Here is a 72,089-nt window from a genome sequence, read left to right on the forward strand (position 1 = left end):
TTTTGGGATCATCTTTTGGAAGAACATCTTGGGAAAATGAATCTCAAGAGTGAAAGCAAACATACCTTAGAGATTATAAAGCCATGAAATTGGGTTGTAAAGTTGAATACTTCACATTATTCTTGGATCTCTAATCGTCTTCAATAGAGGTTTGGAGGAAGAGAGAATTTGAGAGAGATGAGAGTGATTTTTTATTTTAATTTTGGGGATTTAATTTGGGTGTTAAAAGTGAATTAAAACTGACCCTAAAACATCATATAGTCATTACTTAAATTACCCAAAAGACCCCTCACTTAATTGGGTCTTTTTGTGAAGTCAAAATGACTTAAAAACGAGCGGACAAATCTGGGAAGTGGCTGCGCATCGCGAGGGCAATTCCACATTTTTATTTCTGAAATCTAGGCCGAGGCAGAGAACCTCGTGGAGGACCTATGTCACAAGGAAATTTTTGCCAACTGATTGTGGCCTGCGCGACATGTGGCATCCTCTGCATCTTGCCTGCACGCAAGCTGCTTTGGCAGCCTACACTCCAAAGTTTTGGTCCTTCTCAAGGACCCTTCAACTGGTCCTTGGGGGGTCGTGACTTGACGTTTCGAACCTATACCATATTTTACCTATTTAATGTATATTTAAAAGTTTTAGACCTCATATGAAACTCCCAAACCTTCACAAAATATATGGACATCTACTAGTTCAATTTCGCTAGTTTTCGGACGTCACGACCTTTCTTTGACGTTTTGCCTCTAATAAATCTCAAAAGAATTATTTTCACTTATTCAGGTATAATAATCATTATTCTACTTATGAGTCTCTATTAAAGGCCATGGATGTAACAACCCAGAAAAATGGATATACTAAGTAATGCTTAATGTGTCTAGCATGCCTACGAGTAGACTGGGTTCACACGAATTGATGCGTGCAGAACTAGACCTCTAAACCTCTGCCACAGCAAAATCAACTAACTTGGTGAGTTAGTTGAGCTAGGAAAGGTTGGTTCCATCCATGTAAGGCACACGAATATGAAGATTTACCCAGATGAGTCTTTACCAAACTTGAAAAGGGGAATCTTAAGTTTGGATGGTCTAGGAGTAAAATGGTATTTTCTAGGCTACGGATAGTATCGTAATTACCCTAAATTTTTAATTAATTATTTAATTAATATGGTGGATGGGAATTTTGGGGAGAAAGGGCACAAATTGGACATTGAGTAAAATCTTGCTCCACCCTGGTTCGAACATAGGTTGGAGCTATGATTTAATTTGGTTATATAATTTGGTAAATTAATTTAATAAATTAATAATTAATGGATGATTTAATAAAAAGGAAAATCAGATTTTTACTATTAATTATTATTTATAAATTATTTAACCTTGTTTGACTAAGTCATGCCTATAGTCTTAGCCCTAAGGAAACACTCTCTCTAACATCTATCCACTCTCACATTTATCTCCCTCTCTTCAACACTCTCTTTCACGTTCTCTGCTAAACAAAATAGAAACAAAAAAAATTAGTATAATAACAAAAACTAAAGTTCTTAGTACTTGAAGAGCTTACACACAAATAACAAATGACAAGGCAATCCGAAAACCTAAAAGCAAAACATTATATTCTTGTCGGGTAAGGTGTGAGATTCGTTGATAGACATTTGTTTTGGGGTGGATTTGACAGAAATTTGAAGTGTTGAACAACGTGAAATCAGGTATGGGTTTTCTTCCCTCTTGGCCCTTTCCCAAGAGACCCTTAAGGCTCAGATGAATCTACTCGAAAACTAGGGTTGTTCCCCATTGCATCTCCCTGGCACTAGCTCCCTATGATCTTAGGTTGGTATGACTTCTGGTAGATGATTCTAGGTTTTGTTGCAATTACGTGTTTGAATATGTATTCAGAATTATATTGGAATGATGAAAATATCTCCGAAAAAGGGTGATATGTTAACTTGTGAGTGCACGTGTGTACTGTGACTTGGTCTCGGCTAAGAGCATGAAATTCTGCATGATTTAATTATTGTACTTTACGTGTATGAATATGTTTAAAACATGATATATATATAAGTTCAAGGTTGCTGATTTAAATGAAAATTCTTGATTTAAAGTAATCTTAAAAATGCACCTAAAGATCTCCCTAAAAAGTAGTTTAAATGTCATAATGTTTAACGTGAAAGAAGGTGAGAAAATGGGCTGCAAAAAGGTGATTAAATTCTCGAAAGTAACCATTAAAACTTACCTAAAGATGCACTATATTTTACACAAAAATTTATCCTAAATCTAACATTTAAAAGTTGAAAAAAATGGACTGCAAAAAAGGTGAACAAATTTCAAGCATTCTGCAAATTTGTTTTTTGGCAGCATACTGTAAAAAAAAAACAAGTTCAAATTTTTTTTTTCAATGCTTGAGGTTAGTGGGGATTGAACCCAAGATCACACCCTATACATGTTATAAAAAATAAAAAAAATAAAATTTGATAAGGGGGATTTAAAATGGGTAAAGTTGAAGTGAAAAATTATGGGGGAAAAATGAAAGAAAATAAAGTGAGTCGTGTAGGTTTCGAACCCACAACCTTTTGGATGGACGAAAGAGAGAGGAGAAAAATGATATAAAGAAATAATAAAAAAAATGAGGTAGTTGGGATTCGAACCCACAACCTCTTGGCAGAAAGAGGAGGTACAGAGAAAATGCAATTAAAATAAGGTGATGCTGTGGGGGTTCGATCCCAAATCCTCTTAATCTAAATGAATGAAGCAAGTAAATAAAGGAAAAATAAATTATTGTGGGCATGGTTCGATTGGGTCCCCCAAGCCGAATTGTATAAGGCAAAAAAAAAAAAAAAGAAAGTGTAGGTATGGGGAATTGATCTCAGACACCCTAACCAAAGGGTTTACGACAACAAAAAGCATAAAGACAACTAGCTAAGTGTTATACAAGGGATTTGAAATAGGGTTCCCTTGACCGATTCCGTATTGACACATAAGTTTTATGTGATGAAATACTTAATGAATGCTGCCCATCGGAATCAAATTGAGACCTTGGCATACTATGAAGATGCATAAGTCTTGTACCATATAATCTTGGGCAATATGAATCGTTTCAATGAACTATGAATGAAGCCTCATGGCTTGAGCGTGTGGACTCCTAAGTCCATCATACGTTATAAAGAAAGTGAATCTAAGATGTTTTGTGATGAATGATAAGACCCCAGAAGGGTTAAGTAAGAGTGTGAAACACACTAAAAGGCCACGTGCATTGACATATGATGAAAAGAACATTCACGTAAAGCGGTGAGTAATAATGAAAAGTTATTGTGCTAAAGCTAAAGAATGTGGTGATAACATGATAATAGGCTAAAGCGAAAGGTACGAGGAATCTCAAATGAGCCTAAGTAAATGTTACCAAGAGATGCTCACCTATAAGAGTGTAAAGTTAATGAATAGATCAGCCTCTATGAACACTCTAATGAAAGTACTGACGTTAATGCATACTTAATACTAATGATGAGATGAGAAAGCATCTAATGAGCTATTATGTCCTCATGCTAGAAGCCCGCTTCCATGATGTATGAGTTGAATCTAATGGAACTTTATACTAACCATCGGTATGCTAGCTATGAGTAGTGATGCCTTCCATCGGGAAGGGAAGAGGTTCACGTAAAGCTCATAAGATGAGACAGTCCGGCATGTTGGGTATAGGTCTCCTGATATATCATAGTCTTTGAACCTATACTGCCAATAGAGGGATCTAGCACAGTTCGACTCCCTATATACGGTAGCTTGTTCGGGTCACTCTGGCTGGTGATTCCACTTCTTTTGGATGTGGAGCAGAAACAAGATTTCATGATGCTCACGTGATCTATGTAGGTTAAGGTTAAGTTCCCAAAGAAAGAATGAGGCCATCCTCAAAGAGTACACATAATGAAATGAACGATACAAAGGTGTTAGGGTAGGATGATCTAGAGGTGAGGTATACTTATGTAATGACACTAGGTTATTCTTGGTCATTGCACAACGAACCCGTTGAGAGTCTTAAACTACATCCTAGGTATTGTTTGTGGTTGCACTAGTATATGAAAGAATGAAAATGAAGTACGTATGGATGAATGAATCAGATTCTGTGTTTGCTAAAGAAGGCTCCCTAGTTGATGTCCTATATGTTGAGCGCTTATTTTGGGAAGTCCTAATGTCAAGTCCATGATTCCAAGGTCTCATGGCATATGGAAGAATGATATGAACTATGTGATATGATATGTGCAATATTTTATGTGTTGTTTGCAAAATGATAAGTATGATGATGCATGTTACTCTCATGGCATGACTTTCGTAATCCTAATTTGGCAAGTCCACTTACTTGACTTTCCATAATTCATATCGTTAGGAGAGAGCTCTTCTCAATTATGCATGTCCTTGGTGTGTGCTTGCATGTACCCATACTTAGTATAAGTGTGTACTAATAACATACAACTCTGTACTTTTAGGTCCTGGTACAGCTTACGAGACAACGCTAAAGTTATCCGGACATAGAGCATTCATCCGGACTTGGTAGACCCTCATGCTTTCAAGGATGTCTATTGTTATAATCTATCTTAGATGTAGCTTTTATCTAGTGGAGTATGTTTCACTAGCATTTCTTTCCCATGTTATTTCACACATTATATTGGTGTCGTTTTGGCAATTTAACATTTAATGCATTATTGAACTATTTCTTTCATTTGATGATCTTAATATTAGATGGTTTGATTGTGAACTCCTTTCATGTTAAGTAGAATATGTTTCATATTCAATAAGTACACAAAAAGATCAAATTTTCCGCTAAAATAAAGCTAGATGAAGTAACGATGACGTAAGTAGACTTGTCTGCGACCTCTGAGTGGTCAACGATGCCGGTCTCATATGGGATATAGACTCTGGTCATGAAAAAGTTGGTATCGGAGCCAGGTTAAATTCCAAGGATAATAAGTTTACATCAACCATATTGAGTAGTTTCTAAGTCATGGTAATGAAGTGCACCACTATCCCGATTTAGAGACCACATGATGCGTAGGAAATTCCCTTCTTCTAATCTTATCGCTCTAATGTTTGATTTTTTGGTGTTAATAACGTGTATAACATCAACTCTTGAGATTTAGAAAGATAAATATGAGGAGACATGCAGGCGGAGAGATTGGAGGAGCAGCTCCTGGTGTAAATCAAGTTCCTCCCCTAGCTCTAGCTGTTGGAATGGAGATGCCTGTTAACCCAATTGCGTTGACAGCTGTAAAAGTGAGTACATCCTTAGTAGAGATGGCCCAAGCCATCACTTTACAAGATCAGACTATGACAGGTTAAGGGATTTCACGAGGATGAATCCTCCCGTTTACATTGAATCTAAGAATGTTGAGGATCTCGACGACGAGTGTAGGGAAGCTATGATGCATGATAGCATGGACCTTTCCAGGATTATGGTACATGTCCAACAAGTGGGGAAAAATAAGAAGGAAGAGGAAGCACACTAGGACACGGAACAGGTCAAGGCAAGCTGAGGAGAATTTTTCAAGGAAGAGTAGAACTGAAATCAGAGATAAGCACAGGTTTATAAAAGGACTCTCCCATTAAAGGGAGTCAAGTTCATTCAAGGGTCGTTATGATAGGGATTCCGAGCCCAGAGTTAAGAGAAGCAGTGTTGTTTGTGAAAAAGAAAGATGGAACCCTTAGAATGTGTATCGATTATCGGCAACTCAACACAGTCACTATCAAGAATAAGTATCCACTTCGCAGAATAGATGACTTGTTTTACCAACTCCAAGGTTCTAGTTTCTTCTCGAAGATTGATATTCATTTAGGGTACCATCAACTTAGGGTTAGGGATGAAGATATTCCAAATACAACCTTTCCTACCTGTTACGGTCCTTACGAGTTTGTTGTTATGTCATTTGGTCTCACTAATGCACCTGTTGCATTTATGGATCTCATGAGCAGAGTCTTCCGTGAATACCTTTACTCTTTACTCATAATATTCATTGATGACATTTTCATCTACTCTAAGACCAAGGAAGAGCATGAACAATATTTTAGACTAACCTTGCAGGCACTAAGACAACATTAGTTGTATGCCAAATTCAGCAAGTGTGAATTCTGGCTTAGATCAGTGACCTTCCTAGGTCATGTTGTGTCCGACAAAGGTGTGGAGGTAGACCCCAGGAAGACTGAGGCTGTTAAGAACTGGCGAAAACCTTTTTCTCCCACAGATATTCGTAGCTTCTTGGATCGGCTGGTTCTTATCGCAGGTTCGTGGATGCATCTAGGGTTGGATTGTGTTTTGTTCTTATGCAGGGTGGTAAGGTGATAGATTATCCATCCAGACAACTCAAGATTCATGAAAATAATTATCCCACTCATGACCTGGAGTTGGACGCTTTGGTGTTTGCACTTAAAATTTGGAGGCACTACTTGTATGAAGTGCATGTTGATATGTTCACTTACCAAAAAAGTCTCCAGTACGTGTTCACACAGAGGGAGTTGAATCCACGTCAGTGAAGGTGGTTGGAGCTGTTGGAGGACTATGACATGAATGTCCACTACCATCCAGGTAAGGCTAATGTTGTAGCTGATGCTTTGAGTAGGATGAGCATGGGAAGTACAACCCATTTTGAGGATGAGAAGAAGTAGTTGGTAAAATATATACACACACTATCCAAATTGGTTGTGCAATTAGTTGACTCTACTAGTGGGGGTGTTTCAGTTCATCCTAGTTCTGAATCATCCTTAGTAATTGAAGTCAAGAAGGATCAACATCTTGATCCAGTGTTGATGGAGCTGAATGACTCAGTGTTGGTTAAGATGAATGAGTCTTTTGCTTTGGGAGGTGACGACATACATAGGTACCACGACAGGCTTTGTGTAGCATATGTGGACAATTTGCGGACAAATATTTTTGTAGAGGCCCATGGTTTCAGATATTTCAATACATCCAGGTTCCACCAAGATGTATCAAAATCTTAAACAGATCTATTGGTGGGATATCATGAAGAAGGACATTGCTAATTATGTGGCCAAGTGTCCTAAGTGTCACCAGGAGAAGGCAGAACATCTTAAGACTTGTGGTCTTACTTAGATTATCGAGGTTTTGACGTTGAAGTGGCAGGCCATTAATATGGACGTCGTGGTTGGTCTTCAAAAGACTAGGAGACGCCATGACTCTATAATGGGTTATTGTGGACAAGATGACTAAGTCTGCCCACTTTATCCCTGTGAAATCTACTTATAGAGCCGAGGATTATGCCAGACTCTACATTGATGAGATTGTGAGATGGCATGGGATTCCTTTGTATATTATTTCATATAGAGGATCTCAATTCACTTCACATTTCTGGAGATCATTCCAGAAGAGCTTAGGCACGGAGTTAAAGCTTAGTACTACCTTTTATCCTCAGACTGATGAGCAGGCAGAGCGCACCATTCATACATTAGAGGAAATGTTGAGAGCGTGTGTGATTAAATTCAGAGGTAGTTTGGATGACCATCATCCTTTGATAGAGTTCTCGTATAATAATAACTATCACTCCAGCATTGGGATGGCACCGTTTGAGGCACTATATGGTAGGAGGTGTAGGTCTCTAGTTGGGTGGTTCGAGGTTTGAGAGTCATCCATTTTGGGTCAAGAGTTCATTCATGAGGCCTTAGAGAAGGTCAGGGTGATTATGGACAGGTTGGCTACTGCTTACAGTCGGCAGAAGGTTATCCAGCATGAATTCTACATGTTGAAGGTTGGGGGGTTGATGAAGACATGTCCTATGAAGAGGTTCCTGTTGAGATTTTAGGCCGGAGGTAAAGCGGCTGATAAACAAGGAGGTTGCCACAGTGAAGGTATTATGGAGGAACCATCTATTTGAGGGTGCTACATGGGAGGGCGTGGCCGATATGAGATCCCGCTACCCTCATCTCTTCATCTCTTGAGGTTAGACTTCCTACTCTTAAGTCTAAGTTTCCTTATCTCCTCTATTCTTGGTTGTTATTGCCTGACTCTATATAATACCTATGTTATGATATGACTGGCGTTGTGTTTGATTATAAGAAGTGTCATTCGGGGATGAATGTTCATAAGGAGGGGATAATATAACAACTCAAAAAAATGGATATGCTAAGTAATGCTTAATGTGTCTAGAATGCCTATGATTAGATCGGGTTCACACAGATTGATGCGCGTAGTTACAAACCTCTGAACCTCTGCAAAAGCAAGGCCAACTAACTTGGTGAGTTAGTTGAGCTAGGAAAGGTTGGGTGCAGCCATGTAGGGCACCCGAATATGAAGATTTACCCGTATGAGTCTTTACCTGACTTAAAAAAGAGGAAATCTTATGTTTAGGGTCTAGGGGTAAAATGGTCTTTTTCCAACCTAAGGGTAGTAGCATAATTACCCTAAATATTTATTTAATTATTTAATTAGTATGGTGGAGGGGCATTTTGGGGAGAAAGGTCAGAAATTGGCCTTTGAGCAAAATTTTTCTCCACCTGGTTTCGAACCTAGGTGGGAGCAATGATTTGCTATGATTATTTAATTTGGTAAATTAATTTAATAAATTAATAATTAATGGCTGATTTAAGAAAAAGGAAAATCAGATTTTTACTATTAAGTATTATTTATTAATTATTTAACCTTATTTGACTAAGTCTTGCCTATAGTCTTAGCCCTAAGGAAACACTCTCTCTAACATCTATCCACTCTCAAGTTTATCTCCTTCTCTTCAACACTCTCTTTCATGTTCTCTCTGCTAAACAAAATAAAAAATAAAAAATCAGAATAATAATAAAAACAAAAGTTCTTAATAATTTAAGAGCTTACACACAAATTACAAATGACAAAGTAATCCGAAAACCTAAAGCAAAACATTATATTCTCGTCGGGTAAGGTGTGAGATTCGTTGATGGACGTTTGGTTTGGGGACATTTGGCAGCAAGTTGAAGTGTTGAACAACGTGAAATTAGGTATGGGTTTTCTTCCCTCTTAGTCCCTTTCCCACGAGACCCTTAAGGCTCAGATGAATCTACTCAAAAACTAGGGTCGTTCCCCGTCGCATATCCCTAGCACTAGCTCACTATTATCTGGGGTTGCTATGAGTTCTGGTAAAAGATTTTAGGTTGGTTGCAATCACGTGTCTGAATGTGTATTTGGAATTATATTGGAATGAAGAAAATGTCTCCGAAAATGTGTGATATGTTGACTTGTGAGTGTACGTGTGTACTGTGACTTGGTCCCAGCTAATAGCATGAAATTTTGAATGATTTAATTGTTGTATTTTACTTATATGAATATGTTAAAAACGCGATGTTCATATAGGTTCAAGGTTTCTGAATTAAATGAAAATTCTTGATTGAAAGTAATCTTAAAAATGAACCTAAAGATCTCCCTAAAAACTACTCGAAATGTCTTAATGTTTAACGTGAAAGAGGGTGAGAAAATAGACTGCAAAAAGGTGATTAAATTCTCGAAAGTAACCATGAAAACATACCTAAAGATACAATATATTTTACACGAAAATTTATCCTAAATCTAACATTTAAAAGTTGAAAAAAATTGGACTTCAAAGAGGGTTAACAAATTTCCAGCATTCTTGAAAATTGTTTTTTTGGCAGCATACTATAAAAAATCACGTTTAAAAGAATATTTTTAATGTTTGAGTGTAGTGGGGATTGAACCCAAGACCTCACCCTATACATGTTATAAAAATATAAAAATAAAATAAAATATGATTAGGGGTATTTGATATGGGGTAAATTTTAAATGAAAAATTAAGGGGAAAAATGAAAGAAAATGAAGTGCGGCGTGTGGGGTTCGAACCCACAAGCTATTAGATGGATGAATGAGAGAGAAGAAAAATGATATAAAGAAATAATAAAAAAAATGAGGTAGATTTGATTTGAACCCACAACCTCTTGCAGAATGAGGAGGTAAAGAGAAAATGCAATTAAAATAAGGTGAGGCTGTAGGGGTTCGATCTCAAACCCTCTTAATCAAAACGTATGAAGAAAGTAAATAAAGGAAAAAGAAAAGAATGTGGTCTTGGGGGTTCAATCTTGGGTCCCCCAGGCCAAATTTTTTAAGGCAAACATTAAAAAAAAGAGAGAAAGATGTGATGAATGATGAGACCCCAGAAGGGTTAAGTAAGAGTGTGAAACACACTAAAATGCCAAGTGCATTGCCATATGATGAAAAGAACATTCACATAAGGCGGTGAGTAATTATGAAGAGTAAATGTGCTAAAGTTAAAGAATGTGGTGACAGCATGATAAGAGGATAAAGCGAAAGGTAAGAGGAATCTCAAATGAGACTAAGTAAATATTACCAAGATGTACTCACCTATAAGAGTATGAAGTTAATGAAGAGACCAGTATCTATGAACACTCAAATGAAAGTATTGAAGTTAATGCATACTTAATACTAATGATAAGATGAGAAATCATCAAATGAACTATGATGTCCTCATGCTAGAAGCCAATTTCCATAATGTATGAGTTGAATGTAATGGAACTTTATACTAAGCACTTATAGGCTAGCTATGAGTGGTGATGCCTCCCTTTGGTAAGGGAGGAGGTTCACGTAAATCTTATGAGATGAGATTGTCCGGCATGCCGTGTATGAGTCTCCTTATATCTCCTAGTCTTGAACCTATACTACCAATAAAGAGATCTATAAGGGTTCGACTCCCTATATACGCTTGCATGTTCGGGTCACTCTGGCTGGTGATTCCACCTCTTTTCGATGTAGGGCAGGCACTAGATTTCATGATGCTCACATGATCTATGTCGGTTAAGGTTAAAGTTCCCAATGAAAGAATGAGGTCAGCCTCAAAGAATACACATAAAGAAATGAATGATACTTAAGGTGTTAGGATAGGTTTATCAAGAGGTGAGCTAGACTTAAGTAATGACATTAGGTTATTCTTGATCATTGCACAGCGAACCCGATAAGAGTCTTAAACTATATCCTAAGTATGTCTGGGAGTTGCATTAGTATATGAAAAAATGAAAATGATGTACGTATGAATGAATAAAGCAGACTTTGTATTTTCTAAAGAAGGCTCCCTAGTTGAGGTCCCATATGTTCAGCACTCATTTAAGGAAGTCCTAATGTCAAGTCTATGATTCAGGGTCTCATGGCATATGTAAGAATGATATGAAGTATATGATATGATATGTGCAATATGTTATGTGTTGTTGCAAAATGATAAGTATGATGATGCATGTTACTCTCATGGCATGACTTTCCTAATCCGAATTTGGTAGGTCCACTGACTTGACTTTCCATAATTCATATTGTTAGGAGAGAGCTCTTCTTAATCATGCATGTCCTTGGTGTGTGATTGCAGATACCCATACTTAGTACAAGTGTGTACTAATCCCATACAACGCTATACTTTTAGGTGCAGGCACAGACGGATGCTAGAGCTTACGATACGACGCTGCAGCTATCCGGACGTCGAGCATTCATCCGGACTTGGTAAGACCTCATGCTTTCGAGGATGTCTGCTGTTATAATCTAGCTTAGATGTAGGGTTTAGCTAGTGGAGTATGTTCTACTAGCATTTCTTTCCCATATTATTTTAGACATTGTATGGTGCTGTTTTGGCAAGTTTACGTTTAATGCATTATTGAACTATTTCTTTCATTTAATAATCTTAATATTAGACGGTTTGATTGTGAATGCCTATGATTTTAAGTACAATATGTTTCATATGAAATAAGTAAACAAAAAAGATCAAATTTTCCGCTAAAATTAACCTAGATGAAGTAACAATGACATACGTAGGGTTGTCTACGACCTTTGAGAGGTCAACGATGCCGGTCTCGTCTAGTGCCTAGACTCCGATCGTGACAATTGAATTTCCGGGGTGTGTCAATACTCCCCCCCCCTAGGAACATTCGTCCCCGAAGGATACCTTAGACCTTTATAGGAAGAATATACTCAAGACTAGAAGCATAACCAATAAACAATATATACAAAATGAGTCACGAATCATTGGAGGAATTTTCCACTCCCTTCAACATATATCATAGCATTAAGACATATGAACTTAATCCATAACCTATCACATGCAAAAGCTCAAATTTCCATATCATATAAGGAGGAACTACCTTCTCCATTTCAATATGAGCTCAATATGAACATCAAGAGTTTTCGTACTGATTTCTTTTAAGACATCACCACTTATGCTCAATACAACTTCCATGAATACTTGTAGCACACCACATACTTAAGTGAAAACCAACAATTCGAAACAGATTTCATGGAAAAGAAAAGAACTCAACTTAAGCATGAATTTCTACCTCAATATGCACTCACTAGAAAAACATGATTAGTTCAACATTATTCATAATGATCATATAAGAAACTACTAACCTCATCCTTGGCTAGGAGATAGAGGTAAAAGGTGAGGATAGCGGGACTTTATGTCGGCATCAGCCTCCTATGTTGCCTCTCTCAACTAGGTGGTTCATCCATAGAACTTTTACCAAGGCAACCTCCTTATTCCTCAATTTCATAACATGTCGATCCAAGATATCAACCAGGACCTCTTCATACAAAAGATCCCTTTTTACCCCTAAACCTTCTAGAGGAAGAATGGAACCGGGTCCCCTATATACATTTTGAGCATGGAAACGTGGAATAAAGATTGAGGCGAGGCCAACTCAATGGGAAATTTCAACTTATAGGCCACACTCCTGAATCGCTTCAAAATTTCATACGACCTCACATACGGAGGACTAAGTTTCCCCTTTTTACCAAACCTCATCACCCTTTTCATGGGGGAAATTTTGAAATAGACCCAACCTCCAACTTAAAATTCAAGGTCCCTCATTCTATTGTCGTCATAAATTTTTTGCCTACTTTGATCAATTCTTATCCTGTCCCTTATAACCTGAACCTTTTTGAGGGATTCGTAAACCTAATTGGGTCCAAGTAGAGCAAACTGACCTACCTAATGCCACCCAATCGGGGATATACACCTTCTCCCGTAGAGTGCCTCAAATGGTGCCATACAGATACTTGAATGGTAGCTATTGTTGTAGGTTAATTTTATCAAAGGTAGATGGTCATCCCAATTACCTTTGAAATCAAGGACGCAAGCCCTCAACATATCTTCTATGTTTTTAATAGTGTGTTCTGCTTGACCATCCATCTTGTGATGAAAGACGGTATTAAGCTTCACTTTCGTACCAATCCCACTTTGGAAATCCTTACTAAAATGGGAGGTAAATTGAGTGCCTCTATCCAAAATGATGGATAAATGGATCCATGCAACTTCACTATTTTTTTGAGGTACAATTTGGCATAGTCTTCCACCGAATAAGTAACTTTAATGGGAAAAAAATGTGTCCACTTGGTCAATCTATCCACAATGACCATATCTAGTCGAGTTGCCTTCGGGTGCGAGGCAACCCAACTATGAAGTCCATGTTAATGTCCTCCCATATCCATGTGGGAATATCTATATTTTGAGTTAAGACACCCGACCTTTGATGCTCCCATTTTGACTTGTTGCCAATTTGAGCATTTAGCAACAAAATTCACTGTCCCTTTTCATACCATTCCACCAATAACTTTCCGGTAATTCACGCTACATCTTTTTGTCACCTGGGTGAATTGATTATCGGGATCCATGATCCTCTTCCATGATCAATTCCCTCAAGCCATCCACATCCGGTACACACAATCTTCCTTGGTGCTTAAGCACCCCATCTTCTCCTTGAGAGAAAGACTCATTAGATTTACTAATGATCATTTCCTTCAAATCCATCAATTGAGGATAAAGGTGTTGCTCGGATTTCATCCCAACAACTGAAGACAACTCAGAGTTGTGGCAAACCATGAAACCACCATTTGAAGAGTCTTCTAGTCGAATACCCAATCAAGCCATCCTATGAACCTCTTTCACTAGCTCTTTCTTTTCATTCACTACATAGGTTACATTACCCATTGATACTCTACTTAAGGCATCCTCGACCACATTACCTCTCCCGGTATGATAAAGGACACTCATGTCATAGTCTTTTAAAATTTCTAACCATCTTCCTTGGCGTAGATTCAAGTATTTTTGAGTAAATACATATTGTAGACTCTTGTGTTCGGTGAATACGTCAACATGTACCCCATTAATCTACTGCCTCTAAATTTTCAAGGCAAATACCAAATCCGCAAGCTCAAGGTCATGTGTTGGGTAATTCTTCTCACGTGGCTTGAGTTCCCTAGAGGAATACACTATCATATTGCCATTTTCCATAATCACACATCCTAGGTCCACTCGTGAGGCATCACAATAAACTACAAACCCTTCGGTACACTATGGTACCCTCCAGTAAGGTCAATACTGGAGTGTACGTGAGTTTATGTTTCAATAATTCGAATCTCTTTTCTCAAGATTTCAACCATTCAATCTTGGACTTCTTTTGGGTGAAGGCCATTAGTGGAGATGCCATAAACAAAAATCCCTCAACAAACCTCCTACAATAACCGGCTAACCCTAGAAAACTTCATATTCAGTAGGATTCAAAGGTCTAGTCCAACTGTTGGTCAATTCTTTCATGACCTGAGAGCACACCCTAGAATATATGACAACTCTTGGAGCATAAAAAGGCGTACTTGACCTCTCAGAGGTCTTGTACTGTAACACTCTAGAAGTTCCATGAATTAGACTAGAGCTTATACTATTCAATAATGATTTAAATGATGTTTCCAGCCCTATATTAATTTAATGAACTCAATTTAAAAAGCTTAGAGACAAAACGACAAAGAAAGACCTTTACGTCCGGAAACTAGCTAATTTGAACTAGTTGACGTCCCTATGTTTTGTGAAGTTTTGGGAGTGTTAAATGATGTCCAGAACTGGTAAACACTTTAAATAGGTAGTATGTAGTAAAATGTGTCCAAACGTACGGTAACGACTACCCAAGAACTGCCCGAAAGGTCCTTGAGGAGGACCCAAACATGGGCAAGGAGGCTGCAAAAGCAGCCTATGCACAAGAACCCAAACATGGGCAAGCAGGCTGCAAAAGCAGCCTGTGCAAAGCCAGAAAATGAGGGCTGTAGCGCGACGTGCAACCATCACGTGGAGGCCTCAAAGTTGCCTCACGACATGGATCCTCCACGAGGCGCACTGTCTCAACCGGATTTCAAAAATAAAATATGAAATTGACACTATGACGCGCATCCACTTCCCATATTTGCTAGTGTCATTTTTAAGACAATTTAACTTCACAAAAAGACCCATTTAAGTGAGGTGTCTTTTGGGAATTTTAGGGAATTAATATATAATGGATTTAGGTAAGTTTTAGACCACTTTTATTCACTTCAAATTGGAATTAGCAAAACCCTCTGATCTCTCTCAAGAACTCTCTCTTTTAAAACTCCATCGAAGAATAAGAAATCTTAAGGAAGAAGACGAAGACTTCATGGTTTTCATTCGAAATATGCAGAATATTCGTCAATAAGATGGGTTATGACACTTGGGATTCCTTTCCCCTAGACTATCACAACCTGGATTCTTGAATGCAAATTGCAACCGGCGTCGTTGACCTCTCAGAGGTCGCAGACAAGTCTCTTCTTGCATTCATCACATTCATCTTGTTAAATTTGCGGAAAATTTAAAAGTTTTTGAACTAATGAAGTATACATAGGATTCATATACTTCTTACGTAGATACATCATATACTAAGCTCAAGGTAAAGGACAACCATCTAACAACCGCGGAATCAATTCAAATCAAAGAATAACATATCATAGCAGTTTGCCAAAATGGACTTATTACAGAGTTTCTAAAAAAGTATGAAAGAAACTCTATGGACAACATCCACTAGCTGTGTCTAAATACTAATGCCAGACTAAAACTGTAGCATCCACGAAATAAAGAGGGCCTACCAAATGCTCTGTAGAACGCTGAGTCCAAACCACTGCGATGAGTCTTCAATCTGCTCTCTGACCTGCACCTATAAAATAGTAATTTGTATAGGGTTAGTACACCATTTTTACTAAGTATGGGTGTATTTACACATACACATAAGGCTATGCATGATCAAGGAAAGATCTTCCTAAACAACATGCCATGTATGGAAATTGTAGTCACTAGACTTTCCTAATCCGTTATTTGTGAATTTTTGTATAAATATGATGTATTTTAATGCATTCAAATAAAAAAAAACTCATTTTTTATGTGATTAGAAGACGTTGGAATCATCTAAAAAAATTTAGAACAACTCGGGCGAAGATTTAAAAATTTGCTATGCCCAACCCTAGAGCTCTTTCTTTGGGACTCATTTTTTTCTGTCTTTTTCTTCTTCTTGGTGTGTAGTAAATAATTCCTTTGGTCCTATGGTTTACATACAAGTGCAATGATTCATTGTAATCCCATACCCACAATGAACCAAGTAAGTAATCCAAGGACCAAGGAATGATTTCACTATCCTTACAATGAGTAATTTATTACATTATTTATTTATTAACAGTTCATAAGCCAGTCTCTATTGGCTATGACACTTATTTAATGATCTTCATGTTAGGGAAGTTATGAATCTTTGATTTGCTATTATGTTTCAACTCCACTTTATCGGCATCATATAAGAAGTCATTATAAGCCAATTTTATTTTGCTTTGCCCATTATTTGCTGAAACTTCATTGGTATTCATATTGGCAATTGACATTCTTAATCTCTTACTTTCAGAGCTCACTTTGAACATACGTTCCATTATCTTTCTTGCTTGCTTTAGTAGAGACATCTTTAGAAGTAAGATCATGCGAGCTAACATGAAATACAGTGTCTTCCCGACAAAGAAAAGAGGTCATTTACCTATTAAAATGAATCTAAATCATGTGAGCTACTCATGAAATACAGTGTCTACCCCACACCGAAAAGGGGTGATTCCCGGCTAAGGAGAATCTGTATCAAGTGTTTACTCCACACTGAAAAAGAGTGGTTCACGACTATAGTAAACCAAGAACATCTTTTTGAGCATTAACCGACATAGATCATGTGAGCTAAACATGAAACCAGTGCCTATCCCACACTGAAAAGAGATGATCTCACTGGCCAAGGTGAGATCAAAACATACCTACCTCTCTTAGGTGGAAACCACATGCTAGTTCCTATTTCGGCTAGACATAGTTCGAAGACTACGGACGTAAGGAGACTACTTATGCACTTCGGTGGTAGCCTCGTCTCATGAGACTTACACGTGCAAGCACATTCTCATAACTAGTCTATAGGTGCTTTGCTCACTTTCATTATCTTCTTATCTTTTAGAATTGACTCAAACATTATGGAATCTTACTTCTAGATTGATATTTACTTACCCTATTGATGACTTGTCATCCTTTTCTTTATATTGATGAAATGTGACTTGTCCTTACATAACATCTTTGGTGTTAATGAGAATTCTCTCACACGTTCTAACACCTTCATTCGTGAGTATTTTTAGCATAGTAGCTTAGGTGTAAGTGAGTCTTGTCTCACTTGTTTTAACACCTCATTCTGGTCACTTTATTAACTTAGACATGTTGATTTATGTTATAACTCACATTACTTTCTTAATTTCGTTTAGTGGCTTCATATCACCGTTTATGGACGATGAACATTTTATTCAATGAATTACATAAGATTACTTCATTCGTTTAGAGAATGTTGGGACTTGTCCCTGTGAATGCATGCCCTTGGATATGGATTCATTGAATTACTTTAGGAGTGTTTGAGTTGTCATTTCATTCTTTTGGCTATACGTGATTGGCATAAGATTAGTATTGGCATGACCAATTGAGTATAGATTACATAACCATCTTTATTGGCATAAGCCAAAGTTACATTCATTCATACTTAAGTTATTATACCTTATTCATTAGCCTATGTTTTAATTATTTAAAGATTACATTATAGCCAATTTCTTTTATCATTCTTAGACAATGTATTGTTAGCAATTGTATTGGCATAAAGCAAACATGCACTCCAACGTGATTTCATGGAGATCTTTTAAACTAATCGTAGATTATGATTTTAGGCATAACATTATTAGACATTTTGGACAACATCATATTACCACTGTAATGATCGTAACATCTTCATAAATCACGTTAATATTGACTATGCATTGAGACGTCACACGTCACACTTAATGTTTTCGAACATCATTTATCATGATATCATTCTTTAATTCACTTAAGAACACTTAACGTCATACAAATACAATTCATAGGTTCATTTAAAATTATTCAAGCAAGAACTCTACACATTAAGATCATCCATCACCACATACCAACAACATGATAAAGACTAATCTATTCAACACTGAATCGTAATAGGGATACTAGGGAAAGGGAAGGTTCGACGAGAACCTTGGGAACAATCATAGTTTTTGAAATTCCATGTATTTGTTATGATGGAAAGTAATCTTGGAGAAATAATACCAGGATATAAACCCATAAGTTAAGTTTAATTTAATCTTTGAAGACCACCTTGAACGAAAACATGAAGAAACCTTGAAATCGTCTAGAACGTCTATGAACTTTCTGCCTCTTTCATTCATTTGTTTTAGCGTTCTATTATCTAAGTGTTGATCGAGATTTTTAGGTTTAGGAACTCATATTGATTCATTCAACTAAGTATTAATAGGTAATTAATTAAATAAAATAATTAATTACTAAAAATTCCCTCCTAGATTTACTAGAAATAGGAAAAAAACCACACTTAGTCAAATCTGAAATTTTTCCTAAGAATTTCGTTTTTCTCCTTTAAATTAAATAATTAAATGTCTCATTTAATTAATTTATGTACCTAGGGTAATTAGTAAAGTACCCCTAAATCATTGAAACCATAATTAACCCTTTTGGACCATTGTAGGTTAAGTACTAGGATGTTTTCTTGAGTTATACTATGTTGGTGTAAGAATTTAGGTTTGACCCCTTTAATTTAATTAATTAAGTTGATAATTTAATTAATTAGGTTACCTAAGGTAATTAATAAAGTACACTCAAGTCGTTAGGACCATAACTAACCCTTTGAACCATCCCAGGCTAGGTACTAGGTTGTCTTTTTCTTAACTCTACCAAAATTTGGAAATTGCTTTGTGATTTCGGTTTTATCCTTTTAAATTAATTAATTAAGCTGCTAAATTAATTAATTAAGTAACCTATGCTAATAACTAAAGTATCCCTAAGTTTCTAGGACCATAAACAACCCTTTCGACAATCCTAGGTTAGGTACCAGGTTGTCTTTTGCTTGCCTTAACTGAAATTTGGAAATTGCTTTGTTAATTCGGTTTTGTCCATTTAAATTAATTAATTAATTTGATAAATTAATTAATTAATTAACCTATGCTAATTACTAAAGTATACCTAAGTTGTTAGGATCATAATCAACCTTTTGGACCATCCTAGGTTAGCTACTAGGTTGTCTCCTTAACCAGTTATTAGGTTAGTGTCACCTGGTTAAGTCTTAGGTTGTCGGGTGCACTAAATAGATTATTTCGGTTGGTCATAGGTTAGTTATTTAGTTAGGGTATTTATTTAGAGTCTAGAGTTTGTTAGGAAGTTAGGCCTCACATAGAGGGACCCGTCTGCATATGTTTGTCCCTAACTGCCCGACATCGAATTCAGTTAGGGTGGTTGCGTGTTCCCCCTTGGCTGATTCCTACATGCTTTGACCATGTGCTTACACATGGGTTTTTTGTATTTCCCTAACTAACTATTCTTTATGTCCTATTTGTAAATTTTACTTATTGTCCCAAGGGCCCTCACTATGTCTTTAAGCACTGCTCAATTTACATGATCATTTTAAATGGTCATGTGGTATGGTACTAGGCTTGACTATTGGATTCCTAGTACATAATATATTTTGTTGAGGACTTGTTTTTATCTTAAGGTCTACATTGCAGGTACATTTCTTGGACAAAAATCTTGGATTATATTATGCCTACTTGGACATTTATAGAAATTAGATAACTCCCTTAGCCAATTTTCTATACTATGTCCAATATTATTCAATATTGGGCATTGGGACGTCTATATACCACCAATATGCATTCTTAAAGACCTACCAGTCTCTTCATTAGACATGAAATTTTTCTTGAATGTTACAAAGTGGTCCTTTCAAAGATGATTTCCAAGAACTCAACTTCTAGGGTTTTCACTCTACTAAATAGGTTTTCTTCCTAACTCAAGATTTATGACTAATGATGAAAAATAATACTTTTCTATAGTTAATTAAGTATGTATGGTTGGGTAATTGGCTTGTAATGTTTGATTTTCGTGTGAATCATGTTCCTTCTCCTAATAATGGTTTGATTGGATTGTATCTATCACTTGCTAACATGTAAACATTCAGATTGGAACTATAGCTTCAATGAACTATGTAATGACCCTTTCCCATATCCTTAACTACAAATTGGTCTTGTATATGACTTGAAGGGTTGTATTGGTTATGTTATTGAGTATTTCACTATGGTGTTGTATGATTGTTGTAAATTGAACGTAAGTTCTTGATGCAAGTTCTTGGAAGCAATAGGTAAGTCTTCTAACGTCGTGAGTACTATGTTATGTTTATGTTAGCCTTTATTTATTTATTTTTTTTGCAATTGAAGTATGAGGTTAAATAACCTAGGGTTAATGTCTCACTAAAACCACATCTATATTGTTTTTTGTTCATGATTGTAAAAGTGCCCCACAATTATGGATGAGAGGTTATGTGATAATTGGGAAAATTCTCTTTTCTTGGTAAGCTATGTTGTGCCTCAAGATTTTTGACATTATGTGTCTTTTAGCACCTAATCCTTTTCTTGTGGTTATAGGCGATGAACACAAGAAAGACAACCGCGAGAAGTGTAAAAGAAGTGCTTGCGAATGAGGGAGCTACTCCCTAAGGCAATCAAGTTCCTCCTCAAGTGCAAGCTGCTTCAACTGATCAAGTTTCGGTCAATCCTCCAGCCACGACGGATGGTGAGGTGCGGGCAGACCTATTCCAAATGTCCCAATCCATCACCACTAACGATCAAGCCATCATGACACAAGCTAACTGTGAGGTTGTTCTTCGAGGAAACCAATATGTTAGTACTATGGCTAGCAATCTGACGGATTTTACGAGGAGAAATCCTCCAATTTTTCTAGGATCAAAAGTTGATGAATACCCCCTAAATTTTCTTAATTAGGTCTATAAGATCTTCTTTTCTATGGGGGTGAGTACTACTGAAAAGGCTGAGCTTGTTTCCTATCAACTCAAGTATGTGACTGAGATATGGTATAATCAGTGAAAAGATAGTAGGGATTTAGGAGGTGGCCCCGTGACTTGGGAGATTTTCAAAAAGGCTTTTCTTGACAGATTCTTCCCAAGGGAGCAAAGGGAAGATAAGGTAGAGGATTTCATCAACCTTCTTCAAAGAGGTATTAGTGTTAAGGAATATCCATTAAAGTTTATACATGTATCCAAATATGCTTCCTATTTGGTTTCCAATGCTGGGATGAAATGAGTCGTTATGTAACATGAGTGTCCGAAGAGATTGAAGAAGAATTTTGTGTTGCAATGCTTCATGATAATATGTATCCTTCTAGGTTGATGGTTCATGCTCAACAAGTAGAGGAGAGTCGTCTAAGGAAGAGGAATAGAGAAGCTAAGAAAGTAAGATCTTTTGGAAGTGGATCTTCCAAGAGTAGGATTGACATTCAAGACAAGCCTATGTTCAAGAAGAGGTTTTCAAACAAGGTTCCTTCAAATGTCTCCAAGAGTCGAAATGATAGGGTGACTAATCCTAAGCCTCAAAAGGGGAGAAATGTTAATCCACCAAGACAAAAACAAACTTATGGTACGTGTGGTAAGAAACATGTGGGTGAATGCCTTGTTGAACGAATAGTTGCTATGGTTGTGGAAAAAGTTTCCATATGGTGAAAGATTGTACTAATGTAAAGATTCAAGGAAAGGGGAATATCGAAGATCAATCAAGAGGTCCTAGCTCCGAATCTCCAAAAAGGAACAATTTTTATGCACTCAACGCTAGGGGTGAACAAGAGAGCTATCCCAATGTTGTGACTAGTATGTTCAAGTCTTCTCTATTGATGTTTATGCTTTTCTTCAACCGGTTCCCTTCTCTTTTGTTACACCTTGGTATCTAGGAAGTCTGATGTACTTCCCGATGTTTTGATGGTACCCTTTTTGGTTTGTACTCCAATGGGTGACTTTGTGGTTGCAAAGAGACACTATAGGAAATGTCCTGTAATGCTTCCCAATAGAGTTACTCTTGTTGATTTGTAGAACTTGACATGTTTGAATTTATATCATCTTGGGGATGAATTGGCTTCATGCTTGTTTTGCATCCATAGATTGTAGAGTAAGGGTAGTTAAGTTTCAATTTTATATCGTCTATGCAAAAGGGTCAAATCATTTCTTGTTTGAAGGCTTGTAATATGATAGCTAAGGGTCATCTTTACCATGTAGTAAGAGTTAAAGATCTAGAATGTGAGACTCCTTCTATTGAGTCAGTCTCTGTAGTGAGGGAATTCCTAGAAGTTTTTCGTAATGACCATCCATGAGTTTCTCCAAAATGGGAAATTGACATTGGCATTGACTTGTAACCAGATACGAATCCCATTTCAATATCTCCATACCGGATGGCTCCGGCTGAATTTAAAGAGTTGAAGCTCTAACTCAAAGATTTACATGACAAGGGTTTCATTCAACCTAGAATTTCTCCATGGGGTGCTCCGGTCTTGTTTATGAAGAAGAAGCATAGGTCCCTTAGGATGTGGATTGATTATCACCAACTCAATAAGGTCACCATAAAGAAAAAGTGTCCTCACCATCGGATTGATGATATCTTTGATAAACTCCACGATAGTAGCTACGGTTCCAAGATTGACTTAAGGTCGGAATATCACCAACATAGGGTGAGAGATGAAGATGTTCACAAAATAGTTTGCCGAACTAGAAATAGTAACTATGAATTTCTAGTTATGTCTTTTGGGTAAACAAATGCCCCGGCGGCGTTTATGGACCTAATGAATATAGTTTTCCGAGATTACCTTGACTCCTTTGTGATTGTGTTCATTGATGATATTTTGATATACATCAAGAATGAAAATGAGCATGAGAGTCATTTGAGGTTGGCCTTGGAAGTCCTCAAAGAACACGAACTTTATAAAAAAAAATCAACTGTGAATATTTGTTGAGGTCAATTGCTTTTCTTGGCCATATTATCTCGGTGAAGGTGTAGAGGTTGATTAGAAGAAGCTAGATGCGGTCAGAAATTGACCTAGACCTTTGACTCCCAACGACATAAGAATCTTCTTTGGTCTAGCCGGGTACTATATAAGATTTGTTGATGGATTTTCGTCCATTTCTTCTCCTTTGACAGCTTTCACCCAAAAGAAGGTGAAGTTTGAGTGGTTAGAAGCTTGTGAAAAAGATTTTCAAGAGTTTAAGGAAAGCTTACCTCATCTATGGTATTGAACTTATCGGAGGGTAATGAAGGTTTTGTAGTGTACTGTGATGCTTCCCGAGTGGGTTTGGGATTTTTCCTCATGCTATTTATCAAGGTGATAGCTTAGGCTTCTAGGCAACTCTATGTTCATGAGAAGAATTATCCGACTCATGACCTTGAGTTAGACGTTGTAGTTTTTGCCTTGAAAATATGGAGACATTACTTGTATAGTGTGCAAGTTGATGTCTTTACTGACTAGAAAAGTCTTCAATATGTGTTCACACAAAAGGAGTTGAATCTCTGATAGAAAAGATGGTTAAACATTTGAAGGATTACAACATAAGTGTCCTTACCACCTTGGCAAGCCAACGTGGTTGCGGATGCTTTGAGTCGTATGACTATGGGTAGTGTGTCTCATGTGGAACAAGGTAAGAAAGAACTTGTGAAAGATGTTCATAGGTTTAGTCTAGGTGTGTGGTTGGAAGATTCTTCAAATGGTGGTTTCATGGTCTATCATAACTCCGACTCATCATTAGTCGTTGAGGTGTAATCTAAGCAACATCTTGATCCTCTATTAATGGAGTTGAAGGATTTTGTGCTTGGTAATCTCAATGAGTCATTCTCCCAAGGGGGGGATGGTGCTCTTAGGTACCAAGGGAGATAATGTATACCGGATGTTGATAATTTGTGAAACAAAATTCTAGAAGAAGTCCATGGTTCTCATTATTCTATACATCTAGGTGCCACCAAAATGTATCATGACCTTAGGGAGGTCTATTAGTCGGGTGATTTCAAAAGGGACATAGCGGAGTTTGTTGCTAAGTGTCCAACTTGCCATCAAGTTAAAGCCGAGCATCTAAAATCGGGCTGTTTATCTGACCAAATCTGCCCACTTTATTCCCATTATGTCTACTTATACTGCCGAAGATTATGCAAGAATCTATATTAACGAGATTGTGATTCTTCATGAGATTCCCTTTTCCATCATTTCGGATAGAGGTGCCCAATTCACTTCTCATTTTTGGAAAGCTTTTCAAAAAGGTTTAGGTACTCAAGTGACACTTAGCATCCACTTTCATCCTCAGATAGATGGTCAATCGGAATGTACCATTCACATCCTTGAATATATGTTAAGAGCTTGTGTTATTGATTTTAAGGTAAGTTGGGATGATCACCTACCGTTCATTGAGTTCTCGTACAACAATAGTTAACATTAGAGCATCTCCATGGAACCTTTTGAAGATCTTTATGGTAGAAGATGTAGGTCTATGGTTTGATGGTTTGAGGTTGGTAAGTCCTTACTCCTTGGTCCTGAGATTATCTATGAGGCGATAGACAAAGTTTGAGCTTTAAAAGATAGATTGAAGTGAACCTATAGTCGGCAAAAGTCTTATGCCGATAATAGGAGATGAGATCTTGAGTTTGAAATAGGTGATCATATCTATTTGAAGATTTTACCTATGAAAGGGGTGATGAGGTTTGGTAAGAAGGGTAAGTTAAGTCCCTGATATGTTGGTCCTTATGACGTTCTACAATGGGTTAGAAAGGTTTCCTATTGAAACTACCTAATTAAATAGCTTCGATTCATCCAGTGTTCCATGTTTCTATGCTCAAGAAATGCATAGGTGACAAAGTGTCTATTCTTCCTATTGAAGGCTTAGGGGTGGATGAAACCTCTCTATCAAGAGTTCCGGTTGAGAGCCTAGATCGCCAAGTCAAAGAGTTGAGGAACAAAGAGGTTGCCTCCGTAAAAATGTTATGGAGGATCATCTTGTTGAGGGTGCAACATGAGATGCCGAAGCCGACAAGCAGTGTCCAGCAACGAGGGCAAACGACGGCCAACGGTCAGACCAATGGCCCAACTACTTTCCCCGCAATATGGAACTGCAAGGTAAGCTAGCTAGGCCCAATAAAACACCTCCCTCTTAAAATACTCTCTCAAACCTCCATAGAAGCTAGAGCTCAAGAAGGATGTAGGATGGCTGTTTGTGAACGTTTGTTCATCAAAAATCATTGGGGTTTCTTCTATGTGAGGTATGCTAGTCATCCTTGAACTCTCTTCCATTCAAAAAGACCTTTGAAATGAATTTTCCAAAAGGGTTTTAAACCTTAGCTTTTCCTAGCTTTAACTCTAAATATGGATCTTGCATGAAAACGTTTTAAATGATTCAAATATGATGTTTATAATGTTAGTTGGTGATTATAATGCTACAACTTCAATGAAATCATAATAAAGCTTTTTTATCAAATTGTGGCTTAAGAAATTGGTGAAATGAGCTTGGTTTTATAGTCTTTGAGCTTTGCTATACTTTTCTTGTTATTAATGTTTAGCTACTGCACTAAGGGCTAATTTATGATGAATTGTGGATTAAAGTGTTATAGGTGATGGAAACTTTGATTAAAGGGTAAGTTGGTTAAGTTGTTTAACTTTAATTATGAGATGCTCTTTAGTCGTACGGTCCACCTTCTTGGTGGCAGTGTTTACTTGAATCATATGAATATGTAGTTACTTATCTATTGTGAATAAGGCCTTGACGGAATTTCATGTGAAGCAAGATGATAATGATGCTTTCTTGATAAATGTTCTTTATGAAGTTTATTATGTGAAGTAGGCTAGAGAGTATGCCTAAATGAAGTACATGATTATGTGAAGTATGTTAAAGTGTGTGATGTGATGTATGATGGTCTAAGCATGTATAGAATGAAAGGTAAATGAAATGATTATTATGTGCAAAGTGTGCTCATATGTACACACACACTCACACTTGAATGAATAAATGAAGCTAAGCTATGTCAAAAAGGGGAGTTTTGGGGTGAACACTCATTGTGAGTTGAGTTGAGGTATTTAGTAGCAACCTCACCATTCCCAAGAGCTTTATAATGTACGTTAGATGATGGATACCCTTCATGAGTTGAGATATAGTGACCAAAAGAAATCCTTGACCTTTAATAGTGAATGTTGAGAATCTGTGGCGATTTAATTATGCCTAGCACCGAGAGGATATGAGGAAGGAATGGTTACACTTCGTGAGTTCAGAAGTTGTATTTCAATGTACCTCTTGAGATGAGTACTCCTCTATTAGAGAATGAGTTTCTTAGAAACAATCTCCTTATCCCTTAACTATGCGCCCGCATAGATGTAGCTATTGGGAAAGCAGTGCAAAAGCCAAAATGTAAGACCTCACCCTAGGCAAGTTAGGGGAGCCTTCTCCGATAAGGGAAGTATCGAGATTCCATGTCTAGCTCTCATGGTCTATGTCGGATAAGATAACTCCAAAAAAAGTAATGAAAGTGCCAAGTCTTATAAAAGAGTGTACTACAAAGGGTAGGTAGTGGAATAGGACGCTATTTATCAATTGCACTAGGTAGGCATTTCGAAAGAGGAGTCTTGGTGAGCCTTATATGAATTGAATGAACTAAGTCTCCTAAAAGAAAGTACTACTTAGGGTAGGTGGTGGTATGGGATGCTATCTATCTATTGTACTAAGTATACCTTCCAAAAGGGAGTCTTGGTGCTAAGCCTTTTAAAAGAGTGTACTACTTCGGGTAGGTGGTGTAATGGGACGCCATCTACTCATTGCACTAAGTAGGCATTCAAAAGAAAAGTCTTGGTGTGTTGGTTGAGTGTTCTTCTAATGTCTTGTCATTGAGTAGGGGCTTGTTCTCTCGAGGTAAGTAAGCCTAAAAGGGGTAGTCTTGAGGATCTCTTTGGTGTGTATTGAGGTGTATGTGCAATTCCTTCATGTTTTACCTTTCTGAGTCTTAGGATAACCTTAGTTAGGGAAACTCCTATGAAAATGAGTTCACTTCCTCTTTGAAATACTTTGGGAGTTCATAGTTTTGGAGTTAGTTTGGTTCATTTTAATGTTACAATAGTTTACTATAAAATTTGGAAGGCCTACTGTAAAGTGTCTCTTTTTGTTAAAATTTTGTGAATCCTTCACTAAGTATTAAATGATGTATCTTATATTGTTTTGCATCTAGATTCATGAATGATTTACTTATTTAGCATGGAAGTCTATTTATACTAAATGTCCCTTTTTGCATATTTTTGCATATGTCATACTTAGTACATTATTTGTACTAACCCCATACTTTTCTATACTTAATAAGTGTAGGTTGGAGCGTTTGAAGACTAGAAGACAAGCTTCGGAAAGATTATCTCAAGACTAAGTATTTCCTCATATATTCGAGGCATAGTCATGTTTCTTAGTTTCTATTTGAAAGACTTATTATGTATTTTTCATTAAATGTAAAAGGTCGTGTCCCTAAGATATTTATATTGTGTATTTAAGTTGGCTTGTGTAAACGAGATCAAATCCTTAGCTTTTATGAAAGATGTTTTCTTTATTAGTTTATTCTTCAAAAGTTTAAATTCCGAACTACTTTTCATGTCTTATGTAATTAATGATAGCTAAGGCTTGTAGAAGACCTTCTAAAGGTCAAGTACGCAATTTTTCCGACCCATTGGCGCTCCCTTCTTCTAGGAGGTACTTTCGGGTCGTTACATGGTAACTCTTTGATGTATTTTGAGCTCATGTTGATGTTGAGAAGGTAGTTCCTCATTATATGTTATAAAATGTTGAGCTCTTATACGTTGTGCATCATGAATTGAGTTATTATGTGTAATGTTATTCTTTTATGTTGTTGTTGGTTGGGCTGCTAGTATTGAATCTATCCTTACCCTCCAAAATATTTTAGTGTCATTCGGAGATGAATGTTCTTAAGGGGGGATAATTTAACACTTCGGAAGCTTAAAGCATTAGACCAGAGCTTATCCTATTCAATAATGATATAAATGATGTTTCCATACCTATATTAATTTAATGAAATCATTAGAAAAGCTTAGAGCAAAACGACAAAGAAAGACCTTGACGTTCGGAAACTAGCTAATTTGAACTAGTTGACGTCCCTATGTTTTGTGAAGGTTTTGGAGTGACAATGAAGTGCAATACTTGTAAAAATACTTCAAATAGGTAGTATGTTGTACAAAGGGTCCAAAACTTCGATAACGACTCCCCAAGGACTTCCCGAAAGTCCTTGAACAGGACCCGAATATGGACAAGGAGAATGCGCGAAGCCCAAAAAGTGAGGCCTGCTGCTCAACGTACAACCATCACACGGAGGCCCAAAAGTTTCATCGCGATGTGGAGCCTCCATTAGGCTCACTGCCTCAACCCGGATTTCAAAAATAAAATATGAAATTGACCCCGCGAGCGCAGTAATTTCCCAGATTTGTCCGCATCATTTTTTAGTCAATTTAACTTCCCAAAAAGAGCCATTTAAGCGAGGGTTATTTTGGGTATTTTCGGGGAATAGTATATGATGGTTTTAGGTCAGTTTTAGAACACTTTTATGCACTTCATATCAGAATTAACAAAACCCTCTCATCTATCTTAATAACTCTCTCTTTTCAAACTCCAATGAAGAACAAGAAAAGCTTAAGGAAAAAGACGAAGATTTCATGATTTTCATTCGAAATTCATGGAATATTCGTCAATAAGGTATCGTTTCTTCACTATTGGGATTCTTTTCCTAATAGGTCCTTTCAAAGATGATTTTCAAGAACTCAACTTTTAGGGTTTTTACTCTACAAAATAGGTTTTCTTCCAAAATCAAGATTTATGACTAATAATGAAAAATAACAATTTTCTATGGTTACTTAAGTATGTATTTTTGGGTAATTGGTTTTTAATGTTTGATTTCGTGTGAATCATGTCCCTTCTCCAAATAATTGTTTAATTTTTGAACTATAACTTCAATGAACTCTTTAATGACCCTTTCCCTTATCCTTGACTACAAATTGGTATATTATATTACTTGAAGGATTGTTATTGCTTATGTTATTGAGTATTTCACTACGTTGTTGTATGATTGTTGTAAATTGAACGTAAGTTCTTGATGAAGAGTCTTGGAAGCAATAGGTAAGTCTTCAAAAGTCATGAGTACTCTATTATGTTTATGTTAGCCTATAAATTATGTTTCTATGCAATTGAAATATGTATGATGTTTCTATGTATATATATTAGGCTATGAGTATGTTAAATGTGGGATCATAGTAAGGATATGATAATGCAAGTTGAAGATGTTTATCTTGTATGCCTTGCACACTATGATTATTATATGTTAATCTCAGAAATGAAGGGTTGTGATGAAAGAAAATTATCATCCTAATCCTAAAGAGCTTATGATCATGTTTTTACAAGAATATAGTCTCCTATGACCTTTGATAAGATTTATGAATGAATGTTGAGTTAAAGGTTATTCACAAAGGGACTTTGGCTTAGCACCGTTGAACTAGATATGAGAGGTGTCCCTTCCCTAGTTGGAAGGTAGGTTCACAATGACTCTCAAGAGATAGAGTTTTCCATGTAATGTGGAACTATGGGTCTCTAATATATCTCCTAGTTCTTGAACTATGTTGCCCCATAGGAATACTAGCTAGTGGATCCACCTAGAATATTATGTTCATGTTTTTGTTCTACTTTGGCCGGTAGACAACCTTCTTTCGGTGTGGGGTTTCATGACACTAGATTCCATGTTTAGCTCACATGGTCTATGTCGGTTAAGGTGATTTTTTACCTCAAGTAAAATGAACGACAAGTGAATTGACATTGAATAGGTTGACTTGAGGAGTTCACTTAGTATAGGTAGGGGTATGAGACTCTACCTAGACATAAAACAAGTTGACTCTAAGAGACTTCCTAGGAAATTGTTCTTATGTATTATGATAACATGAAATGTGTAATGCTTATGATGTATGATGTTACTATTATATGATGTTTGTTATGTTGATGAACATGTTATTGGTCTATATTTGTCTATGTGGGGATGACTACCCATGATATATGTTATATGAAGCAAAGATTTACTTATGTTCTCCTATATTGTTTACTTGATTATTTGGGGTTATGGGGCTGCACATGATCATTGCACTTGTAGGCTTGGGATGGGATCACTGGTAAGTGTATTGTATGATACTTTATATGATCTAATGAATATGAAATGTTAATATGACTTTATGATGATATGTCCTTGGTTAGGACTATGATTTATGTTGTTGTTATCATTATCTTGTATAAGATCTCTTATATATGCATTAATTGTTTTCAAAATGACTTAGCATGCTTTCTAATGAAATGGTCCTTTTTCATGCATGTCCTTAAATGTTACGTGCATATACCCATACTTAGTACATGTGGCGTATTAACCACTTACTCTATATGACATCGAATCTAGGGTCCGGCCATTGAAGATTAAGAAGGTTGATTGAAGAAGCCTGGAACTCGTTCTCGACGTATCGGTAGGTCCTCATGTTCGGGGATTCTATCGTTTCGTTATTCTAGATTATGAAGTCTTTAGTAGTTTTAAGAGATATTATTACTTTCTTTTATAATTTGTATTCTATTGTAGTAAGGGCTATATCGCATATTAACTTTGTATTGTCAAAGTCCAAGACTCGTATTCTTTAGATGTTTTTTATATGAGACAAATTTTAGAATATCGTATGTATGTAATCATAATGCTATGAGAAAAGCCTAAGGAAGCTTCTATATGAGAGGTATAAGTATACCTCACTTAGTATAATGTTTAAAAGTTTTTAATTTTTTCGCCTGTTTAACTAATGATATATTATGAAGAATGCGAAGGGCTTGTTTGAGACCTCTGATAGGATGACACGTCGGTCGCGATTGGGGGTGCTTCCGTTCGTAATATGTACAATCCCTATGACATCATTTATTTCTTACATGTATGAAAATTAGTCGAAATTAAAACATTTCATACGAATAATATCTCATAATATCATTAATATAAAACTGTAGGAAAATACTAAGTCACAACATTTGTCAATCTTAGACTGAAGAATACTTGGGACAAGACCCATCCAATCGAAATATAGAAATACTTAGTATATGATAATACTTTGAATAAAAGGAATCTAAATATAGTTATGTCCTCGAGCCAAGTGCGGACATACTTCAACTTGCTTGAAAGAATCTAGATTCCAAGCATTGCTTCAACACATCTCTCACCTTACACCTACAACTTTAGATATAGAAAAAATGTATGGAATTAGTACAATGAATGTACTAAGTATGACATAATGCATTAAAACATGACAAACGAACATTTAATTCATCCTTTATTAAGTCGAGATGTCATGGGTTCGATTCCCACATGCCTCAACTTTTATTTTTCTTTTAATTCATCCTTAAGTCTGACCGAGAGGTTGTGGTTTCGAACCCCACACCTCTCTTTTTTGTTTTTCATTATCTTTTTTATGTTTTGGTCAAGGCACACGGGTTCGAATCCCAAATGCCACATTCTTTTTCTATCAAATTGTTTATATGTTTTTTAACATGGTGAGGTCACGGGTTCAATTCTCAGTTACCTCAATTATATTTAATTCCTTTTACATAGAATGATACACATCTTAGATAGGCTGAAACTCATCAACAAGATGCAGGAAATTATGTACGTTTTTCAGCTCATTTTCATCAATGTTTACATGTTAGTTTTTAGGGTAAATCATAGATGATTTAGTACATTTTTAGGTGCATTTTCATGGATTAATTTAGCTAATAATTTTAATTTAAATCAGCCAGATTATACTTCATATGAACATCACGATTTATACAAGTTTGTGCACATAAGAATACAACCGTAACATGTTATTATCTAACTTCAAACCAAGAGTATATGTCACGGCTACACATTGCACACATATAAACACATAGTTTCGGACCGCATGCTTAATATTCACTTAACTCCAAACATACATAAATGAACGTAATCATCACGAAAACACATTACATCCCTGATTTCTACGAGCAAACATACCCAACCAACAAATCGATGGGAGCTAGGGACAGTGACATGCAATGGGGGAACAACCTTAGTTTTTGGAATAGATTCATCTCAGTCCTAAGGGTCTCTTGGGAAGGGGACAGAGAGTAAGAAAACCCATAACTTATTTTGACGTTCAAACCTTGAACTTTCTGCCCAAAGACCCTCCATCAATTCACGTCCACCAACAAATCTCACACCTTACCCGACTAGAAATTTCGTGAACTTTTTGTTTCTTAGATTAGCTTGTTCGTTTGTATTTTTGTATGTTCTTCAAGTGTGAAGAACATTTTTTTTGTTTTCTGTTTTGTAACCATAAAGAGAGTGAAATCGTGAGAGAGTGATTGAAGAGAGGGAGATAAACCTGAAAGAGAGAGTTGTGAGGTAGTGTTCCCTTAGAACTAGGACTCTTAGGCAAGACTTCGTCAAATTAGATGAAATATTAATTAATGATAAAAATCTAATTTTAATTTTTCTTAAATTAGAATTTAAATATTAATTAATTAAATTAATTCACCAAATTAAATAATCAAACTAAATCATTCCTCCTACCTATGTTTGAACCCCGGTGGAGCAAGATTTTGCTCAAAGGCCAATTTCGTCGCTTTCTCCCCAAAATGCCCCTCCATATTAATTAAAGAATTAATTAAAAATTTAGGGTAACTACAATACTACCAATAGCCTGTAAAATATCATTTTACCCCTAGACTCTCCAAATTTAAGATTACCCCTTTTTAAGTTCGGTTAAGACTCATCCAGGTGAATCTTCAAATTCGGGTGCCCTACCTGGTTGGACACAACCTTTCCTAGCTCAACTAATTCACCAAGTATGTTGGCTTGGCTATTGCAGAGTTTCAGAAGTCTGATTCAACGCGCATCAATCCGTGTGAACCCGGTCCAATCTAGGGATTCTAGATACGTTAGACATTACATAGCATAGTCATTTTTAGGGTTGTTACACCTAGGTAAGACATAAAGTGACCATTCGTATGCCCCCTTCACACCTTAACTAATCAATACTCAAACTACTCTAGATAAGTACTTATTCATTAATCATGCTTTATAACTTAACTAATTATTTTCATTAATTCATTAAGAGACATTCAACATTTAAGGACATTCAAATAATGGTCTTGAAGAAAACCTAGGAACTCACACACTAACATCTTCAAATCCTAATCGTGAAATGCTAAGATAACATCCCTTACCACCGCCTAAACTTCATAGGACTTCTCGAACACTAGTAGGTATCCCATATGATGAGAATAGACAATAACCGACATAGACCATACTAGTTATGCATGGAATTCGGAGTCATGAACCTACTCCGATGGAGGGTGTTCCAATTGCCTATTGTAGAACTAGGACACATCCTATATAGGCACATGGTTAAGGACTATTAAGGGTTTATTTTTTCTCTAATGTAATCTTATTTAGCGTAACTCTCCTAACATACTCACTCGATTCTATCCTTTGTTCTCATAGAGTATTTCGATAAAGGAGCATATGAAGAGGTACCATAACTTGTTCACAACCCAATCATATTACACCTTACCAAAGAGGGTCCACTAAGGCTACCTACAATGGTAAAGAGGATAGCTCAATGACTTTCCTAAGGATGATTTCAAGCAGTTCCAGCCAATCAAACCTTAGTCCACCATTCACACAAGAAGGATACCATTACGACTTTTAACTTCAAGGATATCTTAACCTGCCATCATGGTTGAAGGTTTCACATAAAGGACCTTCTTAAATATCTTCAAGGACACATGTAAATCACACATACAAGACTAAGAAGCTTTACAATACTAAGTCAAGAACTTATATTCACATTGTACATGTATCAAGTAAGGGACACAAGTCTACAAACAAGACACACACATACTTTACCATATCACATTTAACATATCATTCAAGAAGTACATATGAATAACCAATGTCATCTATAGGTCCACCTATTCACTACTATAGTATCATCAATCTAAGTTATCACAAGTCTCATATAAGTTACAAAGAATCACCATACTTCAACATCCAGTAATACAGATAATGACTTCACTATAACCTACTAGAGACACACATCATCAACTAGAAGAATTCATGCTTTGACTCCACATAGAACATAAGTCATCAAGACTCTCACAACACCTACATATTATAGTTATTACATGATAAAACAATAATACATAAATTAATGCCCACGAGGCCACATTGTTTCATAAATTATAATGTAATACCGACAAGACCACATTGTTCACATGTATACCACATAAACACAGCCACCATAAGTGGACCATACCGAACATCATAATCATCTAAGAACTATACTACACAATATAGAGAATTTTAGGTCAACATACCACCATTCCAATCTCACAACTCCAATCCATAGCCAAATCACCCAACACAATACTCAAAGGCCCTTTCAAATGACCATGATCAATAATTCAATAAAAATAATCATAATATACTATGAATAAAAGATAATACAATATGAATTCATCAATTTATAGAAGCCTACTTACAATTCTAGCATGATTCATTCATAATTCAATAGTCCTAATCAAACTACACATAAATTCAATATCATAAAGACATAATCAATTCACTCATAAAATTGTAAAAACAAGGGTTATATTAATTGAATGGGATCATAGAGTTTTTTGTCTAAAATCATAAAATTAACATCAATTTAATCACAATACAATGACTTAAAAACTTTTATGCAAGAACCCATGGCTAGATTTCAATTTTGAAGTTTATCCTTTTGAAGAGTATTTGAAAAATAGTGTGAAGATTGGCTCCTTGAAGAAAAGAAATTAAGGGATGGAGACCATACCTTAATTGATGCTAGACCGTGAAAATTGAGACAAATTGATGGAGAATCCTTCTTCCAAGGTCCAAGATCCCTTCAAGCTTCGATGGTGTTCTAATGAGTTCTTAGAGGTTTTGTGTTTTTATTTAGAAAAGTGAATTCATCTAAGTGTTTCAGAATTATAAAACCACTTAAAATACCCAAAATAACCTTAATAAGTCGTCGAACTAATTTTAGGAAGGCTAGGTGAAAACCTCAAACTACCCTCCACTTGGCCGAAACATTGTAGGGAATTGCAGGCCACCAATCGACGGCCATCACCTACTGGGCGTCGTCCCATCGATGGCCCGTGCTGGTCAATATCGTTTGGGACAATTCCTTGGTGGGACTGCCTTAGGATGTTTTGCCAATAAAGATGGGTCCTTCCTCAAGGACCCTTGGTTGGTCCTTGGGGAGTTTTTCCTGGACGTTTCCAACCCGAATATTTTTGTATAAATTTTAATGACCACTCACATCAATTTCATCAAAACGAACACAAAACACTTTGACGAAACACATTAAGGCACACAAGCACGTTTCAAGCCAAACCTTTCGAATGTCATGGACGTTCTTGGACATTTGGTCTCCAAACGTTAGACACTACCTTTTAAAGTAATTTTAACTCATTTTAAAACTTAAAACATAAAGACACAAGTGTTAGGATCCAGTTTCATCTATGTCGTTTTAGAGGTGTTACATTCTCCCCCACTTGGACAACATTCGTCCTCGAATGACACTTGATTCAGTTTTGACACTATCAAGAGATAATAAACTAAAGACTAGCAGCACATAACCATACAATGACTTAAACACTAAACAATTTAGGAGGAAGACCAATTTCTAATACTCAAGAGATTCAAAACACAACAAGAAGATAGAAACTAATCTACTACTCATTATGCAATAAGATTCACATACTTCATTTCAAATAGTAGAAAATCCTTCTCCATTCATTATCATGCTTACATACATTAATTATATACACGTTACAACTATTTTCAACAAAAGGATAATTTATTCAAAATCCCAAAAACTTCACAGTGGACTGTCAAAGGCTTACGGTGAACTATGATAAAATCTTCAAAAATGCAACTCTTAAGCAATTTAGGATAAAAGCATGACGATATGAAATATAAAATCATATATTTTAACTCACAACATAGAAAAAACTTCATAAAATTCACAATGCAAGAAATCAATGAAATTCGATTTGAACAAGACTCCTAGACACCATGCAACATGAAACATGCGACTACGACTTTCTAAGTCTTAAGCTTGAATAGAAGAGAAGAGATGAGAAAATCAATCAAAACACCACTACTCACCATACTCTCCCACTTAGAAGGAAGTCATAAGAACTAAAAGTATGACCTATAACTTACCAACATCTTCATCATCATCCGGCTTTGATCCTCTTGCCCGGAGTGCATAGAAGCGATTCTTCCTTGGAACATCATCACCCAAAACACTTGGAGGCACTTGTTTACCTTCTATTCCTTATGACCATCCTTACCACACCCAAAGCAATTCCCGATACCAACTAGACATTTCCCATAGTGCTTGTTCCCTCAAATAACACAAGTAGGCTTACCATTTTGAGAGCCACTACCGTTCTCATATTTGACTTTAGGATCCCTAGGCTCATATTCAATTGGAGCCCCCTTCATAAACCTAGATTGATTTTGCTCACTTGGTCCACTCCTCTTCAACTTTCTAGAAATCCTACCACGCATGGACTCCTCAATGGATTGAGCATACAGCATGAGCCTAGACAAGTTCTTGTCATTGTGGAGCATGGACGTACCATACTCTTCTCTCACAAGGTCGGCAACACTAGTCACAAACCTACTCATCTTATCAGTAAGGTTAGACACCAAGGATGGATTATACCTAGATAACATGGTGAACTTCAATGAATATTCCTCAACACTTCTATTTCCTTGCTTGAGATTAATGAACTCCTTAACCTTCACCTCTCTTCTCTCACGGGGAAATAACTTTCTGAAGAAAGCCTCCTTAAATTTTTCCCACTCTATATGACCCGAGTCAACCGGCCTATTATCTTTCCGTTGAGTATACCACACTTTAGAAAACCTCCCTCAATTTATATGAAGATAACTCCCCCTTCTCCCTAGAAGTCACCCCCGTGGCACTTAAAACCTTATATACATCACATAGAAACTCTTGGGGATCCTCTCCCACCCTTCTCCCTAGAGGTCATAGTACTCTCCATAGCATTCACTCTAGGTTCAATACCCTTATTCACATTGGTAGTCATGACTCAGGCTAAAGCAAGTAGAGCCTCTCTAATATCCCCATTAGTCATGTCCGGGGGAACCACTGGAACCTAGTTACCTACACATATAATAGGGACTTGAACACATTGTGGATTCACTTGAGCACCTTGAGGAACTTGGACTCCTTGTGGAGCTAATCCACCTGCAGGAACTTTCTCTTGCACTCCTTCTTGAAACCTTCTATCGACGATTTTTCTTTTAGTCATCTCCTATAAACACAAGAGAAGAGATTAGGAATAGACAGTTATAAGCACAACTCTATAGGTACGATACAATATTGACAAAGAAAGTGAAACTCTAATTGTAGCTCTCTCCCATAGATTTGTGGCGACTCAATCGATGAACAAGACTCTACTACACATGGCTTACTGAGACTTTTTATTCCTAAGACCACTTTTATAAACCTATGCTTTGATATCACGTTTGTCACGACTCGAGAGCACACACTAGAAGATAGGACAACTCTCGGAGTGCAAAAAGGCATACTTGACCTCTCGGAGGTCTTGTACAAGCCCTATGACATCGTTCATTGCATACATGTATGAAAATAAGTGTGAAATTAAAATTTTTCATACGAATAATATCTGATAATATCTTTCATATAAATCCATAGGAAAATACTAAGTCATCAACATAAGCGAATCCTAGACTCAAGAATACTTGGGATACGACCCATACAACCAAAATATAGAAATACTTAGTCTATTACAATAAACAAAATAAATCTAAAGATAGTTATGTCCTCAAACCATGTGAGCACATACTTTAACTTGCTTAAAAGAGTCTACATTCCAAGCTTTGCTTCAAGACACATCTCACCTTCCACCTACAACTTTAGATATAGTCAAAATGTATGGAATTAGTACAATGCATGTATTAAGTATGACATAACACATAAAATCATGAGAAACACACATTTATTAGATAAATGATCTCTTTGATTAAAACTTCTTACTATAACCATAAGAATCACATTCAAACACCAAACATAAAATTAAGGACACATTCAAAGACATATATAAATTAAATGAAATTTTAAAATCTTAGAGTAACATTATAGTGAGCATTACAGTGACTTCACTGTAACTTCAAATAAAACTCACACCTCACAATATCGCATCAAGAATATATCAAACCAAATAAACATGAGATCCTCCTACCAAAGGTAATTCTAAGGCTCACTTGGGTGATTTATGAAGCTACCGCCCATATAATCCCTTCACACACCCCTAAGAGATCATTTAGAACACCTAATAAAAGATTATTCTCATTTCAAATAATAGGATATACAAAATATGACTTTTTTCTCCCAAAGGTTATCAAAAGACTTAAAGTAATTCAAGAAGAGACCTCCCATGCACCCTCTCCAAGCTTACCTAAATAATTCTTAAGACTATATAAGTTTGGATCAAGACTACTTTATCAATTTAATTTCCCTATCTAGAGTTATTCATAAGACTTCCTGTCACATCCGGGAGGTACCCCCTAGACGTAACCGGTCTCGTCGTGCTCGGAGAGGAATAGGACTAGCCTCTTAGAATTCATTATTGCATTCATAGGTTATAAATGCAGAAAATCTAAAACTTTTAATCTACACTACTTCATGAGGTTTGCATAGACCTCTCGCATACACATAATATATTCATAGAGAGTATATATAGACTTCTCGTGTAAGAAGATTGCATAGTCTTCTACTTTTATGGCACATATATATATATAGTATACATAACATAGTCTTAAAAGGGATGTCTCATATTTACCATCTAAACGGAGTCAAATCAACATGGTCATAAGCCCTTACACAATGTAGAAAGGCTACTTAGGGTTTACAACATTATCTTGAAACAACATGAATGAAATTATTGACTTTGGACTATAACAAAGAACCATAGCTAGAGTAATAACAAGATTTCATCTTCGAACTTAGGACATACCCACACTTGGAGAAATGATCCAAGCCTTCCTTTAAAGTGCTCACGAACCTTCAATGACCAGAACCTAAAAATGTTAAGGAAAAAAGGAGAAATGGGGTTAGCGCATCACTTGTACTGAGTGTGGAATCATATGCACATACTACATATACATCATGCTAAAAAGGGACATTTCATTAAATCATGCTAATTTACTTTGAAAACACCTTATGCACATTCAAGAACCAATATCAATCAAACAACACATATTTCTTAAGTCAAGACCATGTACATCATAGTACCTACAATACAAAATCTAGTCAAGTCAACATGCATATCCACATAATTGAGCATATAATCAAGACAACTATATTATTAATTTAAAACATCAACAAGTATGCATAATAGTTCATAACATCATAACCTAAGCAAGACCATCACTCAAGAACCCTCATTACGCCCAGTAGTGCAATGACTAAGAAAAGCCCCATAACCTCACTCAGTCAAGTAAACCCAATAAGGACTATAAGAAATGCCCACATTACATACTATATCATTAAGAGTAAACATCATCACACATTATCAAAAAACACCAACCACATCTTCATAAGTGAAACCAATACCACATAGTGTCAGTAACATTTAAGATCAACATATACATATCACTTGTGAGGTTAGCACATTCACATAATCACATTTTGATAAGACACACAGGTAAGTCATCACCATCCTTATATCATTACATCTTAGCCAACAACTCACAAGTCGTAAATCAATACATTCCAATTTAACATCATACCTAAAGACTCCATCCTCCCCCAAGGAGAATGGTTCATTAAGATTACCAATAATTGACTCATCTCCATCAATTGTTGATCAAGGTGTTGCTTAGACTTCACCTCAACCACCAAAGATGATTCGGAGTTATGATGGACCATAAAACCACCATTCGGAGAACCTTCCAAATGAGCCAGCCTATGAACGTCTTTCACTAGGTGTTTCTTGACTTCTTCTACATGAGACACCATACCCATGGTCAAATGACTTAGAGCATCTGCAACCACATTGACCTTGGCGGGGTGGTAGAAAACACTCATGTCGTAATCTTTCTACAAATCCAACCACCTTCATTTATGGAGATTCAACTCCTTTTGAGTAAACACATATTTAAGGCTCTTGTGGTCGGTATACACATCCACATGGACACTATACAAATAATTCATCTATATTTTCAAGTATAATACCACGACCTCTAACTAAAGATCATAAGGTGGATAATTCTTCTCATGTAACATAACTTGTCTAGAAGCATAAGTCACTACTTTCCCATGTTGCATAAGGACACACCCTAGGCCCACTCCGGATGCATCACAATATAGAATGAAGCTCTTGGTACCCTCTGGTAAACTCAATACCGGACAGGAGGTAAGCCTTTCTTTCATGAATTGGAAGCTTCTTTCACATGCCTCCGACCACTCAAATGTCATACTCCTTTGGGTCAAGGTAGTCAAAGGAGATGTAATGGATGTAAAACCATCCACAAACCTCCTAAAATAACCCGCTAGACCTAAAAGGCTTCTAACGTCAGTTGGAGTCAACGGTCTAGTCCAATTCTTGCCCAAATCAATGTTCCTTGAATCAACCTCAACCGCCTCACTAAAGATGATATGATTAAGAAATACAATCGATCTAAACCAAGACTCACATTTTCTATACTTGGAAAATAGTTGATTCTCCTTAAGCACTTGTAACACCATCCTTAAATGGTCCATGTGTTCACACTCATTTTTCGAATATACCAAGATATCGTCAATGAAGACAATGAGAAATGAATCAAAGTAACTCCGAAATACCCTATTCATGAATTCCACAAATGCATCCAGGGCATTAGTGAGATTAAAGAACATTACTAGAAAATCATAGTGACAATATCTAGTCAGAAATGCCATTTCTTGTATATCCTCACTTCTCACACTAAGTTTGTGATACCCCGATCTCAAATTAATCTTAGAAAAGTAGCTTTCCCCTTGGAGTTGATCAAACAAGTCGTCAATTTGACGGATAGGATATTTGTTCTTAATAGTGACTTTATTGAGTTAGAGATAATCAATTCACATTCTAAGAAACCAACCTTCTTCTTCACAAAAAATACGGGAGCACCCCATGGATAAATACTAGATGTTATGAAGTCTTCCTCTAGCAAATCTTTGAGTTGGGACTTCAACTCTTTCAATTTGGCTGGAGCCATCCAATAAAGAGGAACTGAAATAGGGTTTGTATACGGTAGCAAGTCAATACAAAAATCAATTTCCCGTTCGGTAGGGATTCCGAGAAGATTATTAGGAAAGACCTCCGAAAATTCCCTTGTTACGAGACTATTACAATAGGAGGATTTTTGGAGTCTAAATCTTTGACTCTTACAATATGGTATCAACACCCTTTTGAGATCATTTTACAAGCCTTAAGACAAGACATAATACGACCTCTAGGAATAGAATTTCCCTCCTTACACTCTAAGACGCGTTCATTTGGAAGATTGAACTTGACAATTCATGTTTTACAATCAATGGAAGTAAAAAATCATGCAACAAATCCATACCCAAAATGACATCAAAATATACCATATCAAGTCATAATAATTCAACATGAGTAACTCTATTCGGCAACATATAGGAAACTTTTGATATACCCTCTTTGCAACCACCGACTCACCTATCGGGGTAGTAACCATGAAAGTTTCTTTTAGAATATCGGGAAAAATATCAAACTTCTTAGATATCAAGGGAGTAACTAAAATAATGTAGCACCCGTATCAAGTAAAAAATATACCTCAATAGAGAAGACTTGTAATATACCGGTCACCATATTGGGAGAACTCTCTTGTTCACCCCTAGAGCGAAGTGCATAAAAAATATTCTTTTTTGAGCATCCACATTAGAACCACTATTTTGAGCTTTCCCGCTTTCTTTGTGTTTCCCCTTCACATTAAGGCAATCCCCTAACCTTGTGCACATTCTTTCCACACCCAAAGCAATTGTCCGTCCCAACAAGACAATCACCATAATGCTTCTTGCCACACTTTCCACAAGTTGGCATCTTGCTAGGTGAGATAGTACCTTTTCCATTTTGAGACATAGGGTTATACACCCTATCATCACGAGCCTAGGAAATTTTTGAAGGAACTTACAAACCTCTTCTTTAACCTTGTTTTCTCTTGAATTTCCAATCTCCCTTTGAAGCACCACCTTCATAAGACTTGACCCTTTTGGCCTCTCTATTTTTTCTCCTTATTTGAGCTTCTTCCACTTGTTGAGCATGAACAATGAGATGAGAGATATTCATATTATGGTGAGGCATAGCCGAATTACATTTTTCCACTAAGTAATCAGACACCACTACAAGAAAATGACTCATCTCATCCCTTGGGTTTGACACCAATAATGGAGCATACTTGGACAGTTTAGTTAACCTCAAAGAATAGTCAAGTACACTCATACCTCCTTGATGAAGGTTGATGAATTCTTCCACTTTAGATTTCCTCATCTCTCTAGGAAAGAACCTATCAAGGATAGCTCTCTTGAATATCCCCAAGTTAGTAGACAGCCTCTTAGTGCCCTAATATCCCTCCACTTCACATAACAAGTTTGGGCCACATCTTTGAGTTTATAAGCCGCTAAATTGGCCTTCTCAATTGAGGTCACACCCATAGCATAGAGAATCTTATATACCTCATCAAGGAAATCTTAAGGTTCCTAATACCACCTCGACCAAAAGAACATAGGTGGACTCATTATAGTAATGTGTCTCAAACACGAGGCCGTAGTTTTAGCATGTTGAGGCACTTGAGGTTAAAACCTCCATATTCACTTGAGATGTCATAGCTTGGACTTAAGAAGTGATGGCATTATCTTGAGAGATCAGGTAATGGGCCAAAGTGAGAAAAGCCACCCTTATCTCTCCACCGATCATCGGTAGAGGAACAACCGGAACTTGATCACCCATATCAACATCTTCAAGTGGAGGCACTTGTTTGTCTTGTGGAGGCACTTGGTTGGCATGATCTACCACATTATTCTAGTTCACTCGGTGCTAGCTAGAGTCCCTTTTTAAATGTCTTCAATTAATAATGATAACTTAGTTTAGGTCATAGGGTATACCCCTTATACAGTCATCATCATAGCTCAATAGGAATTGCATGATTATTGTCCTTTCATTACAATTCACACATGTGAGGTTAACAAATTTACATCATCACATTATGATAAGTGTCACGACCCTAAAGTACCCCCTAGAAGTTAGGGAGAACCCTCAGTTTGTGGCAAGGCGTACTTGACCTTTTAGGGTCTTGTACGAGCCCTTTAACTATCGTTCATTACATAAGACATGAAAAGTAGTGCGGAATGAAAATTTTTCCCGACAATTAATATAAAAGGGAATTCTTTATAATTACTTTGAAAATCTCATCGTCACAAGCCAACTTAAGACACGATATAATAAACCTAGGTACATGCCCCTTTACATTTGAAAGAGATACATAATAAGTCTTAACATATGGAACTATGAAGATAGAAATTATGTCCTCGGATATAAGAGGACACACTTTGTCTTGAGAGGAACTTTACCAAGCTTTGCCTTCTAGACTTCAACCTTGCTTCCAAAATCTATACTTAGATAGTATAGAAAAGTATGTCATTAGTACGAATAAGAAGTATGGGGCTAGTACAAATAATGTACTAAGTATGGAATATGCAAAAACATGCAAAAAGTGACATTTTAGTAAAATAAGCTTTCATGACAAATAAGTTAAACATTCAAGATTTAAGATAAAAAACAAAATAAGAAACATAATTTAACACTTACGAAAGAATTTCCATAATTTTAACCAAAGAATACAGTTTACATAAACTCTCCAACTTCACAGTGAACAAGTTAGGACATTACAGTGAATGGCATGATCCAAGTCATATGAACACTTTTTCCTTTGATGTTTCCTAACCCAAGTTATCTTAAGATTCCCTAAGGTAAGCCAAAAAGGGACCGCCCATACACCCCTTTCAAGGCACACCAAAGCGATACTTAAGATTACCAACCATAGGCTTACCTCGTATGGAAATCAAGTCCACACTCTTGGTTAAACAAGTGCCAAACATACAATCATAAAAATTTCATGTAAGTACCCTTCTCCAATAGTACTTATAAGTCACACTAAGTGCAATGTGAGAGTACCATCCCATACTAGTATTCCCACTTAGTGCTCCTAAATGCTTCCCTTTGATTGAGCACTTTACAAGAACTTATCAAAAATTACAGTAAATAATACAAAACATTAAAGTGAATTAAAGACTCGAAAGATAGTGAACTTCCAAGGTATTGCCAATAAGGAAGTGAGCTAATTTATGTAGAATTTTTCCCCATCGAGGTTATCCTAAGACTCTCCAAGGTAAGGCATGAAGGAAACGTCTAAACACCTCCTTCACACCAAGGAGAACCTTAAGACTACCCACCAAAATCATACTCCACTCCGGAGAACAAGTCACTACTCAAAACACAAGACATTAGAAGAACAGTCAACAAACAACCGAAGACTTCCCTTTTGGAATATCTACTTAGTCCAACGGATATATGGCGTCCGATACCACCACGTACCCTAAGTAGTACACTCTTTCAGAAGGTTTGGCACCAAGTCTTCTGTAACATTCCGGAAAATTACATTTCTAGTGAGGAGCCCAATAAGTCTTTACGAATGCGTATTGGGGATAGATAGGCCTTCCAATGCCCAATATTGAGAAATATTGGACATAGTATAGAAAATTGGCTAAGGGGTATTAGCCAATTTCTATATAATGCCCAAATAAGCACAATATTGGGCATATTAGAAAATATTGGCTTAAAGGGTGTTAGCCAATTTTTCAAAATGTTAATGAGCTTGTTTAAGAGATGTTCCTGCAAAAAAGACCATAAGCTAAAAAACTTACTTTTTCATTTCTCACATAAAATGTATGAGGCATCCAAGTGTCAAGCCTAGATGCCATAGCACATGATCATTTAAAAGGATCATGTAAATTAAGCAGTGCCCAAGGAAAATAGTGAGGGTCATTGGGATAATAAGTAAACATTCCCAAATGAACCATAAATAATAGTCAGTTAGAGAAGTACAACCAACCCATGTGCAATCACATGTGCAAGACATGTGAAGAAGCTTCCAAAGGAGGGGACCACCCTAACCGAATTTGGTTAGGATAGTTAGGGGGAAAAACGTGCACAAGGGACCACTCCATGTGGGGACTAACTTATTAACCAACTCTAGGACCTAAATAATTGTCCCAACTAGATAAATAATGTAGGACTAACCGAATTTGACCCATTAGTGCACCCAACAATCTGGGACCTAAACCGGGTTGACACAAACCTAGTACTACTTAAAGAGACACCCTAGTACCTAACCTAGGATGGTCCAAAAGGTTAGTTATGGTCCTAAAAACTTAGGGGTACTTTATTAATTCCCTTTGGTTACCTAATTAATTAATTTATCAAATTAATTAATTAATTTAAAGGGGCTAAAACAGAAAATAAAAAGGAAACTTTTAGATTTCAGTTAAGACAATAAAGGGACAACCTAGTACCTAACCTAAAATGGTCCAAAGAGTTAGTAAAGATCCTAAAGACTTAAGGGTACTTTAGTAATTACCCTAGTATACTTAATTAATAAATTTAGCAAAATAATTAATTAATTTAAAGGTGAAAACCCGAAATCACAATGCCATATCCATATTTCGGTTAAAACAAGAAAAAGACAACCTAGTACCTAACCTAAGATGGTTCAAAGGATTAGTTATGATTATAACGACTTAAGGTTACTTTATTAATTATACTACGTCACTTAATTAATTAAATTATCCATTTAATGAATTAAATTAAAGGGGTCAAGCCGAAATTCATAAAGTAACCTAGTACAACTCAAGAAACATCTTAGTACTTAACCTAGGATGGTCCAAAAGGGTTAATTTTTGTTCCAATGATTTAGGATCACTTTAATAGTTAACCTAGGTACCTTAATTAATTAAATTAGCCATTTAATTAATTAATTTAAAGAGGGAAAATGAAATTCTTAGGAAAATTTTCAGATTTCACCAAGTATTGTGTTTTCCTAGTTCTAGTCAATATCAGTTCATAAACCTAAAAATCATGTTCAAACTTATAGACAAAAACGATGCAAAAACAGTAAGCAACGAACGCAAGAAAAAGGCATAAAATTTATCGATTTCTCTAGGGCGATTTCAAGGTTTTTTCAAGGTTTCGTTCAAGGTCGTATTCATAGATTAATTTCTCCAAGGTATGGGTTTATATCATTGAATTCTTTCTCCAACAGAACTTTCTTTCGAATGATTGAAAGATCTTAAAAACTAGGGTTGTTTCCCGTCTTTCTTGTCTAACTCCTTTCCCTAGTATTATTGTTACGATTTCAATGTTGAATAGGTTAGAAATAATGTTGTTGGTATGTGGTTCTGGCTGATCTTAATGTATATGGTTTATGATTAAATAATGATTGAATGAACCTATTAATTGGACTCGTTTGATACTAAGCGTTATTATGTGAATTAGAAGAATGTTACTATGTTAAACATATGTCCGAGAATGTTATGTATGAAGATGTTACGGTCTGTTGTGCATACTTGCTGTTAATATGACGTTGTAAAGATGAAATATTCATCAAATGGTAATATGATTCTGTCAAAGATGTCTAAAAGCTTTATGCCTAAACTTATGTTATAAGGTTGGCTAAATAGATCTCCATGAAATCATAAGTTGAATGAATGTTTGGGTTATGCAAGTAAAATTGCTAACAATGCCTTGTCCAAAATTTGAATGGAATTGGATTACATAATTACTTATAAATGATGATGGAAAAATTGGCTAATGAGAATCTGATGAAACTATATTTGAATGAACGTTTAGCTTGTGCCAATAAATAGGATATAAAGTCATTTCCAAATTTTCTAGGCCAATACTAAATTTACACCAATCTTATGTTCCCAATATAATGCAATGTAAAATTAAGAATGACCAACAGAACAAAATGAATACATACTAAGGGTATGTCAATCAATGGGATAAGTCCCAACATAGCCTATACTATCTTATATGACTAAAATGTTGGAATGCCAAATGAATAAGCACATCTAAAATAATTTAATGAATCCATAACTAAGGGCATGCAATTAATTGGGACAACTCCCAACATGCTCTAAATGAATGACATATGAACTTATGAAACTCATTGTATGAAGTGCTCATCGTCCATAAATGATGACATGAATCTACTAAACTAAAGTAAGTAAGTAACGTGAGTTATCATATAATTAAAGGTATCTAAATTAAGTAAGTGACCAGAATGAGGTGTTAAAGGAAGTGAGACTAGACTCACTTACACCTAACCTACTATGTAAAAAGAATACTCATGTATGAAGGTGTTAGAATGTGTGAGACCAGTCTCATTAACACCGAAGGATGATATGTAAGGACAATTCACATTCATCAATGTAAAGTAAGGATGATATGTAAGGACAATTCACATTTCATCATTGTAATGTAAGGATGACAAGTCATCCAAAAAGTAAATAAATCTCAACCACATTCTATATGTAAGTGTAAGGACAATTCACACTTAATACATAAAGAAGCGATGAAAAGTAATCTAATGAGCTATGACTACCTTATGCTAGAAGCAAGCTTCAATGATGTATGAGTTGAATGTAATGGAACTTTATACTGAGCACCGATAGGCTAGCTATGAGCGGTGATGCCTTCCTTCGGGAAGGGCGGAGGTTCACGTAACTCTCATGAGATGAGACTGTCTGGCATGTGGGGTATGGCTCTCCTTATATCTCCTAGTTTTTTAACCTATACTGCCAATATAGGGATCTAGCAGGGTTCGACTCCCTATATACGCTACCAAGTTCAGGTCACTTTGGCCGGTGATTCCACCTCTTTTTGGTGTGGGGCATACACTGGATTTCATGATGCTCACATGATCTATGACGCTTAAGGTTAAAGTTCCCAAAGAAAGAATGAGGCCAACATCAAAGTATGAAACATAATGAAATTAACGATACCGAAGGTGTTTATGCAAGACAATCAGGAGGTGAAATCAGATTCAAGTAATGACATTAGGTCATTCTTGGTCATTGCACTTCATGATCACGATGAGAGTCTTAAACTTCATCCAGGTAAATATGGTGTTTACATCGGCCTACGAATGAATTAAATGAATAATGTGAAGTATGAATGAACAAATGAAGCAAACTCTGTGTTTGCTAAAGAAGGCCCTCGGGTAGAGGTCCCATATGTTGGGTCCTCACTTGAGATGTCTTATGCTACATCATCGATTCCAAATTCTCGTGTAATATAAAACATGAAAATAATGAATGAAATGGCATGATGAATAGAGAATTGCTTACGAAAGGTAATGAATATATAGTTTAAAGAACGACTCACTATAAGGTAGGGAAATCATTCCTTAGTCCTTGGATTAATTACATAGATTCATTGTGGGTATGGGACTACAATGAATCATTGCACTTGTAAGTAAAACATAGGACCAAAAGAATTATTGAAATACACAACAAGAAGAAGAAAAAGACTAAAAAATAATCTAAGTGTATAAAGTGGAGCTCTCGGCCTAAGAGGATCAAAAATCTCAAATCTTTGCCCGAGTTATTCTAAAATTGTGTTGAGGATATTAATGTGTTGTAATCATATAGAAAATGATTTGTGTGCTTTGATTTCATTAAACTACATCATATTCATACCACAATTCACAACTAATGATTTTGTAAAGTCTAGTGACTAGACTTTCCAGAAATAACATGTTGTTTAGGAAGAGCTTTCTTTGATCATGCATAGCCTTATGTGTATGTGTGAATACACCCATACTTAGTACAAGTGGGGTACTAAGCCCTACTATTCACTATTTTATAGATGCGGGTTAAGGGACAAATTGATGTCTCTTATAACGGTTTGGCCATCAGCGTTTCTCCTGACCACTTGGTAGGTCCTCTTGATTTCGAGGATGCTACAGTTTTAGTCTGGCCTCAGTTTTAGAAAAAGCAAGTGGATGTTGTCCCTAGCGTTTCTTTCGTACTTTCATTTCAAAGCTTTTGTAATAAGGCCGTGTTTGGCAAACATATTTATGATATACTTTTATTCTATTTCAAATTGATTTTTATGATAGATGGTTTTTATATTTATGTTGAGCTTAGTATATGATGAATTCATGAAAAACTATATAAAGTCGATGTATACTGCATACGTTTAAAATTTTTAAATTTTCCACTAAAAATAACCATATGAATGTGATGAATGCAAGATAAGGCTTGTCTGCAACCTCTGAGAGGTAAAGAACACCGGTTGCGATCCGGATTCCAGAATCTGGGTCGTGATATCTTCCCTTTCGGAAGGTCCTAATTAGTGCAATGGAGAGATAGCATCACATACCATTACCTACCCAAAGTAGTACGTTCTTTTAGAAGACTTAGTTCATTTAATTCTTTTGTGGGGGATGAGCTTAACCGACATAACCATGACAGCTAAACATGGAATCTCGATACTTCCCTTATCGGAGAAGGGTCCCCTCACATGCCTATGGTGAGGTCTTACTTTAGCATTTACATGGATTTCCCATTAGCTACACCTATGTGGGCGCATAATTAAGGGATAAGGAGATTTCTAATAAGTAACTTATTCTCTACTAACGAGGAGTACTCATAATAAGAGGTACATTGGAATTCAACATCTCAACTCACGAAGTATAACCACCTGTTATTCATATCCTCTCGGTGCTAGGCATAGCTCCTGACGGATTCTCAACATTATAGACTATAGGTTAAGGATAGCTAGTGAACACCACATCTCAACTCACGAAGGGTATTCATCCTCCGACCTATCTTTGAAAGCTCTTGGAAGGTAGTGAGGTTGCTACTAAACACTTCATCTCAACTCACGCAGAGTGTTCACCCCAAAACTCCCCTATTTACTTAACTAAGCTTCATACATTCATTTAAGTGTGTGTGTGTGTACATGTGATCACACCTTGCACATAAACATCATTTCATTCACATTAGCTTCTACATGCTTTAGACCTTCATTCATAAAATCACACACTTTACATGCTTCACCTAATCATATACTTCATTTAGGCAAATTCTATGCCAAATCATGCAATTCAAACTTCACAAAACACAATACAAGACCTATCTTCAATACCACTTAATTTAACATAATAGGCCTTCAAAGCCACACTCACAAAACATACTAAACATAACCAAATTCATCAAGTAAACATCAACACCAAGAAGGTGGACCATACCACTCAACAAAATTTTATAACTAAAGCTTAATCAACATAACCAACTTACCCTTTAACCCAAGATTCCATCACCTATATCATTTTACTCAATAAATTCATCATAATTTATCCCTTAGCTAAGTAGCTAAACGTCAATAACAACATAAGGAAACCAAAGTTCAAAGATTACAAAACTCAGATCATTTAATCCATCTCTTAAGCCAAAATATGATGAAAACCTTTAACATGATTTCATTGATGTTTTAACCTTAAAATCATGAACTAATTTTAGAAACATCATTATTAGGTCATTTACAACGTTTTCATGCAAGAACCATACTTAGAGTCAAAGTTAGAAGAAACTAGGGTTGAAAACCCATTTTGAATATTCATTACAAAGGACTCATTGAATGGAAGAGAGTTCAAGGATTGATACCATACCTCACATTGAAGAAAAACCAATGATTTTTTTGAAGAAACGACCACCAACAGCCCTCCTAGTTCTTTCTTGAATCCTAGCTTCCATGGTGACTTGAGAGAGTCTTCTAAGGAGAGGGGTTTTGGGTTTTAGGAAACGGAAAAGGGTCTAAAATACCCTAAAAGCATTGGAAATGGTACAAAATTACCCTCCATCCACCTATTGGCTCCAAAATATCCTTCAAAAAATACCCTTATCATCCACCTTTTGGTTCAAAATTGACCACTTATTTAATGGTTTTACATTTGAAGTATTTAAATATTTTAAATACGTGGCGCTCAACTATTTTCTATAATTTAACTTATTAGTATAATTTATAAATCAATCAACTACCCATCCATTAATAATTAAACCCTCCAAATTTATAAATCACTCACATTATTAATGCAACGACAGAAAAGCTACTGCCAATTGAGTGTTTATAAAAATTTGAGACGAAAATATCTATAGAAGTAAATTATCATACATTCAAGTGTCTAAATAAAATTTACCGATAAACTTAAAACTCTAACTATGTTCATCTTAATTATTCTTACGTCACAATTATGTGATGTTACATCATAGGTAACTTTTCTTCAACATAATATATTAAATGTTTTAAAATAAATCATAAATATTTATAAAATTATATTTTAAAAAAGTGCATGAATTAATTCGGGATGTATTACTTCTTTACCTTTAATCATAAATTTATAATTCAATCTTAAAAGAGAATCAAATTGAAAGTGTCCTCCTAAATAAGCAGCTCAACATAAATTTAATTGGGGCTTCGATTCGGACTCGAATAATTTTGGATGTCATTTTCATTAAATTATAATTTCACCGTGTTTTAGTAGTGTTTATAACGATTTTTATATTATAGTTGGATTATTAATTGGGTGGGATGTAGTTAGTAATGGGTGGGTAGTGGGTTGGTTTATAAATAATACAAATAAATTAAATTATAACCAATACTTGAACATCAAGTATTTTAAAAATATTTAAATATCTTAAATTTAAAATCATTAAATAAGTGGTCAATTTTGAACTCAAAGGTGGATGACAAGGGTATTTTGGAGCCAATAGGTGGATGAAAAGGGCATTTTGGAGCCAACAGGTGGATGAAGGGTAATTTTGTACCATTTTCAATACTTCAAGGGTATTTTAGACCCTTTTCCGTTTAGGAAATGAAGTCCAAAATTAGGTCTTAGGGTTTGAAACAATTTGATATAACCAAATAACCCTAAAACTAACACCCTAGGGTCATAAAAGACTTGGGTTGAATTTACCAAACACCCCAAGACTTCACCAGAAAAGGACAACTTTTGGGGAAGTCTCCATCAACGAAACATTTGTAAAAGGACGGACCATTGGTGGGGTCTCATTGGTTGAGACTTATCTCCATTTAGAGCCTATCCATCCTTCCTTGAAGTTCCAATCGATGCCCATGGTCGACGGGCCGTTGGTTGACCAACTGACCGTCCCTTGTGTCGTCGTTTGGTCACTATTTTTGCATCTTATTGCCAAGAGGTGGGTCCTCTTCAAAGGCCCTTATACGTTCACTAAAAAAGAGTTGAATCTTCGCAAGAGGATATGGCTTGAGTTCCTAAAGGATTATGATAAGTGTGAGGTATCATCCTGGTAAGGAGAATGTAGTAGTAGATACTCTTAGTAGATTACCTATGGGTAGTGTAGCCCATGTTGAGGAAGAAAGGAACGAGCTAGTGAAGGACGTTCACAGACTTGCTCGCTTAGGAGTTCGCCTTATGAGCATATCAGACAGTGGTGTAACAGTTCAGAATAGGGCGGAATCTTATTTGGTAGTGGAGGTTAAGGAAAAGCAAGATAGTATTCCAATATTGCTTGAACATAAGGGTGCAGTCCACAATTAGAGAGTGGAGGTTTTCTCCCAAGGGGGAGATGGTGTGCTTTTCTACCAGGGTAGATTGTGTGTTCCTGATGTGGGTTAGTTTAGAAAGCTATCCTTGTAGAAGCCCATAACTCCAGATCTTCTATTTATCCAGGTGCCACTATGATATATCGCGACCTGCGGGAAGTCTATTGGTTGAATGACATGAAGAGGGATATAGCAGATTTTGTGAGTAAGTGCCCCAATTGCCAGGAAGTCAAGGTAGAACATCAGAAAATACGAGCTATGACTCAAGAGATCAATATTCCTACTTTGATTAAATTAGAATGTGATCACTGTGGATTTCATTACAGGGTTACCTCGTATGCGCAGACAATATGACTCCATTTGGGTGATAGTTGATAGGATCACTATGTTTTCCCGCTTTTTAGCGGTCAAGACTATGCATTTGGCAGAGGACTATGCCAAGCTTTACATTAATGAAATTGTGAGGTTGCATGGGGTTCCCTTGTCTATCATCACAGATAGAGGTCCTCAGTTTTCCTCTCATTTCTGGAAGTCATTTAAGAAGGTTCTTGGTACTCAAGTTAACCTTAGTACAACATTTCATCCACAGACGGATGGACAGGCGGAGCTTAACACTCATACCCTAGAGGAAATGTAAAGAGATTGTGTGATCAATTTCAAGGGTAGATGGGATGATCACCTTCCACTTATTGAGTTTGCCTATGACAATACCTACCATTCCAGCATTCAGATGGCCCCTTGTGAATCATTGTATGGGCGTAGATGTAAATCTTTTGTTGGTTGGTTTGAAGTAGGAGAAGAAGAGTTGATAGGGCAAGATCCAGTCCTTTATGCTGTGGAGAAAGTGAAACTCATTAGAAAGAGACTTAAGACAGACCAGAGTCGTTAGAAATCTTAAGCAGATGTAAGGAGAAGGGAACTAGAGTTCCAAGTAGATAATTGGGTTTTTCTAAAAGTGTCACCTATGAAAGGGGTGATGAGATTTGGCAAGAAAGGGAAAATCAGTCCTAGATATGTAGTCCCCTACAAGATCTTGAAAAGTGTTTGCAAGGTGGCATATGAGTTAGAGTTGCCAGCAGAATTAGCAACAGTGCATCTGGTCTTCCACATCTCACTCTTGAAGAACTGTGTGGGTGATCCAGTCTCTTTAGTGTCATTAGAGACTGTGGCGGTGAAAGATAGTCTTTCTTATAAGGATCTACCAATTTATATTTTTGACCGTAAGGTTAGAAGGTTGAGAAATAAAGAAGTCGCTTTAGCCAAGGTTTTGTGGATGAGTATGTCCGTAGAGGGAGCTACTTGAGAAGCAGAAGCAGCCATGAAAGCCAAGTATCCTCACCTCTTTCCTTTCGATTCCACTCCAGCTTGAGGTAATAGTTCCTCTTCAGTTTTTGAGTCACTCATGCATAAATTCAACCTTAGAATCATGTTCCCTCAGTTTATACTTGTATTTTAAGTGTATTTTCATGTTCTTGTAACACAATTCAGTCAAAAACTAAGTTCTCAGTGTTTAGCAGTAGGGATTGCAGCTCTCTCCCTCTATTTCAACTAGTTTAGTCTTCATCCGAGGACGAATGTTCCCAAGGGAGAGATTATGTAAAACCCCGTATCTAAAATAGACCAAAATCAGCTTTTCAAAAATTTGCCGGTGTATCGACAGTTACTATTGACATACCGTAGCCTTACCCAGAACCTGTGCTGCACATCCATCGATTGTGAATGAAACTCCCCAAGATGCATCCTAGAAAATTTGACTAAGTATCGAACGACAGATAGACTTGCGGTCAGTAGGTCAAACTACGGTGTCTATGTCCGGCGAACAAGACCCCATTTACCCACTCTCTGAAAAAGAATCACGATTGACCAGCATGGTCCGTAGATGGACCTACGGATTGTAGGTATGACCGTAGGTGGAAATTAGCAGATAGTTACGGGGAAACTGCAGTAGGGTCAACTTTAATTGATCATAACTCTTAGCACAAAATGAATTAAGTGTCCCATGACATACCAAAAGATAGATAATTGAATTAGATTTCCATAGCAACCAACTTTGCTAAACTCAAACCTTCGAGTAAAATATAATGCCCATTTTAGTAAAGGTCTGTCAAAGAGACCCAACCTACGGACCCAAATAACGGACCATCGATTGAACGATGGCCCGTCAGTCCAGGTCATCATTTGGTCCGACATCAATTAACTCAGGGGTCTTTTGGTCTTTTCCCACTTTGTTTAAACCCTAATATACATTGTTTTGACCCTAAATCATCAAATATTGGTCAAATTAAGCCTAGAAACAAAACTAAGATTTACCAAAGTCAAATCATTAAATCAAAACTTAGAAAATTAGAAGCAAGAAAGGAGAAAAAGGTCAAGAATCCTAGTTCCAAAAGGCAAAAAGGTTCCAGCAATTCCAGCCCCAAAATCTAAATATTTCTCGGTGGATTTCATCCCTAGGCACGTGGGATTTCTCTATTGGGTTACTTTCACCCATTGGGTCGTTAGTTTTCAGTCAGATTCTTGATTTCCATATCATGCTTAGACTTAGGGATTCTAGAACTTCAACAGAACTTCATTAATTAATTAGTTATATGTTCCAAATAAGATTTCCTTATTATTACGTAGGTTATTGCATGAATTTTAGAACCCTAACTATGTATTTCTTTAGTTTTTGAATTCCACATGCTAGTTCAGATATTTCAGATACTTCAAATATACATGCCTCAGTTATAAATGCATAATTACCAGATTAGTTGTTATATTCTAAGTTTGCATGTTCAGTTTTGAGCTATTTAGTATTTACAAAAACTCAATCATAATCAGTTAATTACATAATTCATTGGGAGTAACATTAATATCGAGTTGGACTAGGGTTCAGCATACCTAATAGTCCCATAATTAGAAGCCAAGTAGGTTGTAAGTCTACTCTGTGGGCATCAGTTTAGTGATCACGCCAGCATGCCTTTATACCTCTAGCAAGGTATATTGGGTCCTCTTTATGGGGCGTATACATTGGACTACACATTTAGCGCATGTGGTTTTATTATCAGTTATAAGTAGCTCCCATAGATCTGTTAGATTCCACTGCATTGACCATTTATTAGTATATCCAGTATTCAGCTTCAACATGTTATAAATTGGTCATTCCAGTCAGTTATTTCAGATTCAAAATCTATATCACGTTCAGATTATTATACTTGATTTGTGCTTGTTCAGTTATGTTTTATTTCAGCTTCAATCTATCCTACATGCTCAATACCTTCAAGTGCTGACGCATACATGCGCTACATCTTCACGTGATGTAGGTTCAGGTTCTCAACATCTAGATCGCGCTTAGATTGATTTTTCGATCTCCAGTTCAGTAGATTCAGTGGTGAGTCCTCATTCTTCGAGGACAATAGTCATGATTTCATTTCAGACATTTAGTTTTAGTTTTTGTCTCGACTTAGCTGGGGCTTGTCCCAGTATTTCTTGTCAAGTTTAGAGGCTATTTTTCAGACATAATTAGTTTCAGCTTAGTATTGAGTTAATATTTTTCAATGTATTCAACTCATTAGTTTTCATATATCTCAATTTTAGCATATGGGTATTCCCCATCTTATCATTTTAAGTTAGATTTAGCTTCAACAACACTTTATATTCTTTTGTATGCTCATGATCACGCCAGCAGGGTTAGCATGGGATCACTTGTGGTCCTAGGTCTCGTGTACGCGTCTCGAGGATAGTCTCGGGGCATGACAATTTGTGACTTTATATTGTTAAAGGGACTAAAAAATTACTTATCTTAAAGTTTTTATTTAAAATATAATTCATAATATCATGAATAGTTGCTCAAAAGATAAGATTGGTAAGCGAGTCAGCGAAAGGAAAAAGACTCTGGTTTGTTGAAGAGTTCAAGGTATTAAACATTTGCGTCATGGAAAGAATTTGAGATATGTGAAGGAATAACACCTCTAATATAGACTCTTGGTTTGAAGATGAAAGTTGTATGAATTTTCATACATAGATTTTAATATGAATATGGATGTCAATTTGTTATGTATAGACTTACTAGGATTTTATCATCGACTTTTATTAAGATTGAGTAATGATTTGGGTGAAAAGCAATGATGTTTGAAGATCCTAGGGTCTTATGTCTAGCTCGATTGTTAAAATATGATAGGTAACTTATGGATGTTCTAATATGTGGACCTACAATTGTACATGGTTAATAGAATTTTTAGAAAATTGAATCTACTTTTTTGATCGGACGATATAGACTATTATGATATTTTTCATAAGCATATAAGCATTTGATGGTGAGTAGTAGTTATGAGCTTATAGTATACATAAGTATTGGAGTGACCAATGGTATCTTTGAGTTTTGACATGAGATATGATGGTTTGAAGGATAGTTGAAACTTGGTATGTTACTGGTTGTCTGATGTTGACCATGGGTGTTATTCAATTATCTTACTGCAATGGAAAAATACTTTTACAATTGAAATTATTATCAGTATTTGTCATGAAATGGTTAAATGGAATGAAAGAGAGTCATAGTTCAAAAACTTTAAAGGCTATAATGTGGTTTCTAAGAAAATTTTAAAATTGATGACAATTTCAGAGTATGGTAAAGGGCTGATGTGTATAGGATGTTTGTTAGTATTAAGAGTGTTGCCTTTAATGGAGTATTGTGAGAAGTATGTTGGATTTGATGAATCAAGTAGTTGTTATATTGTAATGAGGATTAGACGGGTTGATTGTGGATGACTAAACATCAAATAGAGGGAGTCATTTCCATGGAATATTTGATATGGGCGCTATGGAGAAAATATTTTCTCTTATTTGATTTTTTTATGTACATTTTTATGTCGACCACATACTTCATTTCAAACATGATTAGGAGTATGATTCATTTTTTATATCCAAGTGTGTTTCTACATTAATGGGTGAATCTGTAGTGGTGAATCGGATGTATCGATCCTCTTATGTCCACTTGATAGGATAGGATCCTTAGGCAGAATTTGTTATTTCAGTTATGATAGATTTCATGTTGTTTGGCATAGTTAAAGTATACAACTGGTTCTACCTACACGACTTTGCTTATGAGAACTTATAAAAGAGCTTCCATGAATAGTTACAGTTATCTGACAGTGTTGTTAAAGGTTCTGCATCCTAGAGTGTATCGCTTGTTGGGTGTTTACTTGATCTTGTTCTTTTTTGGGTGAGATAAGTTCAATTTTTCCTTGATGAGTATCTCATGTCTAAAGATAAGATTGTTATAACTTAAGTTCGCGGGAAGATTGTGTTGTGAAAAAAAAGGAATATTGATAAACTCTATGATGGTTTGTGCATTATGAGTGTGTGGTGGTAGGTTAAGGTTTTAATTGTAGCGGGTACTAATTAAGAATGCTATCTTGGTTATGTGATAAAAGATTGCCCTGATGGTTGTGTTATGGTCCAGTGTGTTTCGGTTTAGATTGGGTTTATGGGTAAGCCCATTACTTCATAATCACTCTTGAGTTATAGATCTTCCAAAGCATGATTCAAAAGTTCAATTCTTGGTAGTTATTGTTTGATGGAATGGTCCTAAAGATGATTTTATCACCTGGAGAGATAAACAGGACTTTGAAAATCATACCTCAAGCTTTTGGTCGTGTTGATTATTATTTCTTCTTCTTGTTTATGTTCGAGGATGAAAATCTGTTTTAGTAGTAGATAATGTAACGATCCTCGTAGTCGTTTTATGAATTTTATCTATTTTTCTGAGCTAACCCGTTTTAATAGCTTTTATAAATGATCTATGACTTGTGAGAATGAGGAATATTATTTTTAAATTTAATACATCGTTATTTTTATTGTTAAATATAAAGGAACAGAAAATAAATGGACTAAGACCATACAATATATTTATATAATTCAAGTTAATACCCTACATTATTTTTTATCATTCTGCTAATTGTAAAAAGAAAAAAAAAGCTACAAAGAAGCACGAAATAACCTCGGCAGTCGGCATAATTATATGAGCGACGAACCTCCCGCTAGTACACACTAATTATGCCATAATTAATGTATTGATGTATATTCATAGATGTCATGTTATTATTATTATTATTATTATTATTATTATTATTATTATTATTATTATTATTATTATTATTGTTATTATTATAGTTGAGTGTAATAGAAAAAGAAAAATAAGAATGTCGGTTTCGATCAAGAAAAAGTTGAAATTGGAGTACTGTAAAATGTTATTGAAATTGGAGAAATATGGGTCTAAGATTTAGTTGACAATGATATTAAAATATAATTTCATTACTAGAGGTTATCCAGTTTTTTTGTTCTTGTATTAATTTCCAGTTGAATTTTTCGTTGTTGTCACATAATGGCTCTTATCTTTACCTATTGATACATGTAAGTAAATATTATGTGTATTACATTATATAAAATCTATTAGGGTAGTAGTGATTGGAGAAATTATTACTTAACCCTGTGCTTGAATTTGAGAAATATGAGAGTTGACATGTTAATAAAGATCGAGCTTAAGAACTTGATTATAAACTGGGCTGAATTTTTGGGTCAAAGCTAAACACATAGAAATAAGTGTTGTTTGTTTTGGAATGGCAAAAGTATTCATTACCCCCCCATACTTGAAGCTTTTTATTCAGTGTACACCTAAACTTTATTTTGTTTCAATTACCCCCCCTGAACTTGCTTATTCATCCAACACGTACACCTTTTCTGTCCACTCACTACGATCGTGTCTACACGCGCACGACACCTAGATAAATATTTTTCCACCTAGATAAATATTTTTCCACCTAGTGAATGACATTTTCCATTCTCTAAGTAATTGCTATTTCACATTATCTGAAGATTTCATTCTAAACATGCTTAAACGACACCATTCTGATTGGAAACCAGCTTTTATCTTCTTCAAATGAATATTAGCAGGTGAAAATCCATGTAGGTATTCACCAAATACTGAATCTTTCAATGAAATTCTCGATATTCTTGGTCGTATGAGACGTTTTGATGAACTCAACCAAGAGCTCAACGAAATGTCTAAGAGAGGAAATTTGGTTAATGAAAAAACTTATGGTATTATGATTAATAGATCTGCTGCAACTCATAGAGTTGAAGATGCAAAAGAGCTTTTCTATAAGAGGAAAAATTTTTGTTTTGAAATTGATCCTATTGCTTTTCAAACTCTTCTTGTGTGTTTATGCCGATACAAACATGTTGAAGATGTTGAATTCTTTTTCTATAATAAGATAATTTAGTTTAAGGATAACATTAAAACTCGAAATATTATTTTGAATGGATGGTCTGTTTTGGGGTATTCACGAGAGGCAAAGAGGTTTTTGAATGATATTGACTTCGAAATGTAATCTAGATAAATGTACATATGGGATATTCATCAATTCATTATGTAAATCAGGGAAAATAAGCAGAGCGGTAGAGTTGTTCCAGACAATGTGGGAAAAGGGTGTAAGCCGGATGTTGCAATTTGTAATTGTATTATTGATGGATTGTGTTTCAAGAAGAGGATTCCTGAAGCCCTTGAGTAAAATCTGAAATTTTAAAAGGGAGAAGATATAAAGAAGAATAAATAGGTAGAGAATAGAGAGAGAGAAATTCTTAAAATAAGCCAAATATTAAAGAAAAAATAGATTTTTTTACGTATGTTACCGTTGTAACTTTATGATGTTGCAAAAAATCGCAGTCTCACGCGCCTTGTGGAGTTTGATTTCAGTTTCTATGCCAGCTAGACAGAAAAGGTGTACGTGTTGGATGAATAAGCAAGTTCAGGGGGATAATTGAAACAAAATAAAGTTTAGCTGTACACTGAAAAAAAACTTCATGTTCAGGGGGGTAATGAGTACTTTTGCCTTTTGGAATCTTATTGTGGACGTTAATTTGAATAGATTGCTTTGAGTTGGAAGTTCAATGAAAAGTGAAGGCTCAAGTTCCAGGTTGCATTATTGACTAATTGAGGCAGTGGATTTCTAAACCCTTGTTATGTGTATGGAATTCATGTATTTTCTAGTGGTATATGTTTGGGAGTAATGGGAATTGGTGATGGTTTGACTTGTCCATGTTGAATAATTCTCACGATGAAAAAAAGAGTAATAAATGGCAATGTGATTAATTGTTTGTGTGATGGGTTGAGAAAGGTTTGAAAGATTGTTAAATCATGGTTGAGTGATATCATAATTGTGTTGTTGTGAATTGTGCAATTTTATGAAAATGGTCATTTTCTCATTATTTGTGTGAACGTATCATTCTCATTGTTCTGAGACATAGTTGTGACAAGTGTTATCTGAAATGAGAAAGAATAAGCATTTAAAGAGGATGTATCATTTCAAGGGTCGTATCGTGCACCGCGATTGATACTATATTTCGAGGAAGGTATCGTGCGCTGCGATGGTTACTATTATCGAGGGTCATATCGTACGCCGCGATGGATGCATGGAAAGATATGTCCCTCCAGGATCCCTGACTGAGAGATAGCGGGTGTGTATCACTAGGTCAGATATGCATCATTATACTTGCCATTGCATTGTATATACTTATCATTAGTAAACTTGATATTGTGTTTTACTCATCTTCTTAATGCCTTTCTGTGGAACTTGTGATTTATGAATATTGAGCTTGTTGTTGAGGATATATAATTTATTAATGTGTTGTTGTTGAGGATATATAATTTGTAAAAGTGTTGTTGTTGAGGATATGCATTATCTAAGTGTTATTCTTGCGCTATGTGCTATGTAAAATGTGAGTTGTTAGGTTAGGATGATTTTTATGCAGGTTGTAGATGTGGTGGTTTAGTTGGGGTGGTGGGAGTACCAATATTTCATCCTCTTAGCTTGTGTTTAGAGGTTTACTTGCTGAGTAACATGTGGTTCAGCACTCGCCCCTTACTTCTACAAATTTTTGTAGGTTACAAGCCTGGACCTTTGTAATATATTCTCGACATTGGCTCCTTGAAGAAAAGAGTTTCAAGGATGAAGGCCATACCTTAATTGATGCTAGACCACGATAATTGAGAAGAGCTTACGGAGAATCCCACTTCCAAGTTCCAATCTCCCTTCAAGCTTCAATGGTATTCTAGAGAGTTCTTTAGAGGTTTTGATTTTGATTTAGCAAAAGTGAATTCATCTAAGTGTTTAAGACTTATAAACCCACTTAAAATACCCAAATAACCTTAAGAAGTCTTCCAACTAATTTTAGGAAGACTAGGTGTAAGCCCCAAAATACCTTCCAGTTGGACAAAACATTGCAGGGAGTTGCAGGCTACCAACCGACAGCCAGCACCTACTGGGTGTCTTTCCATCCACGGCCCATGCTAGTCAGTGTCATTTGGGACAGCGCCTTAAAAACGAGAGCTTAAGATACCTAGGATAAGTCCCCATCATCCGCCGCCACCTACGGGGCGTCAACCCGCCTACTTGGTATCGATTGGCCTCTACAGGTGAGACTGCCTTAGGTAGTTTTGGAAATCAAGATGGGTCCTTCCTTAAGGACCCCTGGTAGGTCCTTGGGGAGTTCTTCCTGGACATATTCAACCTGAATATGTTCGTTTACACTCTTATAACCCCTCACATATTTTTATCCAAAACGAACACGTAAAACTTGACAAAACACACTAAGGCACAGAAACATGGTTCAAGGCTAACTATGTGGTAGAGACAACCCATGGAAATCACTGGGAGTACTTTCGGAATTCTAGGAAAGTCATCGGGAAATACTTTCGGAAATTCCTTCACTGCGAGTACTGACTCTATGGGAGGGACCTCGTATTCAGGATCCCTGAGTCTAACTATGTGGTAGAGACAACCCATGGAAATCAGTCACACCCCGAGAGCACACCCTAGAAGATATATCACTCTCGGAGTGCGACATGGAACACTTGACCTCTCAGAGGTCTTGTCCAAGCCCTTTAACATCTTTCATTGCATACATGTATGAAAAGTAGTGCGGAATTAAAAAAAATTTCACACGAAATATCTTCAAAACTCTTTCATATTAAAATTATAGGAAAATAGTAAGTCTCAACATATGCCATTCTTAGACTCAAGAATACTTGGACACGGCCCATACAATACGAATATAGAAATACTTAGTCTATTGCAATACTTTGAATAAAATAAGTCTAAAGATAGTTATGTCCTCGAGTCAAGTAAGACCATACTTCAAGTTCCTTGAAAGAATCCAAGTTTCCGAGCTTTGCTTCAAGACGCTTCTCACATTCCACCTACATCTTTATATATAACAAAATGTATGGAATTAGTACCATGCATGTACTAAGTATGGCATAATGCATAAAATCTTGAGAAATGAACATTTATGAGAAACATGCTTTTTTTGAGTAAAACTTCATATTAAAAGTATAAGAACCACATTTAAGCACCAAAACATCACACTTAGAAAACAATACAAGTCATCGGAAATTTATATCAATTTAATAGACCTTACAATGAGCTTACAGTGAACTTTACTGTAACTTCCAATAAAATTCACACCTTACAATATGGCATCAGCAACACCTACAAAACACATGAACATGAGATCCTCCTACCAATGGTTATTCTAATTCTCACTTGAGTGAGTTATGAAGTGACCGTCCATACAATCCCTTCACACACACCTAAGAGATCCTTTAGAACAGCTAAGATAAGATCATTCTCACTTCACATAATTGTATATATATAATATGACATTCTCCTACTTACTTATGTAATTAGAGAAGAGAATGCTCATACTCCCTCCAAGATTACCTATATAATCCTTAAGACTACCTAAGTTTAGATCATGTAAACTTTATCAATTTATTATCCCTATCTAGATTTATTCTTAAGACATCCCTACGTAAGCCATGAAGTGACCATTCCTATACCCCCTTCATACCTTAACTAAGAAACCCTTAAACTACTCTAGGTACGTACTTATTCATTAAAATGCTATCTAACTTAAGTCATTATCTTTGTTAATTAACTAAGAGACATTGAATGAAAAAGACATTCAAATATTGGTCTTGAAGAGGACCTAGGGACTCACGCACCAATATCTTCAAAGTCTAATCGTGCAATGTCTAGATAGCGTTCCATACCACCACCTGAACTTAATAGAACTTATCAAACACTATTAGGTATTCCATATGATGAGAATAGGCAATAACTAACATAGACAATGGTAGCTAAGCATGAAATCCGGCGTAAAACCTACTCCGATAAAGGGTGTTCTAATTGCCATTTTGTAGAAATAGGACACAACCCATGTAGGCAAAGGGTTAAGGAATATCAATGGTTTCTTTGTACTCTAGCCTAATCCTTAACTAGAGCTACTTCCCAAACCATACTCACTCGGTGCTAGCCTTATTTCACATAGAGTATTTCAATAAAAGAGTACATGATGAGGTTTCATATCTAGTTCACAACCCAATCACATTACACCTTACAAAAGAGGGTCCAGTAAGGCTACCTACAATGGTCAAGAGGATAGCTCAATGAATTTCCTATGGATGATTTCATGTCGTTCCATCCAATCAACTCTATGTTCACAATTTTCAAAAGAAGGATACCATTATAGTTTTCAACTTCAATGATATCATAACTTTCTAACTAGGTTAAAGTTTCCACATAAATGACCTTCTTAACAATGTTCAAGGTCACATGTAAATCTCCCATACAAGACTAAGAAGCGTTATCATACTAAGTCAAGAACTCATATTCACCTTCAACATGTATCAAGTAAGGGACACAAGTCTACCAAAAGAACATTTACACATACGCCACATATAACATACCATTCAAGAAGCACATAGGTATAACCAATATGATTAATAGGTCATCCTACTCATTACTATAGTGTCATCAATCTAAGTATCAAAGTACCATATAATCTATCAAGAAACATCATACTTCAACATCATGTAATGCACGTAATGACTACACTATACTCTACTAGACACACATATCATCAACTAGAAGGTATCATGTTTTGACTACACATAAGCACATAAATCATCTACACTCTCACAATAATCACGTATTCAAGTTATATCATGATAAAATCATAATACATAATGTATTGCCGACAAGGCCACATAAATTCACAATTCATAAAGCAATGTCGACAAGGCCACACAATTCACAAGGATAGCACATAAGCATCACCACCATAAGTGAAACACACCAATCATAATCATATTCTACAAACTATACTTCACAATCTACAGAAATTTAGGTCAACATACCATTATTAGAACCTCACCAGTCCAATATATAGCCAACTTAACCAAAACAATACACAAAAGCCCTTACCAATGGTCATGATAACAACCTCAATCCAATAATTATAATGAAAAGGAATCAAGGATAATACAACATGAATTTTTAGTTTTTTAGGGCAGCCTACTAGAAATTCTAGCATGATTCATTCATACTTCAATAGCCCTAATCAAACTACACAAGAATTAAATAACATAATAACATAATCAACTCACCCAAAAAGTAGTCAAATCTAGGGTTACATGAATTACATAGGTTCATAGAGTTTTTAGGTTAAAATCATAAAATTAACATCAATTCAATCAATATATAATGATTCAAAACGTTTTATGCAAGAGGCCATGGCAAGATTACAAAATTGGACAATTTCATCTTTGAAAGACTTTGGAAATCACTTTGAAGATTGGCTCCTTGAAGAAAAGAAATTCAAGGGTGAATATCATACCTTAATTAATGCTAGAACTGGAATTTTATGAAGAATTGATTAAGAGTTACCAAATAAATCTTCAATCAAAGCTCTATCTTAGATTTTGGCTCCAACGGAGTTCTAGAGAGTTCTTTAGGGAATTTGGTTTTCAATTTTGAAAAGTTAATGTATCTAAGTGTTTAAGTCTTATAAAACTATTTATAATACAAAAAAGAACCTTAGGTAACCTCCCATTTATTTATTTGGTCTTGGGGTGAATTACTAATTCAGCCCTACACATTATAGGGAACCTACGCACCGTCGACGGTTGACCATCAACGTGACATAGGTCCATAGACGGGTTATCCTGGATGGACGTCGATAGGTTCAGAGACTTTCATTTGGTAGATTTAGCTCTATAGGCTAATTCCTGACTCACGCTTCCAACCTACGGGGTTTCATTCAAACTACTAGGCTTCGATGCCTTCCGTAGGTGAGGCTGGTCTGGTCAGCATTGACCCAATTAATAGGTCCTACCTCGAGGACCCTTATTGGTTCTTGGGTAATTTTGCCTGGATTTTTCAAATCCGAATGTGTTTGTTTATGAGTTTAGAACTCCGCACGTCAATTTCATAAAAAATGAATGCGTAAAACTCAAAGAAACATACTAAGGAAAACAAGAACGTTTCAAGGCAAACCTTTCGAACCTCATGGTCATTCTTGGACGTTTGACCTCCAAACTTCATGAAACTTTAAACACTGCCTGCTAACCTCATTATATCCCATTTAAGAATTCAAAACATCAAGACACAAATGTTTGGCTCTAGTTACACCTATGTCTTTTTAGAGGTGTTACATTCTCCCCCACTTGGACAATATTCGTCTTCGAATGACACTAGCTTCATTTTAAACAATTTCAAGACACAAAAAAACCCAAGACTAGCATCACATAATCATTACACACCACAAGATAACAATTAGGGAGAAAAATCAATTTCACATACTTTTAGAGACTCAAACATAACAAGAGGATAGAAACTAATCTACGACTCATAATGCAAATAAGACTCATATACTTCATATGAAATAGGAGAAACTACTTCTCAACACATTATCATGATAATATACATCAATTATATACACATTATAACCATTTTAAAGAGGAACAATTTAGTCAAAATTTGAAATTCTTCACAGTGAACAGTTAAGGCAACACAGGGAACTATGCTCAAAATCAAAAAATGCAACTTTTACACAATTAATTATGAAGGCATGAATATGAAAAAAATACCATATGAACTCAATTCACAACATAACTAAAACTTTATAAAAGGCACAATGCAAGGAATCAATGAAATTCAATTCGAAAATGACTCCTAAACACCATGAAACATGGAGCATGCTACTATGACTTTCTCACTCTGATGCTTGAATTGAATAGAAGAGATGAGACAATAATTCAAAACTCCAATATTCACCATACTCCCCCACTTAGAAGGAAAGCATAACAACTAAATAAAGAAGCTATAATTTACCAACATCATCCGACTTTGATCCTCTAGACCAGAGTGCATAGAAACTATTCTTCCTTGGAACATCATCACCCGAAACACTTGGAGGAACTTTCTTATATTCCTTTCCTCTACCCGAAATGGTAGGACTATACTTCACTTTAAGTACATCCTTAGCACAGCCAAAACAATTCCCGGTGCCAACTAGACATTTCCTATAGTGCTTGTTCCCACAAGTAATACAAGTAGGCTTACCATTTTGAGAAACACTACCCTTCTCAAGTTTTACCTTAGGATCCCTATGTTTATCTTGAATTTGAGCCCACTTATTGAACCTAGATTGGTTCTTCTCACTTTGTTCAATCCTCATCAGGTTTTTAGAAATCCTACTAAGCTTGGACACTTCAATGCATTAAGTATACACCATAAGCCTAGACAACTTCATGTCATTGTGGAGAATGGCAGCATGACACTCTGCCTTCATATCATCCCTAGGGTTAGACACCAATGAGGGGGAATACCTAGAGACATTGGTAAAATTCAAAGAATACTCCTCAACACTCATATAACCTTGCTTAACATTAATGAATTCTTCATCCTTCACCGCCCTCTTCTCACTGGGAATGTACTTTCATAAGAAATCTTCCTTAAACTCTTCCCACTCTATAGAACCCGACTAAAACGGCCTATTATCTTTACATTGAGTTTACCACACTTGAGAAACCTCCCACATTTGGTACGAAGATAACAGGCACTCAAAACCTTGTACACACCATCTACAAACTCTTGGGGATCATCTCCTATCTTAGATCCAAGAAAGATAGGAGGATTCATCCTCACAACGTCTCTCAAACTAGAGGTAATGGTACTATCTATAGCATTAACTCTAGGTTCAACACCCTTATTCACATGGGTAGTCATGGCTCGGGGTAAAGCAAGTATAGCCTCCCTAATATCCCCATAATCATGTCCGGGGGAACCACCAAAACCTCATTACCTTCTAGTTTAATTGGGACATGAACACCTAGGGGAGACACATGAGCATCTTGAGGAATTTGAACTCCTTGTGGAGCTAGTCCACGTTGAGGAACTTCCTCTTGCACCCTTCCCTCTTCCGACCTTCTAATGGCAATTATTCTTGTAGTCATACTCCAATAAACACAAGATAAGAGATTTAGAATAGACATTTATAACCTCAACTATATTGGCACGACACAAGATTGATGAAGAAAGTGAAACTCTATCGTCCTATAACCTCTTGCCCGCAGATGTGTTGTGACTAACACCGATGAACAAGACCCTACTAGCTGTGTCTTTATGAGACTTTTTGATTCCTTAGACTATCATAAAATATGATCTAATACAAACTTTTTCACACCCCAAGAGCACACCCTAGAAGATATGACACTCTTGTAGTGCAACATGGCGTACATGACCTCTCGGTGGTCTTGTACAAGCCCTTTGACATCATTCATTGCATACATGTATGAAAAATAGTGCGGAATTAAAAATTTTCACATGAAATATCATAAACAATCTTTCATCTTAAAATCATAGCAAAATACTAAGTCGCAACATATGCCAATCTTAAACTCAAGAATACGTATACGGCCCATACAATAAGAATTTAGAAATACTTAGTCTATTACAATAGTTTGAATAAAAGAACTCTAAAGAAAGTTATTTCCTCGAGTCAAGTGAGGACATACTTCAACTTGCTTGAAAGAATCCTAGTTTCCAAACTTTTTTTCAAGATGTTTCTCACTTTCCACCTTCACCTTTAGATATAACAAAATGTATGGAATTAGTACAATGCATGTACTTAGTATGGCATAAAACATAAAATCACAAGACATGGATATTTATGAGAAATATGCTCTTTTTTATTAAACTTCATATTTAAAGTATAAAACCCACATTTAAGCACCAAACATCACATTTAGAACACAATACAAGTCATAGACAATTTATATCAATTTATTAGACCTTATAATGAGCTTATTTACAGTGAATGTCACGACGCAGTCTAGACCCTAGACGACACCAGCGTTGTTGACCGCTAAGAGGTCGCAGACAAGACTACATACATCATTCTTACTCATCAAGATTAATTTTAGCGGTAAGTTTGAAACTTTTTGTTTCCTAACATTCTTACTAATCATTCTATTACATGTATAATTGTTCACCAAACCAGCTAACATTAAGATCATCGAATGAAAGAAATACTTCGTAGCTGCATTGAATGTGAACTTGCCAAAACGGCACCAATACAAAGTATGAAATGAAATGGAAATGAAACACTAGTGGAACATGCTCCACTATCTAAAGCCTACATCGAAGCTAGATTTTAACAGTAGATAGCCTCAAAAGCATCAGGGACTACTAAGTCCGGATGAAAGCTCCACGTCCGGATACCTGAAACGTCGTACTGTAAGATCTAACGTCCACATGTGCCTGCACCTAACAGTTGATATTTGTATTGAATTAGCACACACTTGTACTAAGTATGGGTATATGCAAGCACACACCAAGGACATGCGTGAGGAATACTAGGTCTTTCCTAACAACATGATTTATGGAAAGTCAAGTCAGTGGACTTGCCAAATTTGGATCAAGAAAATCAATGGACCTGCCAAATTTGGATTTTGAAAGTCATTCCATGAGTTTAACATGAATCATCAAATTTATCATTTTGCAAACGACACATAACATATTTCGCATAGCACATATCATAATTCATATAACACATAACGTTGATCATATCATTCATTCGTATGCCATGAGACATTGGAATCATGGACTTGATATTAAGACTTCCCAAAAATGAGGGCTCAACATATGGACCTCAACTAAGGAGTCTACTTTAGCAAACACAGAGTCTGCTTCATTCATTCATACGTACTTCATTTTATTTCATTCATGGGCCAGTGTAAACACCATCTATACTTAAGATGTAGTTTAATACTTTCATCCGATTCGTTGTGCAATTATCAAGAATGACCTAATGTCATTACTGGAATCTAACTCACCTCTTGATTATTCTATCCTAACAGCTTTGGTATCATTCGTTTCGTTATGTGCATCATTTGAGGCTGGCCTCAATCATTCATTGGGAACTTTAACTTTAACCGACATAGATCATGTGAGCATCATGAAATCCAGTGTCATGAAACCCCATAACAAAAAGAGGTGGAATAACCGGCCAAAGTGAGTTTAAACATGCTAGCGTATATGGGAATTGAACACCGCCAGATCCCTATGTTGGCAGTATAGGTTCAAAGTCTAGGAGATATAAGGAGACCCATGCCCCGCATGCCGGATATTCTCATCTCATGAGAGTTACATAAAATTCCGCCCTTCCCAAAAGAAGGCATCACCGCTCATAGCTAGTCTATCGGTGCTCAGTATAAAGTTCCATTACAATCAACTCATACGTCATGGAAGATGGTTTCTAGTATGCGGACATCATAACTTAATAGATAATTTCTCGTCTCATTATTAGTATTAAGTTTGTTAATCTCAATACTTTCATTAGAGTGTTCATAGAGACTGGTCTCTTCATTAACTTTACACTCTTAAAGGTGAGTACGTTTTGGTAACATTTACTTAGGCTAATTTGATATTGCTCTCATCTTTTACATTAGCATCATATGATGTTGTCACCATATTCATTAACATTATCACATTTTCTCTTCGTAATTACTCACCCTATTTTACGTGAATGTTCATTTCGTCATATACCAATGCACTTGGCCATTTAGTGTGTTTCACACTCTTAGTTAACCCTTCTTTGGTTTCATTATTTCATTGTTCATTTAATCATTTCTTTGTTCATTTCATCATTTCATTGTTCATTTGATCATACGCCAATGCACTTGGCCATTTAGTTTGTTTCACACTCTTACTTAACCCTTTTAGGGTAACATCATTTCATCACATACATCTTAGGTTCACTTACTTTTAAACATATCCTAGACTTATGAGTCTGTACATACAAACTATGAGGCTTCATTCATAGTTTGTCTAAGTGATCTATATTTACCCATGATTTTTTGGTACAAGACTTATTCATCTTTTAGATATGCCAAGATATTGATTTCGATCTTTAGAGGCAACATTCATTAAATATTTAGTTACGTATGACTTATGTGTCAATACAGAATTGGGCAAGGGAACCCGATTTCGAATCCCGTGGATGACACTTAATCTAATTTTAAACTTGATAATCGCATTTTTCAGATTTGGGGGACCCTAGTTCGATCCCCATCAACCCCATAATATTTCCTCTCTTTTTCTCCTCTCCTTTTACGTTTAAGTCATGGAGGTTGTGGGTTCAATCCCACACAAGATCATTATTTTTCTTTACTTTATCTCTTAACTTTTTCACCTATCCAAGATGTTGTGGGTTCAATACCCACTCTTCACATTTATTTTCTCCTTTATTTTTCTCCTAACTCTCTCATCCACTCAAGAGGTTTTGGGTTCAATCCCCACTTACCACATCTATTCTTCCATGCATTTTTCTCACAAATTTTGTATGAATTTTTCATTTAGTGATGTCATGGGTTCAATCCCCAATGACCTCACATTTTAAAAAAATTTAAACGAAGATCATTTTTTTAAAAGTTGGCCGAGACTACAACTTCCAGCAGGCTGCAAATTTAGTCTCTTCTAACCCATTGTTCTCTTAATCTTTTGTTGATTTTTTTGTAGCTTTCATGTAATGATGTCTTGTGTTCAATCCTTATTGGTCTCACTTATTTTACATTCGTTTTTCATTGCATTTTGTGCCATTTTGTTTGGCCGAACCCAACCTACCAAATTCTGGAAATTTGTTCCCTATTTTCAGCTTCTTTTTATCATCATTCATACATTAATTCTTAAGGCA

At 36.0% G+C, this 72,089-nt stretch overlaps 1 pseudogene; it reads left to right on the forward strand.

Moving 5' to 3' along the window:
* The first annotated feature begins 5,126 nt into the window (after positions 1-5,126).
* LOC107003825 lies at positions 5,127-60,562 on the forward strand (annotated as a pseudogene).
* The last annotated feature ends 11,527 nt before the right edge of the window (positions 60,563-72,089 follow it).

The sequence above is a fragment of the Solanum pennellii genome, chromosome 11, assembly GCF_001406875.1.
Source record: "Solanum pennellii chromosome 11, SPENNV200".
Taxonomy (NCBI): Eukaryota; Viridiplantae; Streptophyta; class Magnoliopsida; order Solanales; family Solanaceae; genus Solanum; species Solanum pennellii.